Here is a 72,089-nt window from a genome sequence, read left to right as displayed (position 1 = left end):
AAGACCAATAAAATTAGAATCGTTGGGGGAGTGAACCCAGGTAGCAGATTTTAGAATTCCCCAGGTGATGCCAATATGCAGCCCGGGCTGAGAACCAGTGATCTGAGCATCAGCAGTTTTTTTTCCCCCTGGGGCCAAGGAGACGTGGCGAGAATCTGAGAGGCTGAAAAGTACATAAAAAAGACAAGTATATTTCATTGTGATTTTGCATGTTAATACATCTCATGCTTTCAGGTTAATTTTTCTCAAGCAGTATTTTTTAATCCCTCTGCTACTTGAGGAACTCTGAGCAGAATTGAGCTCAATGCAAAAAAAATGCATTAGTTGGCAACAACGTATGCTCTCTGGACCCTGCGGTAACTGCAAAGATGATGATACTATTAATAGTAATGACACTATTTCTTGTGCTCTAAACTGTGAATAAAGTTCTCTAGTCATGTTTTCTCATTTATCTTCGCTGCAGCCCTCTGAGGTAAGAACTATTATTGTTCCCATTTTACAGATTGTCAGACAGGGTGGCATGCAGTGTCTCTGGTCCCGCTCCCCACATAAGAACACAGGATAATGGCAAGGCCAGAAAGGAACACCCATGGAGCCATAAATAGGGGAGTCATACCACTATATTCTTGCTGGCGGCATCCGCCTCTCTGCAATTCGCAATCCACAATCCGCCCTTGCTAGCCCCCATTTTTCTGCTAGCGTAGCCACAGCAGTTATATAAGTGGCCAATGGCTCACTGGTTACAGCTGACGGCCAACTAGCCACAGCTGATGGTCATCCAATCACAGTTGATGGCCATTTACTACCTGAGCCAGCACCATTCCACGTAAGGCTGAGAGCCTGGAAACTGCACTCCTGGCTCTCTCCCCACACAGGTACTCACACTGGAGCACAGAAAGCTTAAGCAATTAGTCCAGAACACACAGCTATAAGCTACAGAGCTGAAATTAGAGCGCTGGTGGTAAGATTCCTGAACTTCACTGTCCAGTGTGGTGGCCATTAACCACATGGGGTCATTGAGCACTTGAAATGTAGCTAGTCCAAATTGAGATGTGCTGTAAATTTTGAAAAGACCTGATTTGAAAGACTTAGTATAAAGGAATAAAAAGTATCTCAGTAATATTTTTATGTCATTACATGTTGAAATGCTAATATTTTTATGAGTTAAAATATATGATTACAATTAATTTTCTTTGTCTTTTTACTTTTTTTAATATGGCTACTTGAGCATTTAAAATCACTATGTGGATCACATTGTATTTTCATTGCACAGATCTGCTTCTGTGGCTGCATGCTAAACCATGACTTTTGCTTGAATCACAGATTAAGCAGATGGTTCGTAATGTCAAGGAGCTTACAATTTGAGTAGAAAGGATATAAGAAACAAGCATTTCTTTCTAAAACTGTAATATAATTAAGTGCTATGAAAGAGAAAGAGAGCCTGTCTAGTGTGTTATGTGGCAGGGGGGACATTTAAACTGGTCCTGAGAAAGATTAATAGTGAAGGTGGGGATACATGGGTTCATTTGGGAAAAGGCTAGTGGTCTAGTTTAGGGCATATGGTACAGCAAGGAGGATAGAAGATGAGGCTGAATAAATGTGGACCAATTCCTGGCAGGCCTTGACTACCAGGCCAAGAAGTTGGGACTTTTTGTTGTCCATTATAGGGAACCGTTGACAGGTTTCAAGCAGAAGTGCCATAAAATGACTTGTTTTTAGGAATGTTTGCTTTCCAGTTGTACGGAGGGTGGCTGTGGAGATGAAGTTGGAAACAGAGAAACTGGTGATTAGGAAGAATTAGGAGGCTGTGTGGATAATCCAGGGAGAGACAATGAGCACCTGAACTTGATTGTTGGCAGTAGGAATTAGGAAGGCATGGATTGATTTGGAGACTACTGCTGAAGCAGAATCACTAGATTTGATAGTAGGTTGGTGCAAGTCCCAAAGAATAAGTATGATTCAGTAAATGCAAACAGCAGTGTTCCCCAGTTTGGAGGAATAACAATGCAGGTCAAAGGGGTCAGGGGTTCCCAGGTTCTAGGCATAACATAACATAATTGGCTAACCTTAGAGTCCAGAGGCAAGTGAAAGCTGGTGGGAGGGATTGAGGGAGGAAGGAAGTTTTGAATCTCTGGGATTTGGGGAAGCCACTTCCCTCTTTGGCCTCAATTTTCCTATCTGAAAAGGGGAGATAAAGTCAGATGATCCTTAAATGTCTCTCCAAGACCAGTATTCATTCTAAGACCTGTGGTGACAGTAGAGGAGGTCAATAGGTCATACTAAATTACCTTAGGCACTAGCCCTATTTTGTTCTCAGCATTTGTTTCTATTAGCGGCTTTCCCTTCCACCTTGAGGTTGCAATCAACTGTCTCCAAAGAAAGTTTTCTATTGTAAAAATTTAGACACTAAATTTGATGAAAGGGAGGGGAAAGAAAGGGGAACTTGTTATATATTTAAAGATCATTTAAACATTTTGCTGCCCAAGAAGATACGATGACTAAGATACAAAGGAAAAAATATAACAACTACACAGTTATTGAACCAACAGTGATTAGTCTTAAAGATTTTAGCCCTTCTTATTGATTCTCAACAGCATAAATCTATAGATGATAATAGTGCTCAATTTTAATTACTGCAAGTGTCTCTTTTCAGGGCCTGTCAGATATTATGCTGCTCTTTCAACTGCACTTTGCATGTACAAAGCAAATTAGTGTCTCTAGAAAACAGTTGTGATTTTAGGCCAGTTTACCAGTGTATCTTTTCACTGCATACAATTGCTTTTGACTTAAATGATCTTCATTACTTATGTAGTGTAATGTAATGATCTATGGTTTTCTACATAGGTAGCTCTACTGGAAAAGAAATATGATCCCAACAGTAGGCACTTCGCTGTTAGACTCCTTCAGAGGCTGAGGAGAGAAGGTACAGGTCAGGAAGGTGGAGAAGCAGAAGCAAATATGATTTCAGCAGGGAGTAATCCACAGAATGTCTCTTCCTCTGGGAATTCCACATGTCTCGATACAGAGCCAGTCCTTATTCAAACCACCAGGTGGGCAGCCAGAGAAAAGGGAGGAAGCCTAGAGTAGAATGGTGTCATGGGAGGCAGGTGCAGAGAAAATTTGAAGGAGAGTATGTCTTTGTGGCCTAGGATGCTATAAACAGATCACCCTGCAGCTAGAGCACTTGGAGACAGGGTTATCATCCAGTGCCCTTACAGCAAAATTAGGTTACCATATTCGTGATGTCTTATAGCCCTTACTACAGTATTTACCTAATGGAGTCTAGGAACTACATGCATCAGTATCAGGGATTGGGGGAAAACTTTTTTTTGGGCGGGGGCAGGGGAACAAGACTTTATTGGGGAACAGTGTGTACTTCCAGGACTTTTTTCCAAGTCAAGTTGTCCCTTCAATCTTAGTTGTGGAGGGCGCAGCTCAGCTCCAGGTCCAGTTGCCGTTGTTAGTTGCAGGGGGCACAGCCCACCATCCCTTGTGGGAGTCGAACCGGCAACTTGTGGTTGAGAGGATGCGCTCCAACCAACTGATCCATCTAGGAGGCAGCTCAGCTCAAGGTGCCATATTCAATCTTAGTTTCAGGGGGCGGAGCCCACCATCCCTTCCAGGACTCAAAGAGTTGAACCGGCAACCTTGTGGTTGAGAGCCCACTGACCCATGTGGGAATCGAACCGGCAGCCTTCAGAGTTAGGAGCATGGAGCTCCAACCGCCTGAGCCGCCGGGCTGGCCCATAGGGGAAAACTTTTTTGAAAAAAGGGATTCCTTGACTCCCGGGCCCCACTCCAGATCTACTGAATTAGAATTTTTGGAGGTGGAGCTTAGGAATATGCATTTTAATAATCTTCCAGGTAATTTGATACATACCAAAGTTTGAGAACTATTGCCTCACTAGAGCAGAAATTCTTGAAGTGTATATCATGTCGTGCTGTAGTGCTTGGCACAGTGATAGTGAATTATTGCAGAGCAAACATTGTAATAATCGGCTTTTACATTACTTGCCCAAAGCTAAGTTTTCTTTTCCTTCTTTGTTAGTTCTTCAATGCTAACAAAGTCAACAAAAGTTTGCTGCCACCAATCCAATGACAATAGTAGTCCCCAATCTGGGGTGTTGTAAAAAGACAAACTATTTAGATGAACAGTTTGCAAACTGGGGAAAATGTAGCCTCTGGAGGAAGAAACTGAACATACACTCTCCCAAGACAAAAGGGAGGCAGTTTATATAAAGTGCCCACCCTGGTCCCTGATTGGTCCGTTTTTATGCTAATGAAGAATCCAGATTTGCACACTTTGCACTGTTCTGATTGTTCAGGAATCACATGTCCTGATTGGTCATTATGGAGCTGCTCTTTGTTCAGTAAAGATGCAAATGAGGATATAGTTGCACAACTATGATTGGATGGGGCAAGTCTCCACCTATTGGTCAAAATATGATTCCAGGAACTCCTTTATAAGGGTTGGCTCAGATGGCAGGAATGCACTGCAGAGATTTGGCAGCTGAGTCTGTGGCTTTTCCCAAATATGCAGTGTGCATGAGAGGTCCCTGTCAGCAACAGCTGCTAGACACTGATTATGAATTTGAGCCCAGTTAACCACAAGGAGTCCTTGGCTGGTGTGTTCCTTCTCAGAGTTAACAATACCTAAGAACAATATCAGAATGATAGACTGAGAATACTGGGCACAGGTGGAGAATGTTACCTCTTTCACAGAGAAAATTGAGATGACAACTTTTACTCTCAACTTTCTCCTTGCCTTGTTCTGATTTGAAAGTGGAAGTCATTCAGTCTATTACCATTATAATGTTACCTGTGGAGTTTTCATAGTTTTCCTTTAACAGGTTAAGGAAAATTCTGTCTATTCCTGGATTGCTAAGAGTTTTTTCTTGTTTTTTAAGTCAGGAATGGAGGTTGGATTTTGTCAAATGCTTTTTCTGCATTTATTGAAATGATGACATGGTTTTCATCTAGTGTGTTGATATGATAATTACAATGATTTTTGAATGGTTAAACTTTATTTCAACAATTGATGGAAGAACCCAAAAGTTTGCACTGAATATTCTCAACCAATGATAATGACCTAGCTCTGGTCCTAACTTGTTTGCTGAGGTTATCTCAAAAGTTGAAGATTTTAAAATTTATTTTGTAGTTGTTGCTGATTTTCTTATTTTTTGTACTGATAGAAACTGAAAATCTAACATGATTTGGGGAAGTTTAAAAACAAATGCTCTGGGGAACTGTTTGCTATATATCTTGAATATGTGTCTATTGTATTTCCATTTTGTTAACTTATGTCCATTTTCTCTTCGACCCAGCTTTATTTGTCTGTGCTACAGTAGGCAGGTGATCTTCAGACCAAAAGAAATGATCTCTCAGTAAATTACTCTTAACTCCATTATTGAATTCTAAGTACCATCCCCATTTACCATCGGAGTATATAGGGAAATAACATTGCAATTTATTTATTTGCTTTATCCTGTGTTTGTAGGTGACATCTAGCTCTTCTTAGCCAAGGAAGTGATAAAGTGTTAGACATACCAGATTGGCTGCTCTTGGAAAGTTTACTTTGATTATGTAGTAAGTGTCATGCTGTACAGTAGTTGATGTCAGTTTGCTCACTCTATTGAATGGCTCTTTGTTTTCATGGTTGATTTGGCCTTAATTTTAAGCTATTGAATAAAGCTAACAGTGGAGAGGATTTTACAGTAGCTCCTCCCACTGAAAAAGACTCCAATGGTGAACTTTTTAAAAAATTACCTGGCTTGCTGACTTATTATTTTCCTCCCTTTCCTCAGGCTTCCTGTTTACTCAATGCATGTGCCAAAGGGAGGATATCTGGCAATGACTTGCTATGAATACCCAGCATTATCTGATAAAGAAAATCACTTTCAAATTCTTTAATTGTTTTGTATTTTTCTGGATTGGTGGAAACACCCCAAACACTTAGTAGTAAAGAGCAAAGGAGGAAAATGTATTCCAGTTTTCTTATCCAGGATTTTTTTTTCTTTTTGGTAGGATAGGAGTCGTAAGTCATAAGGGTAGATGGGCAGAAGGAAGACATAATTAAGTACTAATAGTGATAAGATTATGGAAAGTAGATAGATTACTATTGTATATTCAGATTACTTAAAATTATTATACAATTAATTTTATTCTTCAGGTACTTCTTAGAAGGAAACACTAGTAGTATAGTAATAAGTGTGGAATGAGATATTTCAAAAGGTACCCAGGGAACTGTCAGAGGTGTCCCTAAGGGTAGAGGATATGTTCTTATTTTATTTTGGGAGGCAGAGGGGAGATAGGAGGCAAAGAATTGCTATCATCAGTTCTATGCAGATGTTGCCATCTATAATTAGTAATGTCACCTGTTTTCCTTCCCTCCAGTATCAGTCAAGTATTGCTGAGTAACAACCAAGCACAAAATCTCAGTGGAATACAATAAGTATATATTTCTCATATGTTAATTAGGGATTGTCTGATCTAGGCAGCTGGGTTGGGAGGCTATGCTTCAAGCTCTGGGTCTGACTGGGGTTGGCTCATTGTGGATGGTTGGCTCCAGTTGTTTTCATTTTGGGGCTCAGGATGAAAGTACACTGGCTACCCAGGGCAAGCTGTTCTCCTGGCCATGGGAGAGGCACAAGAGTTAAGTGGAGAAAGGATCTGAATCGGCATTTCTCTAAAAATGATATACAAATCCTCAATAAGGACATGAAAAGTTGCTCTATATCATTATTCATTGGGGAAATGAAAATCAAAACCACAATGAGATAACACCTCACACATGTTAGGAAGGCTACAGTCAGAAAATGCCAGTGAGGAAGTGCAGAATGGTACACTGCTGGTGGGAATGTAAGATGATGCAGCCACTTTACAAAACAGTTCAGCAGTTCCTCAAATCGTTAAACCGAGAATCACCATATGACCCAGAAATTCTACTCCTAGATATATACCCAAGAGACTTGAAAACATATATCCACACAAAATCTTGTACACACATGTTCATAGCAGCATTATTCATTATAGCCATGGAAATATGCAATCAACCCAAATTTCTATCGACTGACGAGTGGATAAATAAAATCTAGTATATCCACATATTATAATATTATTTAGCTGTAAAAAGAAATGAAGTACTAGTTCACACTACAACATGGATGAACCTCTGCTAAGTGTAACAAGCCTGTCACAAAGGACCACATATTGTGTGATTGCACTTATGTGAAATGTCCAGAATAAGCAAATCTGTAGAGACAGAAAGTAGACTAACTGTGGCCAGGGTCTGGGAAAGTCAGATGGAGAGAATGGGGAGTGACTGCTGATGGATATAGGGCTTATTTTTGAGGTGTTGAAAATGGTCTAAAATTCATTATAATGATTACTGCACAAGTGTGTTTTACTAAACACCATAGCATTAATTAAACTATTTATGTGGATGAATTGTATGATATGTGAATTATATCTCAAAAAAAGGGGAGAGAGAGAGAGAAAGAGAGAGAGAGAGAGAGAGAGAAACAAGCATTGCCTTTTAAAGCCTAGGCCGGAACTGGCACGCTGTAACTTCTGTCTGTATTCTGTTGGCCGGAATATAGCAAGTCACATGGCTGAGCCTAAAGTCAAGGGGTGGGAAAGTACACTTCGCCTTTACCAGGAGGAACTGCATAATCATGCAAAGGACATAATAATGGCAAAGGACAAGGATGCAAGGTGGAATAGATAATTTGTGTCAATAATTTAATCTACCATACCTATCTAACCTTTCCTCATTTTCTTCTCATTCACATTTATTCATATTCTAGGGTAATTCAAAGGTCTTAGAACCACTGGCTATTACTGTTACTGTGTTGTGGTATTCAGTGCAGATACCTGAAAACAATACTTAGATCTAACTTTACATCTTTTTTCTTTCCTTCTAAAGACTGCATAAAGATCTGCGCTTTAAAATTTTTTATTTGGACATTATTTTCCCATATGTGGATTTTCTCTGCAACATCTGGTTAAAATGGGCTAAAATTTTTATTTTAAAAAGGATCATATTCTCAAGACACATCCTCCAGTACAATACCAATTTTCAAGAAATGAAAGCAGGTGGAAGTTACCTGCTATACAATATTTAGGACAACTTAGTTGACTCCAGTATTTCTCACTATAATATTTCAGCTGGGACTTTCATCTGATACTACAAAAAAAGAATGTAAATACCCTTGCCGGACAGTAAGAGTGGATTTCAGGGCAGCACAAATTCTTTGGTTGCAGTGACATTTTAGTGAAAATGATTATTTTTTAAAAAGTAAGTGTATGAGACTTAAAATCTGGTGAGAGTTTATTATTACTTTATAAAACATGTATACCTTGTTTTTGTCATAGTAAGCTATTGTCCAAACATTAGATGAGAACAGCTCACACTACTTAATCTGTATTTCTTTCTACAATATTATGAGGAACCCCAGTAAGAAAGAAAAGAAGCTTCAGAAATAACAGGTAATAAAGATCAACTCTGAATCTGGTAATATGTTCCAGGCTTTTTTTTTTTTTTTTTTTTTTTCCGAAGGTCAAGTATGTTTTTCTCTTTTTTTTTTTATTAGTTTCAGGTGTACAAGACAAGGTAATACTTAGACATTTATCATTTATATCCCTCACACTGTGAACCCCCCTCGCCCCCTCCATTATCCCTCCGACCTCACACCGAGCCATCACATTATATATATAAAATTATAGTTGGCATTCATTAATGTTTAGCTTCTGGTGTACAATTCCATGGTCAGGCATCCACAGTATCCCTGAGGTGGTCTCCCAAATAGGACGCATGTCCATCGGATACCCAACAAAATCTTTACAACATTATTGAATAAGTTCCCCAAATTAATTTTCAGAAAACCCTGAGGCCATCTTGTGGTATGTTCCAGGCTTTTGAAATGTGCATATCTTCTGATCCAGTAATTCTAGAAATTTATCCTAATGAAAGGCATAAATACATACCATTTCCTCCCGAAAATAAGACCTAGCCAGATAATCAGCTCTAATACGTCTTTTGGAGCAAAAATTAATATAAGACCCGGTATTATGTTACATTGTATTGTATTGTATTGTATTGTATTGTATTGTGTTTGTATTGTATTGTATTATATTATAGACCGGGTCTTATAGTAAAATCAGACTGGGTCTTATATTAATTTTTGCTCCAAAAGACGCATTAGAGCTGATTGTCTGGCTAGGTCCTATTTTAGGGGAAATACGATATGTATTAAGTTAAATAATATGAAAATGCCAATATTTTACCATTTTTGATCTACAACAATGGTAATTATATATGGTTCAATGTAATATAAAGATATTCATCATGGTGTTAATTGCAGATAACTGAAATGTCCAACAATAGGATATTGGTTAAATTATGGCAACCCATATACTAGGATTCTATGAAGCTACTAAAATTATAATGATTTAAATGTATTTTTATATACATATGTATGTATTATTATATATACATGTGTATATATATAATTTTAAATAAACATTAGATCATATAAGTTCTGTTTTGTAATATGATTTTCCTTTAATAATATATCATGAACATATTCAGTGACAATAAAAATACATTTAAATCATTATAATTTTAGTGGCTTCATACACACACACACACACACACACACACACACACACACACACGGTTGGACAATTAAGTTCATGAACTCAGAAAAAGTGCTACATACCTCATTGCTGAATATCACTACAGTCACCTTCAAAGTACTCCCCTTAGGAAGCTATGCACTGATGCCAATGCCTAGTCCACCCTTCAAAGCAATTTTGGAACTCTTTTTCTGGAATGGACATCAGAGCTGTTATCGTATTACCCTTGATGTCCTGAATGTCATCAAAATGTCTTCTTTTCAATATTTCCTTTATCTTCAGAAGTAAGTCTTTGGGGGCCAGATCAGGGAGTAAGGAGGGTGTTCCAATACAGTTATTTGTTTATTGACTAAAAACTCCCTCACAGACAGTGCCGTGTGAGCTGGTGCATTGTTGTGATGCAAGAGCCATGAATTGTTGGTGTAACTTTTTTATGCAGCCTTTTCAGCACTTCCAAATAGTAAACTTGGTTAACTGTCCAGTTGGTACAAATTCATAATGAATAATCCCTCTGATATAAAAAAAAGTTAGCAACATTGTTGCAACAAATTCACAAACTTAATTGTCAGATCTCATATATAAAAAGGCTGCAATACTCATAGTCATTATCTCTTGATTGTATCTGATTTTTACAGTCTACATTGGGGTTATTTGTATTTTTAAACTTTTGGCAGTGGAATATAATTTTAAGTTATGTCAAAATCAATTCTGTAAGGAAATAATAAGTCATGATTAGCTGTTGTAGGAAAAGACATAAACAATTTTGGAATCTATTTGGCTGAACTCAGCATTAGTTTAAAGCATCACGCACAATAAAAAACTTGCATTTAGGAAACCCTGTTTCCAGCTTGTAGTACTTAAAACAAGTTAGATGGTGCACATAGAGATTTTACAAAGTATCCTGAGTTACTTTATTTAAGCAGGTGAAAATATATTGGCCATTATTTTTACAACAACTGTTGTATTATAGTGTAAAGATTAGAGAGCAATTCATTCATAGTGTATTCCATTTTGGGGGAAATATTGCATAATATAATTGATCCAGTAAATAACCTAACACCTTCTGAACACAGCCTCTCCATTCTCCACTTATAACCTGTATACTAACTCACACTCATGCACTTCCCCCTTATTTAAAGAGAACAACCAACTGTTGTTATCAAGAACTATTATATTTTTGTATTCAAATCGGTTCATACATTTGGGACTGAATGGGCAAGGCTTTTTTTTTTTAACTGGATTTAATATTATGTTGGATAATCTCATAATAGAAATAATATTTTGAAACATATTAATTAGCCTTTGCCTTATGTATCAATTCCAAAAGAGAAATACTTATTAACTTACTTGAATATTGATCTTAAAATATTTTTTATCTAAATTTGACTTGTGAAATTCAAGAAGACCCGAAAAATCCAAAATGGATTCATTATTATCATTAATGGCATGTAACAAATTTTTAATCATAGAGAAAAGGTTTATTTGTCAACATAAATAGGAAATAAATGAGTTTGCTAATCCTTCCAATATAATCAGCATTCCTCATAGTATTGGTTTTAAGTGCATGTATCTGTGTGTATATGCATCTGTATGTTTATATGTGTGTATATATATATATATATACATTTAGATCTACATCAATTTATCTGCCTGTATGTCTGTATACATGTGTATACATGTGTATGATTGCATGTAGATGTGTGTTCACGCATGTGTATTTATATACATATGATTATCTTATGTTTATGTGTATATGTTATGTACATATCATATCAGTCCAAGGTGGAGAATACCTCCTTAGGGCCATTGAAAACCAATTGAAATGTCCATATACTTGGAGAGAGCCATTTAGTAATGGAAACATAAAGTTACTTCTGATTTTTGATAAGCAGAATAAATAAAATAATGAGCCCATTATAGTTATAGTGTGAGGCATTTAAGCTTTATGAAGTTGCTTTGATCACCTTGCTAGACAGAGAAAGGTAGAATTAGTTCCTGTTTAGGCTGAAGTGTGTTTATTCTTCCTCACATTAGAAATACTAGCTCTAATAGATTTAGAGGCCCTAAGTGTTTTCCATCTTCATTTGGGCAAAACCAAGCTAGCTATTTGCAGATGGTCATGTCCTTTACAAATGGACAGGTTGATTTCATGTATTAAGGCTGCAACATAAGCATGAATAAAAACAATAACCTGATGCTCAGTAGGTACATGTTAGCTGGATATCTGCCAGTACCAACAAGAGATTGCCAAAAAGGAAGGCCACAAGTGACTCTCCAGAAGCCTAGTGCTAACAGGAATCTGGGGATGTTGTACTGCATGTTTGTATGGCTCTGAGTGAGACCACATGCCTTCTAAGTTAATTTCCTCTGCCAGCTTCTTTCATTGAAAGTGGTTGGGCAGGGCCTTGGAGGAAGGCCCTTACTTTTATCATAGGCATTGACTTACTACAGGAGTCAACAATTACTCCATTTAAGGAACATTACTATCTCGAAAGAAACTAGAAAATAGGAGAGAGTTTTTCAAACCTAGACTCCTGACCCTTAGGTGAACTTAATACGATTAGGCTAATACTTGGAGACAGTCAAGTTCTGTGCTAAAGGGTGCCATCTTTGAAAGGAAGGAGAGTTAGTGGTTCTCTTGTGCTTGACTGGTCTGGAGACCTGTGAGGACAGAGAGTGTCTCTTGTGGGAGGAGCCCTCTAGGCCTCCCTTGATAAGATTTGCTGGCCACATGTGTTCTGATCTGAGCCTTTCCTCTCTGAGCTACTCTGCTCTGAGGTATTCAGCTCTGAGCTATTCCTCTGAGCTACTCTGAGGTGCTCTGCGTCAAGGTGCTCTGCTCTGAGGTGTTCCGCTCTGCTCGGAGGTGCTCTGCTCTGCCCCAGGGAGACATCTTCAATGTTTCAGCTCCAGCCGGGGAATCACTCTTCAATTTTTGGTGGAAAAGTGCTCATGTCTAGCCAGAGGGGAGCTGACTTATACAGATAGATGTCCTGGCTGCTGTTCCCAGATTGGTCCATCCTCATGCAAATGAGGACTCAAATCCTTGCAGTTTCATTGCTCCAAAAAGAACTGTCCTGATTGGTCAGAATGGGGCCACTCTGATTGGTCAGTGGAGATGCTAATGAGGATATAGCTGCACAGCTCCAATTAGATGGGGGAAAGTCACAGTCCTATTGGTTGAAATATGATTCCAGGAACTCCTTTATAAGGGTTGGCTCAGCTGGCAGGAACACAGTGCAGGCAGGCAGTTCAGGGCAGGCGGCAAGGGGTATAGTGCAGCCTTCTCCCTGAAGAATGGCTTGTGTGAGAGGTCCCTGTTTAGCAACACCTGCTAGGTTCTATTTAGAAGTTTGAGCCCAGTTAGCCACCAGAAACCCTTCTCCGCATGTACATTCATTATCAGGGTCAACACTTCCAATAACATTCTTTAGCAATTCTGATGGCACTTGCCTAATATCCTGCTGGCAGCCTACTACTGGTGGGCAGGGATTATGTCTGCATTGTGCCTCTAGCCTCCGTAGTGTCCAGGACTCACTGGACCATTTTGGGTTTGACAAGACTCTGCATGACCTTGTTCTTAACTGCTACCTTAGCCATATCTTTATCCACTCTCCTGTCTATGGCTACACTGGATTTCTGTCAAGTTTTTCAAAAATGCCAAGTGTTTGTAGTCATGGGAGAAGGAGTGAATGAGGGGGAGTGGAGGTCTCAGAACAGACCCACCTGCTCCTTCTATCACCATGACTAGAAAACACACACTAACTACCTGCCCTGTGAGCCATCAATCAAGAGTGACTACTTTGGTTTTCAAGGATAACACAATACCTACTCTTCCCCTAGGGTGCTGTGCCCTCCCCAGCCTATTCCCTTGCCCTCTGGGGCATAATGTTTCCTAAGCGTCTCCCAAGCGTCTCCCATTGTTATCATTGAGAAGAGCAACAAAGTGTGCCAGAAAGAAGGGTCAAGTCAGGTGGGACCTAAAACTTGATTTGTTATTGTGAGGGCTCTTGTCTTGGAACCTCTTGATGTCTTGGTCCTCAGTGGTCAGGAATTTGAGATCAGAACTAGGTAATAAGAGTAAAGAATAAAGTCAGAGAAACACAGGTAGGGATGGAAGGTGGAGAACAAAGCACATATGTGAACAGGACTTGTAATGAAGATGATAAGGGCAGAATGATGGCATTCTAATTTTGTTGATTTTGGAAGGACTTTCCATTGTTTTACACTGATTCCAAATTGTGAAATTTGCCTCAAAGTAGCCTTTTAGGCAGAGATTGCAAATTGGCAGTTGTAGGCTGAATCTGGTCCTCAAACTTGTTTCAGTTGGCTAGCACAGTGTTGATAAAACATATTTGAATTGGTTGCCAACATTTAAGGACTGGAAGATTTCATATAATTTTTTTTTGGTTTCTCTTAAAAAACTGGAAAATCTGGCACCCCAGACCCACATTCCCATCCAGCATCCGTCAGCTGGAGCTAAGTACAGCCGTCCCCTTGGGATGAGACATACAGTAGTCCTCCCTTATCTGTGGGGGATATGTTCCAAGACTCCCAGTGGATGCCTAAAATGGCAGATAGTATTGAACCCTCTATATATCATTACTTTTTCTATACATACATACCTTTTCACTTAAAGGAACCACTTTATGGCTTCTCTTTGTCATACCTGAATTGCCAGCATCACTGCTCTTGTGCTTTGGGACCATTAGTAAGTAAAATAAGGGTGACTTTAACACAAGCACTGTGATACCACACTAGTTGATCTGACAAATGAGATAACTACTTAGTGACTAGTGGGTGAGGAGCATATACAGTGTGGAGATGCTGGACAAAGGGATGATTCATAGCCCAGGTGGGTCAGAGTGAAAATAACTTGAGATTTCATCATGCTGCTCAGAATGGCGTACAATTTAAAACTTATGAATTGTTTATTTCTGGAATTTTTCATTTAATATTTTCAGACTACAGGTGACTGTGGATAACTGAAACCATGGAAAGCGAAACTGAGGATAAGGGGCGGGGCTATTGTATTCTTTCCCGGTTCTCTACAGTCCCCATCCAGTTTGCTTCATTTATTCAACATTTATATACCTATAGAAGTGATCACCATAAATCTAGCAACCATCTGACACCATACCATGCTATCACAATATTATTGACTATATTCCCCATGCTGTACGTTACATCCCCATGACTTGTTTTATACCTGGAAATTTGTACCTCTTATTTCCCTTCACCTTACTCCCCTTTTAATTTTTCAATTACAGTTAACATTCAATATTATTTTATATTAATTTCAGGTGTACAGCATAGTGGTTAGACATTTGTATAATTTAAGAAACGATCCCCCTGATGAGTCTAATACTCCCCTGGCACTATGCATAGCTATTATCATACTATGACTATATTCCCTATGCTTTACTTGACATCCAAAAGACTATTTTGTAAAAACCAATTTGTATTTCATAATCCCTTCACCATTTTTACCCTGTCCCCCAAACCTCCTCCCATTCATCACCCTGTAAATCTAGTACCCATCTGCCTCCATACATAGTTATTACATTGTTATTAAATATATTCCTTATGTTATACCCTACACCCCCCTGATTACGTTGTGACAACCAATTTGTACTTTTTAATCCCTTCTCATTTTTCACCCACTCCCTCCATTCCCTTCCTGTCTGGCAACCATCAAAATGTTCTCTGTATCTATGAGTGTTTCTGTTTTGCTTGTTTGTTTATTTTGTTACTTATATTCCACATATAAGTGAAATCACATTGCATCTGCCTTTCACTGTCTGACGTACTCCACTCAGCACAATACTGTCCAGGTCCATTCATGCTGCCACAAATGGAAAGAACCCGTTCCCTGGCCAAGCAATATTCCATTGTGTGTGTGTGTGTGTGTGTGTGTGTGTGTGTGTGTGTGTGTGTGTGTGTATATATATATATATATATATATATATATATATATCACTTACTCTTTATCCATTTATCCATTGATGGACACTCAGGCTGCCTCCACATCTCAGCTATTGTAAATAATGCTGCAATGAATATATAGATGCACATGGCCCCTTGAAGTAGCATTTTGGGTTTTCTTCAGATAAATATCCAGAAGTGGGATTACTAGGTCCTTCTTTGTCTCTTGATCTTTTTTTTCCCCCATCTTAAAGAAGTCCCTCTAACATTCCTTGTAATACTGGTTTGGTGGTGATGAACTCCTTTAGTTTTTTCTTGTCTGGGAAGCTTTTTATCTGGCCTTTGATTTTAAATGACAGCCTTGCTGGCTACAGTAGTCTTGGTTGTAGATCCCTGCTTTTCATCACTTTAAATCTTACCTGCCAATCCCTTCTGCTCTGCAAAGTTTCTGTTGAGAAATCTATTGCCAGTCTTATGGGAGCTCCCTTATGAGTTAATAGTTGCCTTTCTCTTGCTGCTTTTAGGTTTCTCTCTTTGTCTCTAACCTTTGCCATTTTAATTAGTGTGTCTTGGTGTGGGCCTGTTTGGGTTCATCTTGTTTGGGACTCTCTTTGCTTCCTGGGTTTATATGTCTATTTCCTTCACCAAGTTAGGAAAGTTTTCAGTCATTATTTCTTCGAATAGGTTCTCAATCTCTTGCTTTCTCTCTTCTCCTTCTGGTAGGCCTATTATGCAAATGTTGTTATGCTTGATGTTGTCCCAGATGTCTCTTAAACTATCCTCAATTGTTCTGATTGGGAGTTTTCTGCTACCTTGACTTCCAAATCACTTATTCGGTGCTTTGTTTCATGTAGTCTGCTAGTGATTCCTTCTAGTGCATTCTTCATTTCAGTTATTGTATGCTTCACTTTAGACTGGTTCTTGTTTATGGTTTCTATGTCTTTTTTTATGCTTGCTATCTCTGTGTTGAAGTTCTCACTACATTCCTTGAGCATCCTTATAACCAGTGTTTTGAATTCTGTCCCTGGTAGGTTGCTTGCCTCCATTTCGTTTAGTTCTTTTTCTAGAGTTTTCTCCTGTTTTCTCATTTGGGATGTATTTCTTTGTTTCCTCATTTTGGCTGTCTCTCTTTTTGTTTCTATGTATTAGGTAGATATGTTATGTCTCCCAGTCTTGCCAGGTGGCCTTATGTAGTAGGTGCCCTGTGGGGTCCAGTGGCACAGTCTCCTTGGTCACCTGCACTGGGTGCTCCAGAAGTGTCCCTTGTGTGGGTTGTGTGTGCCCTTCTATTATATTTGAGACTTGATTGCTATTGGCACATCAGTGGGTGGGAATGACCGTCAGACTGACTGGCTGTGGGGTTTGGCCATCTCCACAGCTTACAAGCTGCTGTGTGGTAATCACATGGAGCAATGGCATTCCCACAGCAGGCAATGGTGCCTGTTGAGATGGCCCTTTGGGTGTGCCACTTGTGGGGCTAATTGGGTGGTTCTCTGAAGCCAACCTCCACATATGTTGCTTCTGGGGTCTCTTGGGAGGGGTTCTGGTGGAGGCCCAGTTCAGCCAATGCCTGTGATCAGTCAGGAACTACCTGGTAGGAGCTACAAAATGATCCTCAGTTGATTGCTACCTGTGCTGGACCTGGAGGTGTGTGGGAGAGGTCATGCTGTGAACTAAAGATGGCTACCACCACTACCAGGTCTGGGGTATCTCTGTAAAAAGCCAGGACACCCCAAGGCCTACTGCTGGTTTCTGGCTTCCGCAAGATTCAGCCACTGATAAAGCCTTGTGCGGTATGGAGTTGGGTTTGGTGGGGGTCTCAGTGAGTCACCAGCATGGAACAAACAGAGCTCACCAGACCAATCAGATTCAGATTTGGCCAAGGGTGTGGGGGAGGGCTTAACACAGGAAGGATAGCGTCCACCTGCTGGTTGCGTAGGAGAACCCCACAAAGGGATAATGGCGACTATCTTCCAGCCCACATCCTGAAGCCACACATCTCAGTCTGACCCTCATTTATCTCCAAGGCTCCCTGTATGTCTATGAGGCCCCCCCCGAGTCACTGTTCCTCTGCTGGAGCCCAGGGTGAGTGCCTGTGAGTGAGTCTGTGTGGACCTTTTTAAGCGGATTGTCTGGGTTTCGCACAGCTTTCCATCCTACCCAGATGGTCAGAATCCCCACTGTTTTTCACAGCCAGATGTTCTGGGGGGCTTCTTTTCCCAGCACCATTTTACTCCAGGCTTGGGAGGCTGGTGCAGAGCTGGTGTCTGTTGCTCCTCTGCAGCTGAGCTATCCCTCCCAATTTTTATCCACCACATGGCAGTTTTGGGCCAGTCTATTTCAGGTCTCTGCCCCTCCTATCAGTCTCGATGTGGCTTCTTCTTTATATCCTTAGTTATAAAACTTCTGTTCATCTAGACTTCAGATGGTTCTCCAGGTTGATTGTTCTATAATTTAGTTGTAATTTTGATGCATTCACAGAAGGAAGCAGGCACGATGTTTATCTACTCTGCCATCTTGTATCTCTATACTTTTGATTTTTTTGAAATATGCCTGATTACACTTGGTCCCTAGAACAACTTTGTATACATGGGGCAGGGTTTTGCTCTCATGATTTTATATAAAATAACAGATACAGAGGGTTAAGTTACATGTTCCAATTTCAGTAATAGAGCCACGACAAGACTCCAGACCACCTGAGTCCTAATCAATCAGGTCTATTTCCATTGTGCCACATCTGAAGGGTGGCATGACAGGTTATAATGTGATGATAGGAGACAGTATGGAGTAATAGTAGTGAACATTTCCTAAGTGCTTACTCTGTGGCTAGCGGTTGTGCTAGGTGCAATAAATTATGTTATTTATTCCTTTCATTATTATTATTCCAATCTTATAGAGAAGGGTGCTAAAGACATAGAGTTTAGATAACTTTCCCAGAACAAACAGCTGGGAGGTGGCAGAGCTGGGATTGGAATCCAGATCACACTAACACTGGCATTCCAGTGCTTTACCACTGTATTAAACTTGACAGAGCAAGCGCTTTGGAGTCAGAGACACTTGACATTGAATCCTGGCTTGTACGCACTTTGTGACTTTGGGAACAACTTCTTCATCTTTAAATGGGATACTAGTACTAGACTTTTAGGGCTAATGTGGATCTAATAAGATCATCTATTTAAATTATTTAGCACATTACTTGGCCCAGAGTAAAGACCAAAAAATAAAGCTACCCAAAGCGAGGCAGTTTATAATAGTACTATCTCCACCAGTGTCCCCCAGCAAAAGGAAATTTTATCCCCTCTCTGACCAGCCCTTTAGACTAGTCTAATCTTTTGTTATCCCAACAATATGTGGTTAATGGTCAGTGTTTCTATACATTTTATATGTGAAATAAAATGAAACTATCTTTTCATTCATATACTTTGAAATTAAAGAACATTCTAATTCTAAAGATTTTAATTGTCAAAGGCACAATGAGTTTGTTGTGGAAATTCCAAATCCAGCCTGCCACAAACTGCTGGCCTCTTGGCTTTTCATCCTAAGAGTGAACTTATCAGACACTTGAAAACGAGTGCCAAGTGATTCCAGGAAATTTTGTCTGGAATTTAAGGGAAAGATGTGTGTTTGAGAAAGTCTTTGGATGGTGTGAAATAATTTTAAGTCTGATAGATCTTGGGAGGGGTTCATGATGGGAGTGCAATGTCAAGCTCCCCTACCCCATTTCCCCCATTTCCGAGCATCTACAGATTCCAAAGTGTTTCAGGGATGAAGGCAGAAGGACAAAAGTGGGAAGGCAGGACTAAACAAAGTGATACACAATGTACCAAGCTAAAGCAACTATTATTTCGAAAGATATCTCCTATGTTCTGGGAGCCTGAAAAGGCAGGGAGGGGCCAAGAGCAGGCCTACTAACTTTTACTCGCCTTGGGGAAGAAGGTTAAGGGCAGAGAGCAAGAGAGTCAGTGTAAGGAGAATCCTTACACAATTTTCACTTAGCTAATGTATTAGTTTCTTATAGCTGCTATAGTGTATTATTACAAACTTAGTGGCTTAGAACCCAAATATATTAACTTACCCCTCTGTAGGTTACAAGTCCAACATGGGTCTCACTAGGCTAAAATCAAGGTGTCATTAGGGTTTCATTCCCTTCTGGAGGCTTTGGGGACTAACCTGTTTCCTTGTGTTTTTCAGCCTATATTCTTTGACTTATGGCACCCTTCCTCCATCTTCAAAGCAAGCAATTGCTGTTCAGAGTCCTTTTACAAATCTCATCACTCTGACCTATTCTTCTGCTTCCCTCTTTTACTTTTCAGGACCCTTGTGCTTACATTGGGCTCACCAGGATAATCAAGATCATCTTCCTATTTTAAAGTCAGCTGATTAACAACCTTAATTCTATCTCCTACCTTAATTCTCCTTTCCCATGTATCATAACATATTCACAAATTCTGGGGAATAGGGCACGGACATCCCTGGGAGGAGGTGTTATTCTGTTTAACACAGCTACTGAATGTTATAAAGAGAATTGGCCCCAGTACAAAAGAGAGAATAGATTAGGGACGTCAACAATTCTGACAAAATATTTAAAATTCAGGTTTTATTGGTAAAATGGCTCGCTATAGACCTGCTCTTGAATGGGAACACAGCATATTTGTAAATATGACAGCCTGCTCCCAATGATTTTCTAATTTTAACACAATTTCACTTAAAAGGGAAAATTAGCAAGAAGACAAAAGAAGTCTAAAGAATAACAAGATTAATCTCACCACACATTAGAACAATCTATAAAGCAGTAATTTTTAAGATGGTGATGCTGGCTCAAATGTGAAATATTTATCAGTGGAACAGAAGAAAGAGGTTGAAAATAACTTTCACCATATATAACATTAACAGATGTCAAATATGCACCATACAATGATGAGCAAAATATTTTGTATTATAAGCACTTTGGAACAATTGGATAGAAATGTGGAAAAAATTAACTTAAAACTACATATCTCCTACTATAGGGAACAACTGACCTCAGCTGGTATTTTAACTGAGTTAAAATCAGGTAAAATCAAATATAAAGAATAGAATAGACAACTCTTTATTTAAGACAACTATTTGATAAAGTATAATCCCAACGTGGGGAAGTGGACAGACAATTTGCAGAACAAAAAGCACATAGGATAAATCAATAGTTGAAAAATATGTAAACCTCATTATGGGATAAGGAAGTACAAATACAACAGAGTACCAATTTATGCTCATTTAATCAACCAAAAAGTTGTTTTAAGAGATAAAACCCAATGTTTGTGAGGTTGTGCAGAAATACGTGTTAAAGGTGATGATCATAATAACAACAATAGCCAACATTTATTGTGCCCACCTTCCTCATAACATTCCTAGGCATGGGGACTATTTTTCTCCCATTCCATAATAGCTAATATAGGCAAGACCAGCCTAATAAAGCTTTGTTGAAGTGCAAACCCTGTGTTCTTAACCAAAACTCTATGCTGCCTTCAACAGCAATATGTAAGTAGAGCAATGGAAAAATTCTTATCTTCTGAGTAATGTATTTCAGGCCCAGAAATTTAGCCTGAGAAAATAATTTCAGAAAAACAAAGAAAGCTAAGTAAGCATTTTTGGAAGTTACAGTTCTAGTGCTCCTTGGGCCTTGTGGGCCGGACAAGGGCTTTCTGCAGAACTCGAGCTGGCTGTGTGTTTTGAGGGCTTTTCTGGGCCTTTGGAAAGGATTGGCCTAGGCTAAAGCATCTAGAGATCCTAGATTTGCTTCAGGTCAGCAGTCCCCACTGGAGAAAAAATACTGAATCTAGGTGGTGTGCATACAAAAGCAGCAAGACAACCGATAACTAAAAAATATCAAGAAGAGTATGAAGCATTCTGTAGGGAGCAAGATCTTTCTCTTGACTACTGGCTTGCCAAAATGGAGTCTTACTATAATAAAAGATCAGTGGGAATGATGAGAGAGCAGGAGACAGGCAATGAAATCAGGAAGAAATTGGAGGGGAAAACAACCCAAAGCATAGAGAGACAAAAATGGTTCTATTTGGTACCTGAGAGAGAGATGAAACACATATAGAAGCAATACATCAAGCAGGACATGTGAAAGAATTTAAGAAGAAAATGTTTGGACAATTACTACAATCCCATAGTGAACCAACATTCCCAAAAATTGTGCCAGAAGAACATGGTGTCCAGAATGCACAGAGAATAAAACAGGTAAATGAGAGGGAACAGATACAAATTAAAGATCACCAGGAATGCATGACTCAAGGGAGAGAACTCATAAAGGCTCAAGGAAAGAATCTTGAGAAAAAGCCAGAGTCAGCCACCTGCCCAGGAGAAGCATGAAAGAGTAAAGAAAGAGATAAAAGAGTTTGAAAGTGTTATTGCATATCCACTTTTCCAGCCACACAGTAGAATTTGCATTAAAGTGAATATTCTTATGGAAAAGTCTTAGAATGGAGAAGAGAATACAATTATAAAATCATATCAAAGAAAATTCTTAACCATAACTCCCTTTTTGAGAAGTCAAATAGGAAAAATTAAAGATTAGTAAAGTTTCAATTATTTTATGATAAAAAAGAAAATAATTTCAAAGAAAAAAACTATATACCCATCCATGCACACAAAGATATTTAACAAATAGCTATTGATTGCTCATTATCTACCAGGAAAAAAAAACTATAAACAAATTACAGTATATGAATGCAAACACTAAAATGATCAATGTAACAAATATGATCAATTGTGGAAAAATATTGATGAAATAATGTTAAATGAAAAAAATTGACCACACTAGTGGATATTCTCTATATAGAGACAGTTGGTCACAGGGTGAGATTCAAGATTCAAGAAGTAAATTTTGTCAGAAAGGCTATGTGAGTTGGGACGGGGATTGGGCAAAATTTCCAAGAAGAACGTTTTCAGTGGGGAAGCCTACCACTTACTTTCATGAAACCAGGCTGTCCATTTTCGATTGACTGCGTATAAAAGCCAATTTTGCAAAAATAGTTGTTCCACCCGCCCAAAGGTTGATGGATATGTGCTTCTAGTTCCATAGAAAACAACACCTCCCCCCCACGCCCGCTTGCCGCTCCCCATCCCCCGCCAACCCGCTCTCGCTTCCCTGCCCAGCCCTTCAAGTGGCCCCGTGCTTCTCTTACCTGATTTCCTGGGAGCAGCCTGTGCTTCTTGACTGGGAAGTGAGCTGAGGCCAGTGGGCACAGGCAGATAGGTGTAAGCGACCAGTGGAATTACCTTTGCCGAGGGCAGCTCCTGTGCATGCTCAGCACAGCGCAGAGGAAGGATTTCTGTAGTGTCTACACTGATCCCTTTTTTGCCAGAGGTAAATCGTTGTATGTCATGGTCTACTGGGGCATTCGGCTTCCATTCACTACCCCGCCTCGCAATCTGAGACCTTCTAGCGGCCATGTCTGGCACCCAGTGCAAAGAGGCAGGGTTCTCAGAGTGTGACTAGGGGAGGGAATATTGGAGGTGGGGTGAGGGTGGGGACCGTTTTATAGTACATATATTTGAATTTGTAGGCCCTATTTAAATTATGGCACTAAAGTTTTTGTTTTATTAGTTTCAGGTATACAAAACAATGCAATAATTAGACGTCTCACACCTCATGAAGTGATATCCCCTCTTCCTCAATCTATTGCCCCTCTGACATCGTATATATCCATTACAATTCCATTGACTCTATTCCCTATGCTACACTCCATATCCCATGATTATATATATTAAATTAATATGTTAAATTATAGTTAGCATACAATATCATTCAGCTTCAGCTTCAGGTGTACAGTGTAGTGGTCAGGCATCTACACCGTCCATAAAGTGGTCTCCCTACATGTTCCCATCTTACACCCTACAAAATCTTTACAACATTATTGATTATATTCCCCAAACTGTCTTTCATATCCTCGTGGCAATATTGTAGTTACCAATTTATGCTATCTAATCCCTTCCCCTTCTTATCCCTTCTAGCAACCATCAGTTTTTCCTCTATACCTCTGAGACTATTTCTGTTTACTTTGCTCATTTGGTGCAGCCACTATGGAAATCAGTATGGAGGTATCTCAAAAAACTAGAAATGGAATTACTTTATGACCCAGCAATTCCACTCTTAGGTATCTATCCAGAGAAATCCAATACGCTAATTTGAAAAAATATATGCACCCTTATGTTTATTGCAGCTTTATTTACAACAGCCAAACTTTGTAACAACCTAAATGTCCATCAGTAATCGACTGGATTAAGAAACTGTGGTACATTTATACAATGGAGTATTACTCGGCTATAAAGAAGAATGAAATCTTACCATTTGCAATGATATGGATGGACCTAGAGAACATTATGCTAAGTGAGATAAGTCAGTTGGAGAAAGACAAATGCCATATGATCTCACTTATATGTGACACTAAAGTTTTTAATCATTAATTTATTTTTGAAAGGATTTTTTTAAACAATAATTTTCTTTCTGAATACTTCTTGGTCAATGCAAACTTATGAGTCCTGATACCCTAGTAGGGTGCTGGCTTTGTTGGTCTCTCTAATGCCTGGCTTACCAGTCTTTCTTCTCTGGTGATGAATTGTTCTTGCTTTTTATAGGAAGGAGTTTGACGATATTAGGCCACTAGACTTAAGAAATATTTCCCAAATACCTGGGTTAGCCAATTGGAATTTCACATTGGAAAAATTCTGCCATAAATGGATAATTGTTTCTCATTTGACCTCACTGGGAGCAACTGGACAACTTCTGTCCAAAAGAAGCACAGAATGAAATGAGCCGATGTGACCATTCCAGGATATTTTCAAGCTAAAGATCTCATGTGTATGTGTGTGTGCATGTGTGCACGTGTGTACAAAAGATAGATAGATAGACAGATAGATAGATAGATAGATAGATAGATAGATAGATAGATAGAGCCAATAATGCAGGGCACAGTGCATGATTTAAATAGAGCATTTGAGTGGTCTGCTGCATGCCAGGCACCTAGGGGAAGAGGCAAAAAAAAATGTATACAGATTTTAAGATAGAAAAAACTGTATTAAAATTGTAGTACAATGAATGACGCTAGCATTTATTTGATTAATGCCATCTTCTGAATGAACATCATACTACACATTGCTACCGTAATTCAATTCAACTTTGAAAAGTAATACATAGATAACATCTCTTAAAATATGTACGGTTTTTTGGCACCCATGGTATTTATGTTTTTGATCCATTTCAGGTAATTTTGTATGTGGCGTGTCAACAAATGGTCTCTGCCTCTAATCTAATGCTAACAGGAGTCCCCAATCTAAGGTGCGGAAAAAGGAGAGACTTTATTTAGGTGAATAGTTTGCAAAATAAGGAAACACAACCTCTGGAAAAAATGGAAAGCGCATTATCCTCCCCTTCTGGCCCCCAGAGGGGAGGCCCATTTATATAAAGTGCCTGCCCTGGTCCCTGATCGGTCAATTTTTTATATAAATCAGGAACCCAAACTTGCATAGTTTGATTGGACCAAATAACATTGTCCTGATTGGTTCAAATAGTACTGTCCTGATTGGACAGAATCATGTGTCATGATTGGTCATTCTGGAGCTGCTCCGATTGGTCAGTAAAGATGCAAATGAGGGTATAGCTGCTCAGCTCTGATTCCACAGGTAAGGTCTCAGTCCATTGTTTGAAATATGATTTCAGGAACTCGTTTAGAATGGTTGACTCAGTGTTCAGGAGGCTGGTAGCTCCTTCTATGGCTTTTCCCTGAAACACACAGTGCATGAGAGGCCTCTGCCAGCAATAACTACTACACTCTGATTATGAATTTGAGCCCAGTTAACCACAAGCCATCCGTTTTGGCAAGTGTGTTCCTTCTTGGAGTCAACAGGTGTAAGGTAAGAGTGTACCTTCATTCTTTTGACTGTGGATATACAATTTTCCCAGAACCATTTGTTGAAGAGACTGTCCTTTCCCCATTGAATGGTCTTGGCACTCTTATTGAAATTCATTTGACTATATATACAATCCTTGAACTACTTTTACAACTATTGTCAGATAAATTATACCAGTAAACTGAAAAACAAACAGATACTAAAATAGGCACACTTTGAAAACATCAGATGCAAAGGAGGAGAGAGTTGGCCACATTCATGCCATCATCTTGCCTTGCGTTTTACAGTATGACACTTCCAGATTTCAATAATATTGTGTGTTCATATACCCAGAAGTGAAATTACTGAGTCATAAAGTGGTCTATTTTTACTTTTTTGAGGAACCCCCATACTTTTTTCTATAGTGGCTACACCAATTTGCAATCCCACCAACAGTGCACAAGGGTTTAAACTGGGGTTCTTTGTTTTTCCCCCCATTTTTTTAAATTAAAGTTTATTGGGGGTAACAATTGTTAGTAAAGTTACATAGCTTTCAAGTGTATAATTTGGTTCTTCTGGATGGAACTTTCTGATGAATTGTAATTTAAAGAGAAATTAATGTGTATTTCTATCTTTTCTGCTGAAAAAATTGTGAAAACATTCATTAGTTCATTTTCCTCTCAAATTTAGAGTTCTTAGTTCTGGCTGGGTTATCTTATCTGGTATGTGTCCTTTATTTTATTTTTATTTTTTTCTTTTAATTTTTTATTGGGACATAATTTTATAGAGAGTTAAAAGAATAGAACAAAGAATTCCCTTATACCCTTCACCTAGATTCCCCAAATGTTAACAGTTTACCACTCTAGCTTTACTGACCTCCTCCTCCTCTCTCTCTCTTCCCCTCTCTCCCCTGCAACCACACACAGATAAAACACACATTTTTTTCTGTACATTTGAGAATAGGTTTCAGAAATGATGCCATTTTACTCTCCTGTATATATTTCCTAAAATAAGGATATTCTCTTACATAACCTCAGTATACTTTCAAAATCAGGAAATTAACATTGTGACTATACTGTTATCTAATCTGTAGACTTTATTTAGAATTTTCCAATTATCCCAATAATGCCCTTTGTAGCAAAAGGCTATCCTAGATCATATGTGTTGCATTTAGGGCTCTCATCTTTTTAATCTCTCTCTTTTATTTATTTTTTATTTTTTTTAAATTTATTAGTTTCAGGTGTACAAGACAAGGTAATACTTAGACGTTCATCATTTATATCCCTCACACTGTGAACCCACCTCCCCCCATCCACTATCCATCCGACCTCACACCGAGCCATCACATTATATATATAAAATTATAGTTGGCATTCATTAATGTTTAGCTTCTGGTGTACAATGCCATGATCAGGCATCCACAGTATCCCTGAGGTGGTCTCCCAAATAGGACACATGTCCATCGGATACCCAACAAAATCTTTACAACATTATTGAATACGTTCCCCAAATTAATTTTCAAAAAACCCTGAAGCCATCTTGTGGTTACCAGCTGCTTCCTAATCCCTTCACCTTTCCTCTTATCCCCAACTGCCCCCCCCCGCCCATCTAACAACTCTCGGGTTTTTCTTTGTGTCCCCAAAACTGTTTCTGATTAGTTCATTCACATATTCTTTTCTTTAGATTCCGCATATAAGTGAGATCATATGGTACTTGTCTTTCTCTTTCTGACTTATTTCACTTAACATAATGTTCTCTAGATCCATCCTTGTTGTTGCAAATGATAAGATTTCTTTCTTCTTTATGGCTGCGTAATACTCCATTGTATAAATGTACCACAGCTTCTTAATCCAGTCATCTACCGATGGGCATTTCGGTTGTTTCCATATCTTGGCTATTGTGTAAAGTGCTGCAATAAACATAGGAGTGCATACTGATTTTTGAATTGGAGTTTTGGATTTCTCCGGGTAGATGCCTAGGAGTGGAATTACTGGATCATAGGGTAGTTCCATTTTCAGATTCCTGAGATACCTCCATACTGTTTTCCATAGTGGCTGCACTAATCTGCAATCCCACCAACAGTGCACTAGCGTTCCCTTTACTCCACATCCGCGCCAGCATTTGTTGTTTGTTGATTTATTGATGATAGCCATTTTGACTGGGGTGAGGTGGTATCTCATTGTGGTTTTTATTTGCATTTCTCTGATGGTTAGTGAGGTTGAGCATTTCTTCATATGTCTTCTTGCCTTCTGTATGTCCTTTTTAGAAAAATGTCTCCTTAAGTCCTCTGCCCATTTTTTAATTGGGTTTTTTGTTTTTTTGGAGTTGAGTAGAGTAAGTTTTTTATAGGTTTGTGATATTAATCCCTTATCAGATATATCATTGGCAAATATCTTTTCCCATTCAGTAGGATCCCTTTTTGTTTTATTGATGGTTTCCTTTGCTGTGAAAAAGACACTTCTTGTTCTGAGAGGAACTATTTACTCTTAAAGCATTTCCTTCTCTCCTCCTTCACATGGGTAAAGCAGCCTATATGGCCATTTAATCTACGACAATGGAAGCAAGAATGTAGTGTGGGGTAAAGACAGTTTATTCAATTAATGGTGCTGGGAAACCTGGACAGACACATGCAAAAAAATGAAGCTGGACCACCTCCTTACACCATATACAAAAATAAGTTCAAAATGGCTTAAAGACTTAAATGTAAGATCTGAAACCATAAAATTCCTAGAAGAAAATATAGGAAGAAACTTCACAGACATTACCTGGAGTAAGATTTTTACTGATATATCCCCTCGCGCAAGGGAAGTAAGAGAAAAAATAAACATGTGGGATTACATCAAACTAAAAAGATTTTTCACAGCAAAGGAAACCATCAATAAAACAAAAAGGGATCCTACTGAATGGTAAAAGGTATTGGCCAATGATATATCTGATAAAGGGTTAATATCACAAATTTATAAAAAAAAAAAACTAACTCAACTCAAGTCCAAGAAAACTAACAACCCAATTAAGAAATGGGCAGAGGACATGAAGAGACATTTTTCTAAAAAGGGCATACAGATGGCAAACAGACACATGAAGAAATGCTCAACCTCACTAACCATGAGAGAAATGCAAATAAAAACCACAATGAGATACCGCCTCACCCCAGTCAAAATGGCTATCATCAATAAATCAACAAACAACAAAACATCCGCTGGCGCGGATGTGGAGAAAAGTGAACACTAGTGCACTGTTGGTGGGATTGCAGATTGGTGCAGCCACTATGGGAAACAGTATGGGGGTATCTCAAGAATCTGAAAATGGAACTACCTTATAATCCACCAATTCCACTCCTAGGTATCTATCCGGAGAAATCCAAAACTCTAATTGAAAATACTTTATGCACTCCTGTGTTTATTGCAGCACTATACACAATAGCCAAGACATGGAAACAACCGAAATGCCCATCGGTAGATGACTTGATTAAGAAGCTGTGGTACATTTATACAATGGAGTATTACGCAGCCATAAAGAAGAAAGAAATCTTACCATTTGCAACAACGTGGATGGCCCTAGAGAACATTATGTTAAGTGAAATAAGCCAGACAGAAAAAGACAAGTATCATATGATCTCACTTATATGTGGAATCTAAAGAAAAGAATAAGTGAATGAACTAATCAGGAATAGTTTTGTAGACATAGAGAAAAAACTGAGCCTTGGTAGATGGGGTGGGTGGTGATAAGGGGGAACGTGAGGGGATTATAAAACAGTCAGTAACCACAAGATGGCGACGAGGTTTTGAAAATTAATTTGGGGAATGTAATCAATAATGTTGTAAAGATTTTGTAGGATATCCGATGGACACTTGTCTTATTAGGGAGACCACCTCAGGGATGATGTAGATGCCTGATCACTGCACTGTACACCTGACGCTGAACAATAATGAATGCCAGCTATAATTATATATATATATATATATATATATGTATATATATATATATATATACATACACATATATGTATATATGTGTGTGTGTATATACATATGAATATATATATGTATATATTTACAAAAAGCGGAGTACAGGATTAGGAATAGAGACAGTGGAAATGTAATGGCTGTGTGCGATGTCAGAGGGATAGTGGATTAGTGGATTAGTGGATGTGGGGAGCATGGTTCACACAGTGTAAGGGATATAAATGATAAACGTCTAAGTATTACTTTGTCTTGTGCACCTGAAACTAATAAAAAAAAAGAGGGAAAAAAAGTAAAAGGAAAAAAAGATGAATCCAAGTCACGTTTGACTTCTGCAGTTACAAAAGGCACTCAAAGTGGTTACCATCAGCGTCCAGACACTTATGATTACGGCCAACTGCAGCTTGAGCAACGTTGACCAGTGTCTACTTGTATACATTTTTGGCACCCCATATGTAATCCTGATAAACTGAAGTTCCCTGCAAACGTGACTTTATCTAATCGGTATGTTGGTTCATAATATTATAAGGCTTATCAGTTATGTGGGAGAACAAGCTACACTTGTGGAGAGGTTCCTGAAATCTTGTGTGTGTGTGGGACTATTAATAGAGTTATTAAAATACCATTTAACTTCTCCCCCACCTACTAAGGTGCCCAACTGGTGGCGCTCTGCTCTCTGCATGCGGGTCCCAGCCAGTAGAGCGATCTTGCCTCAGGCCAAGACCTCTCCCAAATGCTGCCTGAAATGGAACACACAATGGAAAGCATGATGTTCATGTTTCACAAATTTGCTGAGGATAAATGCTACTTAAGAAAGGTACTCTCAGGAGAAAAGGAGTTCCCTGGATTTTTGGAAAATCAAAAAGATCCTCTGGCCATGGAAAAAATAATGAAGGACGTGGACTAGTGCTGTGCTGGCAGAGTGGGCTTCCAGAGCTTCTTTTTGCTAATTGCTGGGCTCACCATCGTGTGCAATGACTATTTTGTAGTACACAAGAAGCAGAAGGGAAAGTAGTAGGCAGCACCGAGCAATTGCTCCCCCCTAAGAGTTCTCCCATTGAGCTGCTTAAGGAAATCTCTGCCCCACAGCTTCCCCCTGTGTAAGGATTTCATGAGCAGATTGGGACCCTTTGAAAATGTGCAAATAAAATCCCGTTCTCATTTGACAAGAGAAAAGAAAAGCCAATTAAAGCCAGAAGAACCAATTTAGTACCCTGCACTATTTCTGTCTGACTCTTGGAGTTGAGGGTGGGCCCAGGGAATTCACTGGGCATCCTTAGGAATTCCTTCTGGTTAATATGAAGAAATAGAACCATCCTGGGTGGTTTTTGAAGTGCTGGGGTTAGGGACCTGGGCTGGGGGCAGTCACATAGCAGGACCCCTTCTCTGTCCTGACCTTCTGTCATTCCTTGTGAATATTTCAATCCTGGTGAGACCCCTTAAGGTGATCAGTTGAGTCAAAGTAGAGATGAGAGGAAAAGAAAAAGAGCAGCCTCATTGCTTTACCTTGTGGTGGGGACTATGGAAGATGTTAGGGACTGATTGGCATATTAACCTGACTTCTGTTTTTTTTTTTCTTCTTTTTGGTAAATCCCAGCTGGCCAGGGTCACCTCCTTGTGCTCCCAGAGGCACTACCCAGTTGCCAGTGCCCACTCACTACCCAGCTCCCTACCCCCAGCAACAGCTCGGGTCCCAGCCATGGACATGGATTTCTTTCTCCCCTGGGTTGCCACGGCCTCCTTTTCCACTCCTGACTTTAAAACATCTTTTGCTTTATCTCTTTGTCTCCCTTATTCAAGGGGAACTGGTCAGAGACCTTGGTCTCTACCCTGCTTCTTGTTTTTTCTCTAAACCAAGATTTTTGGGCCAAGGATAGAAAATTGTGTTCCAACTTTGTAGTTCTTATAGAGGCCCTAGTTTCGTCTGGGGGTTGTGCTTCAGAAGGCTCCAGGTGTATCAATTATGCTACCCATGCCTGTGTGCCACCTCTTCAATCACTTGTGTCCCCTTATTTGTGAAGCACAACAGACTGTGCTTTCAGAAGGAGTCTTTTGTATTCCTGGTCTAAAAATATTTGCATGTAAATGTTGGGAATCCAGACAGTCTCCTAAAGATCTACATTTTGCGTGGGGAGGCATACAGACCATTGGAGTGCATTTGAAAATGAAATTTACACCATTGCACCTTGGGTCCCTGCCGCATAGCATTGCAGTGACATCTGAGGAGGAGAGAGTGTGACATTGATCAAGGCAAAGCATAAATAACCACATTTCAAAATGAATACTAATTGCATAATGACAATTTCTAAACTATTAGCCTACTTTACAAAAAAAGTTAATTCAACACAAGCCCAGAGCTGGCTGTTGCTTATGTGTTGTGCTGCCAGTTGGCAGGCCCAGCTTTGCAAGGGGATTGGGGGATACAAGGGTTATTGTAGTAGAAACACACTCGGCCTTTTGTGAGGAGGGTACAAACTGCATCACTCTCTCAAGCCCCTGCTGTTCAGCGTTCAAGAGTGGACACCAGGACACTGCATGCCTTCAGGGGAAGTTGCTTACTTTTCCTAGAGGTAAAATGGCTGAGTGCCGAGGCTTGGGGAGGAGCCTTGGGTGTGTGTTCCTGTGAAGGAAAGAGTTCTGGGCAGATGAAGGTGATAAGCACTGAGAAGCTGAACCTGAGCTGGCATGTGCTGCCCTTAACTGGAAAATCCTGGGTCCAGGGGAGGGAATGGCGAACACAGAGGCTGGCCTTCTCCAGGATGAAATGTGCACACTACCTCGGGCAGGCCACTCCACTGCTTGTGAGCCTGTGCTCCGTCACCTGTAAAATGAAGGGAGTGGACTGGGTGACTGTGAAAGTCCCCTCCAGCTCAGAGACAGTGCCAGGGTCTCTTCCTCTAAGCTGAGTGTCCCCTAGAAGAAGAACTGCATTTTGCTTGGAAGAGTGGCATGAAGCGATGGGATTGGTTCCCTGTCGTCACCATCCTTTTACTGCAGGAATCATAAGTTTGTCTCATTTGCCAAATTAACGTGACCTTGTGTGAAAGTACCTCGAAGGAAAATGAGAAAGTATCTGCTAAGAAGAGGAGCTAAGGCAAGGATTCATTCTCTTTGGGACATCCTACTGCTTTGAATAATTAGGAGGGAGCATGAGGAAGGCCTCAAATGAATCCCCAAATAAAAATAATTTCATGTAGCATTCCTAGAAGAAGGGTATGTTATGAAGGTTATATCATTTGCCTCCAGAAAGCATCCACTCAAGATTTGAGACCCCCAGTTTATGTGCCACTTTATACAATAGCAGGCTCTGGCCTGTGCGACTCAAGTTAGACAAAGCTGGACTTACCAATCAGGAAATTCAGGAAGGGACTCATTATTTTACACCATTATTTTACTTTCAGGTTTTCATCAATTCCTAGACTCACACCAGCACCAAATGACTGGGTAGGAAAATGGTATATGCATATGTGCTCAGAGTATGCCCAGTGTCAGGCATAACACTCCATGATCAGAATTCAGGCAAATGTCTGATCTTTTGAAAACAGCTGATTAAACTCCATTCCCCTATTTTTGTACATTTACAGTAATTCTTTTCTTTGTTTAAAAAGTCACTTTTCACACCTATTTCAAGGGAGACCCTTGTATTCTCAGCTAAGGAATAATTTCTAGTCCCTTCCTTCCTTGCCCCCTTTCCCCTAAGTACTTGAGGTCCAAATAATGGCTGCAATTTTGATTGTCAGGTACTTCTAGGTTAGATCACCAAAGTGCTGATTAGATTTGTTTGAAATGAGATACAGGTTACATAATCTAGTTTTAATCAAAAAAAGCTTTATTTCCCCCAGATACTTCATATCTTCTCTGCTTAATTTGACCGTGAAAGTTACTACTGTGAAAGCTCCCTGTTACGTGTTCTTCAATGTGAAAACAACTTCAGAAAGAGCACATCCAGAATTATTGTGAAATGCTGCAGCTTCTGTACTCCTGAGATTGTGTTTTTGCTGATAGCCAGTTTCTAATGGTTTTTAATAAATCAAAATAATTTCCTTGTATTAGAATAATTAATTTGTGATCCATGCCTTAGGGATATTTGGGATGTACTTTAAGAGAAATGTTCTTTGTGGGATTATTTTAGAAGACTCTCCCTTTTAAAAGATAGCCTGAGGGGAACATATTATATGCAGAAGTGTTTTACATATTTCCTCTGCACCCATCCCACAATCCTTCCTTAAATCATCTGGCATCTGGAAGAAGTAGGTATGATTTTAAAAATAGTATACGTATATGTCTCATGAAGACCCTGTCCACTTATGGGAAAGGGTATTCACATCTTTGCTTCTTTCAAGTAACCTGAGATGAAACAAATGTTGTTTGTGTGTGTCAAACTGGTTATGAGAGTTAATAGCAGGATTTTACTGTGCAAATAAAAGCTCAAGGCTGGCTGGGGTTCTGGAGCTTTTATTTGTACAGACCCTATAGTTCCAAGGGGACTTAAGCACTGAGGAACCTGATGTTTTACAAGAAGGAAAGGGGTCAACAATGGGAAATAAGAATGGTTGGGTTTTAAAATCACCTGGCGAAGATGGCAGTGGGCATGCACACAGGTACCTTCCTGTATGTTCCTCACTCCCAACAGGGGCTAGCAATAACCTCTGGGGTAGCGATAACCTCCTTGCTGCAGAAGTCACACGGCAGATACAACTGTTTTGCTGATGTTTGGCATCCGTATGGGTGAAGGGAGGAAAGGAAGGAATGGAAAAGTATCAGACAATGATGCAAAAAACATATGCTTTCTCAAGAAAATTGAGCCTCCCTTCAAACTGGGAACATAACTGCTGAGAAACTTGTCTCTGCTACCCCCCCTTTCCCCAATCCACCTCCCAGGAAATTCTGGTGTCACCATGACACTTATTTGCAGTCTACTGAAAAGAAGTTCTACCTAAAAGAAAGCAATGTTTTAAAAATAGTGCGCCTGGCTTCCTTCTCCCACCTCCCATTTTTGTTTTTCTTGTTTTCTCCCCTAGAAATTTTCTATGAAGACAGCATGAACAAAGCGAAGGTCTGCTTCTGTTCAATGACTGCTTATTCTGGAACATTGTTCATGGGGCCATCTCTTCAATACATTTGAAGGTGTGACTGTTCACCTCTGAGCTGAGGAAGCTACTATAATAGGCTCTCTTGGGGTAGAGGTGGGAAAATGAAGAGCCCTTTTCTGATCTTAATGGAGCCCCCTCTTGTGTCTCTGAACCAGGATGGTTCCAATTCCCCTATCCCCTACACAACATTTAGGGCAGTGAACCAAATCTGGAGTACTGAATGGAGTTTTGCTTTCCTCTTTCCCTTAAAGTCCCATGAGCAGCCTTTCAGAAAGTTTCCCATGGCTATTGAATCCTTGGAATGAATGGAGCCTGGCCCTGCCTGGAAACAGTTTTTTCACTAGACTCACCCCTTCCCATCTTGCATATATATATATATATATATATATATATATATATATATATACATACATACATATACACGCTCCCAATGAGGCAAGGTGGGGATGAGGGTGGGTGGGGGAAGTCATGCAAGAAGAATGTGTGGTCGGTGTAAAACCACTACGGGCACTTGGAGAACTCTGAGATGGTGACTCAGGGCTGTGACATTATGAAAGGAAGCCTCTGACATCCTGTTTGAATGGCATTCCCTCAGCCATTCCCATGCATACCGTACTTATACCATCGACACTCAAAACCAATATATTGTTAACTTGCATCTTTATTGAAAACACAACGTGCCATACAACAACAGGCATTGAACTTTTCACTCACTAAATTCATATAACAGCTATTTGATGAATTAACTTTCATGTTGTACTATGAACCATTTACATCTGGCAGAAAAATACTTTGGAAAAATTGTCATTAAGACCATACTTCAGAAAAAGGGGCCTACAAAATGACCATTGATGACAGGGGCCCATGTCATACCTATTGGAGCAAAAGCGAATGCAGGCACAGGTTGCGGGAGTGGCACAGGCATTACGGGCTGCCTAGGTGGCTGAGGTGGCCCAGGTAGTGGGGGTTGCCCAGGTGGTGGGGGTGGCCCTGGTGCCATGATTGGACCTGGCACCAGAGGAACAAATCTCCATGCAGGCTCCAGAACAGGGAAGGCAGCATAGGCCCCATCAATGATTACCCCCATAGCGTGGCCAAAGGCGATGGGGATCATATTTCTGCACATCTGTGCCCTCTGGTGTCTTCTCCACTTGGCCCTTCGGTTCTGAAACCAAACCTTGAATCAGAGGGGCAAAACACGCTTGGTTTAGTATACTGAACAGTTAATGTCATAATAGAAAACACACAACATGCAACTCTGCCACTGATATTTTACACTGCAGCAAGAGAAGCTATTTCCTTATTGCTAAAATAGCTTAGGAAAGTGAACAGCACACCTTCTCCTTCAGCTAATCCTTAATGAGCCAAACCTGGTCCAGACCTTGGCACATTGCTTTGTCTCTCTCCTCCTATTTCAGTATTTTTTTAATGGTTTTATCGAGGTCTTGGATGCAGGTCTAGCTGATGAATTGCACCTGGGTGTTGTTAATGCTCATGTCTGATAACAGGGTAAAGAAATGTTGTACCATCAGCTGCCTCCACCACCTTCTCACCAGGGATAGTCACCCTGGTTGGGAGTGGGGGGAGCTGAGCATGGTATAAAGGTGGGCCCTATTAAAGTCATGCTGAGGGGAACCACCCGCTCTTTGAAAAAGCCCATCTCCAGTTTGAAATAACTAAACCATAAGAGCATGTTGCACTTTTATTTATTTATTTCTAATCCGCCATCTTGAACGTGTCCCCCCACATTGCACTTTTAGACAAAAGGTTTCCTTCAATGATGTTTAAGGGACCATTCTTTCTCTGAAACCTTGTTAAGAATTAAACAGGTGATATGTAAGGGAGGCTTGATCAGGGGGTCCAGGTACTGTATGGCTTGTCTTGCTGGGAAATGACAGTTGCTGAAACCCTGGACACTGCCTTGATATTTTAGCCATTAGTGTTAAGGGAAGTTTAGCCTAACTGAATCCACATTCACTAAACTAATTCCTTTTCCCCAGATGAGAGATTGGGCATTTGCCACCGCTGTCAATTTTGCATACTCCAATCTGCCCCACCCTCCAAACCCTCCTGGATTCAGGACAAGTTCAGCTCATTCAGCTCTAGCTAGTTTCAGGATCCCGGGTGGACAGAAGCTGCTGTTACCCAGAGTGGTGGGGTGCCCTAGGCCCTGCCAACTCCATTCCTTAACCAGGACACCCCAATCCTATCCTATGGCTGGAAGATCCAGTTATACATTTTAGGAAGATGTTCAACAACGGGTCACAAGAGGCTCTTCCCTAAGTGAGAGCCAACTATTAACAAATAAACAGACTAAAAGCTGTCAATTAGACTTTACTGTCCTCTTAGCATACTAGTTGATGGGGTTTCCATTGTATTTAATTCCATTGTATTTAAGATCCCAAACTGCAAAATTTAAGTGAGACAGAGGGTTTCTTCTCTCTGTCTAAAACCACCTTTTCTCTCTCCCATCTTAAGATTTAGGGTCCTTCTGCTGCATGAATATATAGTCTGAAGAAGGCCATTGTTAATAGTGCTCAGTTTTGAAACAATTCAAATGTACCTGTGGTAAAACCTCCCTAAACACAACCAAAGCCCACATCTGGCAAATTTGGGTATGGGCTGATATTCCCAATATTGGTTTAAAAAAACAGGTCTACTATATTTGCAAAAGAGGGTCTGGGCAGTGTCTATCAAGTTCTTGGGGGAAATTCATGCTGCAGAGTTTGGAAATATATGAGAGCATTGTTTCCCCACCCCCCTTTTTGTGTTTTCTGGCTCATTTTCCCTTCAGAAATCCACTGAGAGAACTATGTAAACCCAGGGAGGGGGAAAAGCTACTCAGTAAACCTTGTTATTCTTTTCCTCTGAGTTCACCTTGCCAGCCTGAGAAAATGGAGGCCTCCTCCTCCCTGAGACCAGCCTGACTGTTATCCCAGGCTGTGGCACTAGGATGCCAGCTTTCAGTAGCCTGATGTGTTGGGCTGCTTTTCTGCACACCCCCGACAGATGCAAGGCATGTTTCTATCTCTGCACTCATGCACGCATGCACTCTGGGACAAAACTACTAAGCCATCTGAGATGTATCTATATGTTTTGGTTGGGGGAAAATCCTTTTTTGATGCAACTGTGGTTTCCTATGACCTCAAATAGTCACTTTTTGATCCTGTGACCTACAGATTAGTAATCACTGCCTGAATAAATGAAAAAAATATTTTAAATTAACACAGGTAAGAAGAATCTGGCCTGAAGTGAGAGCACTCTTACAACCAAATTCTAGAAAAATCCACCTTTTCAAAATAATAGCACCAAAAAGGAAAAAAAAAATCTTAGATGTTGGAAATTACTCAATAGTATTCTTACTTCTGCATTTAGTAGTTTCATAACATTGAATTTCTGTGGCATCTGCAATGCATCTATTTGATTGTATACAATTCTTCACTAACTTTTCACCCCTTCTTAGGTCAGCGTAATTGTATTCAAAATTGTTTTCGTTTTAAAGATAATTTTCTAAAGCTTGCAAACCTTTCCCCATTACCACCATAATTACAACATTTTAGTAATGTTTTCAGGTTAACATTAATGTCTTCCAAAAAAAAATGAAATTTAAGGCTGCCACTCTCTACACTGCATTACAAAACACTAAAACACTTAAGAACAATGCAGGAGGACCAGGCACTGGGACTTTGAAGCTACACCCATCTCAGTTTAAACATATATTAGTTGCTCACATAGTGTGTTCTGTGTTGTGAATTACTCCTTTATGCCAATGTCCAACTATTTGTAAATCCACTCATTTAGCCAAGAGCTTATGCCTGATTTTAAATATTTTAAATAATTTAGTACAGTTGAACCTTCTTATAACCTACCTCTTCAGTGCATTAATTTGAATACTTCCCAGGTGGGACTGAGCCCAACATGATGCCACATAGAAATATTCCTTTAGGGAAGGCTAACATCCTTCTTAAAGGATACCAGTGTTAGAAGTAGGTGAACTTTATTGGCAAAAAGCGTGTGTTGTGTGTGTGTGTGTGTGTGTGTGTGTGTGTATAAAGATGTGTGCCATTATTTTCCCTTTAGGAAATCATATTTCCTCTGGTAATGGGCATTTTTCATAAGCTCAAGCTTACTTAACCCATTTTCTAGCCCCTAAAGCACCCAATGTTCAGAACTTATTTTCTAAAATGGAAAAGAGAAGAAAACACACCAAATTGAGAATGTCCAGGACAAAACCTAAACCATATTCTAGAATGGCTTCCATGCCAATTGTTCTTTTAAGATTTACTGACCTGCACTCTGGCTTCAGTCACATTCAGGCGTCTTGCAATCTGCTCTCTGAAGGGGAAAAATTGCAAATATTCAGTATTTGAAGTTACAGAGAAAAATGAAATATATCATGTACATTATTTCTAAATCCCCTCCTTCCCCAGTGCAGTTTTCTGTAATACAGCTTGAGGCTTGCTTTAGGGAGAGTTTTTCCATGGACAACATATCTTTTAAATAAGATAGAAAAAGGGAATATATGTGAAAGTTCCTGGTAGTCTGTCTGTTAGTTGAAAATAACTAAATCAATTTTTCTGTTTGTCGAACAGCAGAGAACCCTGGAAATCTTTTCTTAGGAGATCCCTCCGTGAAAATAAATAAAACGCCAAAACACCTTTAAAGCGGTGTTTCAAACCAGAGTATTTCTGCTCATTGAAAACGGAGAGGTGAACTCTCAAGGAGGAACTCCAAACCACATCGGCTAGCACTCACGAGGATATTCTGTTGCTCTTCGGCGGGTGAAGGCTGAACATAGCGGAACCAGAAAGGTTTCCTCTAAACCTCACACCATCTCGTCCTGGTCCCCCTTTCCTGCCTAGCCAGAACAAGATTTGCCTGTTCGTTTACTATAGCAGTCTGTCTGGACAAGGGTTCCGAAGAACACGAGCGGAGCGAAGGGGCTGCAGGCTTTTAACAGCTCAAAACTCTGCCGCCTGGAAACAGCGCTCCTAGTGGCGGGGCCTAGACTGGCTGGGGTGAGGCAAGTGGGACGCTCCCCTCGCAAAATTTAAGAGGCGCGAAAAACTGAGTCATCACGATAAATACCAAAATATAAAAACTAATGCAAGAAATCCATGATAAACTACCAAAATTTTAAATAAAAGTAGGATCCAATCGACCCTCCCTTACTCCTTCACCCTAGTCCCGCTCCCGTTTCGCAGCCCCGCAAGCGCTGTAGGCGTCGCAGCAACCCCAGAGAGCAAGGCGGGCCCCGGCGTCCTTGAACCGCCTAAGTGAGAAAGGTCCTGGGAAAAAGCCTAAGGTGCCCCGCGACGAGCCCGAGCCCCCTGGAGAACTGGGCGCCTCCGGAGCAAGCCACCTACCGCTGGAGCAAGTCGGGGTAGTGGCTGCGGTGGAAAAAAGTCTCCAGCTCCTGCACCTGCAACGGCGTGAAAGCGGCGCGGACGCGGCGCCGCTTCCTCCCAGCGACCTGTGGCCCCTCCGCGGCCAAGGGGGCCACCTCCGCCTGCGGCAGCGGGCGCTCTTGGGCGCCATCGCCACCGCCCGAACGGTTTTCGACTACCGAGGGGGTGGCCCCTCCCTCGCAAAGGTTGTTCGCTGCTGCTGCTGCTCCAACCTCAGGTTCGGACCGTGTAGCCCCGTCTCCCCCCGTCACAACCACCGAGGTCACGGTTGGCGGCACATCTGGAGAAGAAGGAAAGCAAAAGGGAGAGACCGCGGCGTTGGCGCCCACGGTGGTGGGCTGGACGGGGCAAAGGGCCATAAAGGAATCGGAGCGGCGACTGCCGCCCAGCGTCCCATCCACCCGCCCCCCCACCCGGGAAATGTTTCTGGACTTTGCCAAACCCCTGTCTCGGCCTAGGCATTCACCACGCAGTTTTCCGTCGCCGTCGACTCCCAGGTTGCGATAGTCGGCGTCAGTGTGGCTGCACCGGGAATGAGATTCCATGGCTTGAGTGCTGTCGACGAAGTATCGCGCTTCTGTAAAGTTTGAGGTGGCGTTCGTAACAATCCCCGGATCAGGAATCGAACTGGAACCAACGGCAAGGTGAGCTGCTGTCTTGGCTACAGACCGCTTCTGGCGCCGCGTGTCGCGATGGCGCCCCTTATATAGGGGTACGTTGCCTTCCGCAAATTCAAAGAGTTCACGCTCCTGTCCGTTAGACGCCTGTCTTATAGCGTGCGCACTACCTCTCCTGGTGTCTGTGGATCCTGATGGGGGCGCGCTCGCACCCAGGGTGCTTAAGTAAAATAGTGTGGCGAGTCTGTACGAGAGTGGTACTGGTAGTGGGCATGCTTGTGTGGGGAACGGTGTCTCCAATTTGCAGCTTAACTGGCTACTCCCGACTTGGACCAAGTGTCTGACAGTGGAAGGGGCTTGCTGGACTGTGAAAGCCGTCTTGGGGGCAAGACTTCACATTAGCTCAGGGAGCTGGTGAAGAAGTGTTTGATTAATATTCCTCCGCCCAACCCCCGAGATTCCGTATTCCGCGAATGGCGCGGTGTCCCTTGCTTTCCGATAGGAAAAGACTGAGAGATGGTTCTGGGGAAAGCGCGGAGCGCTCAGCCACCTAAGCACGCTAAACCGAAGTTGTTAGTGGGCTCTGAGTGAGATTTCCCCCTCCTAGAAGTTGGTGACTACTAGATAGGACTGTCTGGTTGTTTCATTCGCGCCCATCTGCATTTGGGCTAGTGGTTAAGACGAAATGATTAGCTTGGAGGCTAAACACACGGGGTTTTTGAAATCAGTTCCTGTGCGTTCGGGAGCGGGAGTTTGTGGGTGGGTTTGTAGAGCAGTCCGGGTGCTCAGGTGCACGCTGCAAGAAACCCCACGTGCCTCTTGAGAAAACTCCAAGGACTTCAGATTTTTAGTAATGAACCCACTTCAGAGTACGAGTGTAGAAACCCTCCAAATGCTAAGTGAATCCAAGAATGCATATGCTGCACGGGGCCCCTTTTCCTCAGTTCCTGGATCATGCAACATTTACTGTGCTGAATTGCTGCGCTTCTTACTGTACTGCACCTAAAACGCGCCTTATTCCCGGGCCACAACCCGTATGTAGCAAGCGCCGAAAGAGCGCCGTATTTCCGCACGAGTGAGCCTTATTCTCTGGCCGAACTGTAGCAAGCGCCTAAAGCGCGCCTAATTCCTGGGCCAGTGCAGTAGACTTAGAAGAGTTTTGGCCTTCTCCACTACCACTTCTTCCCCTCCCCCTCCCTCTTCATGGAATTATCTTACAGAGCTGTTTTTCTCCACTAATGTATCAAATTTAAAAAGCCAGGCTACGATCGATGACTCTATAGTTCTTACTCCAAGAAGTGTTTACGGGTGCCCTTCGTATATAAAAATAACTTATAATAATGGGCGCTCCGCTTGGCACTGTACATAATTTATCTTACTTTTATCTTTTAAAGCACATTATTATCATTCCCATTTTACTCTTACCTTTTAAACCACCGTTGCTATCATTCCTTTTTTTTTTTTTTTTTTTTTTTACACACACAGAAGTCCCGATCCCCAGGGGAGCCTGGCAACTTGACCGTGGTCATACAAGCGCGTTTGACTACCAAGTTCTTGCTCTTCTCACCACATTATATTACTGCCGTCTTATTTCAAAGGAGTAAGTGGTGAGGTTCCAGGCAGGAGCCAGGAGACGGAAGGTTTTCAGGGGAAGAAGGCCCCTGGGCAGAGTCTTTGCCGGTTCATTCCTCTTCTCCCTTGCACCACAACTTCAGCTGTCTCTCCCTAAGCCAGAGGTTTGGGATCCAGGAGTGCTGGGCTTCCCAGCCTTTTTTTTTTTTAAAAACTTTCCATCTTTATTTTTTATTTTGGAATTAGAGCCAATAAGTAAACTGTCAATTGGATTTTAGTTCACAAAGATCTCAAACCCTAATATTATCCCTATGCAGGATCTAAACATTTTAGCTCTGTTCTGGCCTTTTTGGAGGGAGGGTTAGGACTGTGAATCATGTTACCAGCCTGTCTTTTCATTTTCGCTCAATGCTGAACGGACACTAACAGGAGCAGGGTGCTACAATGCATTGGCTGCTGGGCTGGTTCTTTGAAGATACAGTTAGGAGGAGAGGTCGTGAGACCTACTCTTGAATCAGGACCACATTAGGACTTTTGTGGGCTTTAGGCATTTTTGCCTTTGTGGACCCCTTCCTTCATAATTTTTTTAAAAAATTATATTTACAACTGTGTTGTATGAAGATGAATATAATCTGAGCTGGATTTTATTAATTATTTTCTTTTGATTTCAAAGGAAATTAAAATATTTTCGTGGACTCCTAAAAATTGTGACTACTGTGTTTCACGTCTTATGGTGAACAACTTTGGCCTGGGCTGAGTTATTACACAAGAGAATCATACAGGTTTTAAGCATGGTGTGCAGTAGCCACCTAGCACATTGGTAACAGCTCAGGTGTGTTTTGTCAGATCTTAGATTTCCATGGTTTTTTTTTTTTTTTTCTGTTTTCTAAACCTTGGTCAGTCATGTGCTCCTTGCAAATTTTGCAAAACCTGGGTACCAGTCATGGTAGTGTTTATTTCACATGTTTACTTAAATTGATTCTCTTTTTCAAAACCTTAAATACATAATTGAACCTCATCCTATGCAAAAATAGCTGTGAATTCAAGGGTTCAATATATGATATACTACATTTATGTGAGGTAGAGCATGGCACTAGTTGACAGCAGGGACCCTGAAGCCAGAGGCTGGTGTCAAAATCCTAGTTTTCCTTGTTACTCGCCAGCTGGCTAATCTGCTGTGTTGCTTATTCTCCCCGTGCCTTAGTTTTCTCATCTGTAAACTGGGAATAACTGATAGTACCTACTTCATAGAGTTGTTGTGAGGATTAATTGAAATGATCACAAATAGCTAGCTAATATTTAGCTAATTCTTACTATGTGCCAAGCAGTGTTCAGAGTGCTTTCTTGTTTTAATTTTTAAAAATTTGTTTTTCAATTACCATTGACATACAATATTATACTTGTTTCAGGTGTACAAATAACACAATGATTAGACATTTATATACTTCACAAAGAGATAACCCCAATAAGTCTGTTACCCATCTGACACTGTACATAGTTATTACAATATTATTAACTGTATTCCCTATGCTGCACTTTACATCCCCATGACTGTTTTTTTTTTCAATTAAGGTTGACATTTAATATTATTTTATATTAGTTTCAGGTGTACAGTATAGTAGTTAGACGTTTGTATGGTTTATGAAGTGATCCCCCGATAAGTTTAGTACCCACCTTTGCTATACATAGTTTTTACAATATTATTGACTATATTTCCCATATTGTATTCGCATCCCCATGACTATTTTGTAACTGCCAAACTGTACTTCTTAATCTCTTCACCTTTATCACCCAGCTCTCGAATCCCCTCCCATCTAGTGACCATTAGCTTGTTTTTTGTATCTATGAGTCTGTTTCTGTTTTGTTTATTTTGTTCTTTAGATTTCACATATAAGTGAGATCATATGGTATTTCTTTCTCAGTCTGACTTATTTCACTAGTGTAATACCTTCTAGGTTCATGCATGTTGTCGCAAATGCATAGTGCTTTCTATATATTGAGACATTTAATCCTGATAACAACCCTATGGAGTTAGATAACACTATTATTCACATTTTACAGATGATGTTATTGAGTCACAGAGAGGTTAAGTAACTTGCCTAAAGGCACCCAGCTGCTTGGTAAGTGTTGGACCTATGATTTGAACTTTTGAGAATGATGCTTTGTAGAGAGAATATGCTCAATAATGGTAGCTATTATGATTTTTTAAAAATTAAGTATATCCTGTCATTTCTAGTATATTCACAATGTTGTGCAACCATCACTATTATCTGATTCCAGAGCATTTTTATCACCCTATAAAGAAAGTCTGTACCCATTAGCAATATGTCCCAGTCCCTACTCCCTGCAGCCCCTGGTAAATACTAATGTACTTTTTTTTTAAGTTCAGTAATTTTAAGAAAATTACTGAGTTTATTAAATTTCAGTTAGTTATAAATTATTAACAAGAGAATGATGTACATTGTAATTAATAAAACAGTGGTTCAGCAAAAAGCTCTAGACTGACAAAGACCTAAGCTCTGTAAGAAATCCATTTTATTATTATTATTATTATTATTATTATTATTACTTTCATTTTTATTATTTATAGTGGTTGGTAATGTTGTTCATTCTAGCATTTCATGCTTATTCATATTTTTATTATTCCAGCTAGATATCACTTTTTTTTCAGTAAAGTTTGCCCTAAGAAACCTATTTATGATCTCAAATTTCTGCCCTGACCTTAACATTCCATATCATTTTCTTTTGCTTGATCTTCTTTAAAATCAGATTTAATTTTATTATTAATTTCTGGTGTATAAAACAACATAATGATTAGACATTTACACCCCTCACAAAATGATAACCCCACCAAGTCTACTACCCATCTGACATTGTACATAACTCTAATGTACTTTATGCAACTAGGCCTTCTGGATATCTCATACAAATGGAATCATGCAATATGTGGCCGTTTGTGTTTGATTTCTTTCACTTAGCGTTGTGTTTTTGAGGTTCACCCAGGTTGTAGCATGTATCAGTACCTGCTTCCTTTTTTTTTTTTTTGGCTGAATAATATTTCATTGTACAGGCATACCATGTTTCATTTATCCATTTATCAGCTGATGGACATTTCAGTTGTATTTCCCTTTTGGTGAATAGTGCTGCTTTGATCGCTATGAACATTCATGTACAAATTTTGTTTGAATATCTGTTTCAATTCTCTTGGGTATATACTTAAGAGTGGAGTTACTGGATCATATGGTAATTCTATGTTTAACTTTTTGAGGAACTGCCAAACTGTTTTTCACAGCAGCTATACCATTTCACATTCCCACTTTCAATGTATGAGGGCTCCCATTTATCCACATACTCTCCAACACTTGTTATTTTGCTTTTTAAAAAATTATACCCATCCTAGTAAGAGCAAAGTGGCGTCGTTGTGGTTTTGATTTGTATTTTTCTAATGACTAATGATGTTGAGCATCTTGTAATTTACTCATTGGTGACTCTTATATTTTCTTTTGAGAATTGTTTATTCAAGTCTTTTGCCGATTTATTAACTGGGTGCTTGTCTTTTTGTTCTAGAGTTGTAAGAGTTCTTTATATATTCTGGATACTAGACTCTATGATTTGCCAATATTTTCTTCCATTCTGTAAGTTTTCTTTTCACTTTTTTTGAAGCTACTATCACATTATTTTTAGTTGTTTCCAGTTTTTTATTTTTTAAGATTTTTATTAAAATATAGCTAACATACAATACATACTAGTTTCAGGTGGACACAATAGTAATTCAACATTTATGTACCTGAAGAAGTGATCACCATGATAACTCCAGCAACCATCTGACACCATACCACGCTATCACAATATTATTGACTATATTCCCCACAGTGTTATATGTTACATCCCCATGCCTTATTTGTTTTATACCTGGAAATTTGAACCTCTTATTTACCTTCACCTTCCCCCGCCTTTTAATTTTTCAATTAGAATTGACATTTAATATTATTTCATATTAATTTCAGGTGTACAACATAGGGGTTAGACATTTATATAAGAAGTGATCCCCTTGACTAGTCTGGTACCCACCTGGCACTATACATAGTTATTACCATATTATCGACTATATTCCCTATGCTTTACTTTACATCCATAAGACTATTTTGTAACTACCAATTTGTACTTCTTAATGCCTTCACCTTTTTTACCCTGTCTCCCAACACCCCTCCCATCTGGCAACCATCAAAGTGTTTTCTGTATTTTTTAGTTTGTTTCTGTTTTGTTTGTGTGTTTCTTTTGTTCTTTAGATTTCATATATAAGTGAAATCACATTGCATCTGTCTTTCTCTGACATACTTCACTCAGCACAATACCCTGCAGGTCCATCCATGCCTCTGTTGATGGCGAGAACCCATTCCCTTCTATGGCTGAGCAATATTCCATTATATGTATGTACCACCTCCTCTTTATTTATTCATCCATCAACAGACACCCAGGCTGCCTCCACATCTTGGCCATTGAAAACAGTGCTGCAATGAACATGTGGATGCACACGTCCCGCTGAAGTAGTGTTCTGGGTTTCTTCGGATAAATACCCAGAAGTGGGATTACTGGGCCCTTCTTTGTCACTTGTTACAGCCTTTGTTTTAAAGCCTGGTTTGTCTGGTATAAGTATTGTTACCACAGCTTTTTTCATTTGTTTGTTTCCATTTTCATGAAATATCTTTTTCCCATCCCTTTATTTTCAGTGTATGTATGTCTTTTGACCTGAAGTGAGCCTCTTGTAGGCAGCATATATAAGGGTCTTATTTTCTTATACATTCAGCCACTCTATCTTTTGATTGGAGCATTTAATCCACTTACATTTAAAGTAGTTGTTGACAGATATGTAGTCATTGCCATTTTATTATTCATATATATATATATATATATATATATATATATATATATATATATATATAGTCTTAAAGAAGTCCCTCTAACATTCCTTTTAATACTGGTTTGGTAGCGATGAACTCCTTTAGCTTTTTCTTGTCAGGGAAGCTCTTTATCTGTCCTTTGATTCTAAATGGTAGCTTTGCTGGTAGAGTAATCTTGGTTGAATGTAGGTCCTTGCTTTTCATCTCTTTGAAATATTTCCTGCCAATCTCTGCTGGCCTGCAAAGTTTCTGTTGAGAAATCAGCTGGCAGTCTCATGGGAGCGCCCTTGTAGGTAACTAACTGCTTTTCTCTTGCTGCTTTTAATATTCTCTCTTTGTCTTTAACCTTTGGCATTTTAATTACAGTGTGTCTGGGTGTGGGCCTCTTTGGGTTCATGTTGTTTGGAACCCTCTGCCCTTCCTGGGCTTTTATATCTATTTCCTTTGCCAGGTTAGGGAAGTTTTCAGTCATTATTTCTTCAAATAGTTTTTTCAATTCCTTGCTCTCACTCTTTTCTTTCTGGTACCCCTATGATGTGAATGTTGGTACACTTGATTTTGTCCCAGAGGCTTCTTAAACTCTCCTCATTTTTTTGGATTCTTTTTTTCTTTTTGCTGTCTGATTGGGTATTTTCTGCTACCTTATCCTCTAAATCACTGATTCGATCCTTTACTTCATCTAATCTACTGTTGATTCCCTGTAATGTATTCTTCATTTCTATTATTATAGTCTTTATTTCTGACAGGTTCTTTTTTATGTTTTCTCTCTCTTTGTTGAAGTTCTCCCTGAGATCAGTGAACATCCTTATAACCAGGGTTTGGAACTCTGCGTCTGGTAGATTGCTTGTCTCCATTTTGTTTAGTTCTTTTTCTGGATCTTTGTTCTGTTCTTTAATTTGGGAAATATTTCTTTGTCTCCCCATTTTAGCTGCCTCCCTGTGTTTGTTTCTATGTAGGGCTGCCATATCTCCTGGTCTTAATAGAGTGGACTTATGTAGAAGGTTTCCTGTGGGATCCAGTTGTGCAGTGTCTCTGGTCACCTGAGCTGGGTGCTCCAGGTTTGTCCCTTGTGTTTGCCCTCTTGCTGTAGTTAAGACTTGATTGCTGTTTGTACATCAGTGTGCGGCAATGACCCTCAAGCTGTTTGGTTGTGAGGACTGGCCGTGACTACGGGTGGAGGAGCTGTTGTACGGGATTTACCCTACAGGCCGGGATCGGTTGGCGAGGCCATGGTGCCTGCCCAGTCTACCCTTTGTGTGTGTGTCATCCTTAGAAGGGGCTGGCTGATACACCAGCCCAGTTGAAAGTTGGTCACTGGGCCTGCCAGCCCCAAGGCCTGTTGGGAGGGTCCCCACCACAGGCCAAGTTCTGCCATAGTCTGTGCCTTGCCTGGGGCCACGTGGCATGAGCCACAAAGCAATCCAGAGATGGCTGCCACCTGCACTGTGCTTGGAGGTGCCTTGAGAGGACAAGCCACAAACCAAGGTCCGCTATTGCTAGTGCCAGGCTTAGGGCTGCTCAATCAGAGGTACCGGACATGCTGAAGCCAGATGCTGCTTGTTTGGGTTTTGTGAACCTTTGAGAGATTTTATGAAAGTCTGTAGCATGAGCCAACACGGGCTGTTTATACGAAAAAGCCACTGGAAGAGGCTTTGGTGTGGCCGAAAGTTGGGTGGGGAGTGGTCTCGGGGAATCCAAGGGCAGGGCACCTGGAAGGTGACAGCCAGTCAGGAGACTCAGATACGTCGTCTGCCTGCACCTGCACGCTGGGAGGGGCAGGACTCAACAAAGAAACAATGGCTTCGGCCAGCTTCTCCGTCTGGGAGAAAGCTGCCTCTCTATCCCTAACTCTGAAGCCAGATAATTCAGTTCCTCCTTGTATGTACCTGGTGCTTTTCAAGCTGCTGCCCCAGTGCTGGAGCTCAGAGCCAGTGATTCCATCAGTAAGTCCATGTGAGGTCCCTTTAAGAAGAGTGCCTGGGTCTCAGCCACCCTCTGTCTCACTCAGCCACAATGTCTGCTGGTTTTCACAGCCAGAAGTTCTGGGGACTTCTCTCCCTGGCACTGGAACCCTGGGTTGGGGGGCTGGGGGCTGGGACCCTTTGATCACGGGGGTGGGGAGGGACCTCCACAGCCAAGAAATTCCTTCTGATTTTTAATGGTCACATATGGGTATGGGAGCAGCCCATTTTGCGTCTCTGCCCTCCTACCAGGCTCAAGGTGGTTTCTTCTGTATGTTCGTAGTTGTAAGGCTTTGGTTCAGCTAGACTTCAGCAATTCTCTATTATGGTTGTTCTGTGATTTAGAACAATTGATGGTTTAGTTGTAATTGATGTGGTCCTGAGAGGAGGTGAGCACAGCGTTTATCAGCTCTGCTGTCTTGACCTGAGAGACGTCACTTTCATAACAGTGTCCCTTGATGTTTGCCCTCACAAGCCTGCCCTCGTGTCACTTTGGAGTTCAGATGAACCCTATCAGCATAATCTAATTCATTCCTGGTTGCTGATCCAGACGTGTGGTAAAAGCAAATCTAATCCTTTCTGGAAGATACACCAGTGAGGATTTAACAAGATTCTCACAGATAAAGCCCTGTCAAACACAAAAAAATATGTTTTTAAAACCCACCATTAGTACCAACAATAAACCAATAATGTAGATCTCCAAAGACTTATCATATGCAAAATATTTAAAAACATGTTTAAATAAATGAGGGTATAAAAAACACAAGGAAGAAATAATTAAATATCAAAAAGAAGCAAATAGAATTTCTAGAAATGGAAATAAAATATTAATGCAATTTTTTCTTTATTATTGTGGTAAAATACACATAATGTAAAATATACCATCATAACCATTTTAAAGTGTATAATTCAGTGGTGTTTAGTACATTCACAATGCTGTGCAATGATCACCACTACCAAGTTCCAGAACACTTTCATCACTCCAAAAAGTAACTTTTACCCATTCAATACTCACTTCTCATTCACACCTTCCCCAACTCTTGACAACCATGAATCTATTATACTTTCTGTCTCTATAGTTTTGCCTTCTCTGGACATGCCATAAAACGGATGTGGCCTTTTGTGTCTGACTTCTTTCACTTAGCATAATGTTGTCTATATTCATCCATGCTGTAGCATAAATCAGTACTTCATTCCTCTTACTTGGAGGCAGGCATTAGGTACTGACTTCCAGAAGCTAAGTGCCAGGATAACCTGGAACTGGTGTCCCATACAGAGGCTCAGGTGACCTGGTTGTGGCTTTGGCACTTCGACACCAAGATGGCACACTTACCTGCCTTCCCCTTGCTGAAGGCCAGCTGGGTGATGCAGACGTAGATTTCCAGGAAGAGTCCTGCTAGGCAATGGTTCCTTTGTGAAGGAACTAACGATCTTTGAATAAAGAACAGCGGTCTTTATTCTGATTTGTAAACTGAGGCAATCTCTAGATGATTTTTAAGGATCTTTGCAGTCAAGAGAGCTATGATATTATCTATGATATTATGGAAGATTCATGCTCATAGATTATGTTTCTGCTGTAAGGGTCATCTGTCCTAGTTGTGGGCAGCGGTGAGGGTGGGCTTGAGGCTTTCTGCACATTCACAGCACTGTGTGGTTTCTAATTCTTTCTTCTCCCTATAAGGGGACTCTATAGTTAGGGATTTAAAACTTTTTCAGTCCTCGACCAAAAGGCCACGCAGAGCATCCCTGATAATCCACACAGAAAGACTGATAGGAAGAGTGGAGTGGCTTTTGATGAAACACCAGTGAGGAGATGTCTGTTTTTATTAAATATTGTTAATAACTTATTCATGTCAGGAGCCGAAACTATGGCTTTTTTTTTTTCAATAGGTATTACTTCTTAAAGATGTAAGGGGAATATGGGGGCATCTCATACCTACCTTTGGGAGAGCCGCAGTTCTCTGTAATTTCTTCAGATTCTTAAGACTGTGTCTACACTGACAAAATGAGAGAAAAGTTCTCTGAGGCTATTTGCATAACTAGTCCTAGCCATCAGAGAGAACAGAAGGGAGGCAAGACAGCCTGGCATTATCTGTAACTGCTGGTGATTTTATCTGGCAGTAAAAGTGATTGTGTTTTTTTTTTTTTCATTTCATTTCTTATACTGTCTTGGAACACCACAGTCCCTTCAGGTTTATTCTATGAAACTGGATCATTTGCACACGAAATCCCATCCAGAGGCTGGACCTCTTTGCTTTAACCAGCAGCCAAGGATAAAATTCCATGATTTTTCTTTCAGTTTTCCCTAATGTCTTTGGCCTTTGAAACCAGAAAACTTGTCGAATGACTGCTGTTAATGGCTACAAGCGTGGATGTGGGAATTAGATACCATCTCTAAGGATTTCTTTACTCTGCCTGGGGCATCTTGGGCTCAAGCCTGGAAAGGTTGCTCCCTACTGCTGCATTCTCTGTGGGATCCTTCAGAGGAAACCTTTCATGAATTTGTTGATCCTTGCTACGATCTGGGAAAGTAATTTGCTGTCAGTCTACCTCAAGGTGAAAGAAAACTGCAGTGTGCTCATTACCATTGGCTTCCAACTATTTCAAGTTCTTGCTTAATTCCAACCTTTCGTAGGAAGTCTTCCCATCCCACCCTGTCCACACTACTCTCATTGCCTTCCGAGCTCTTACAGCACTTACAGCCTGAAGTATTCATTTGATTCTCTAATATTACACACCACTTGAGTGTGAGTTACCTTTAAATGTATGCAGACATGAATGCATGAATGTGTTGGTATGTATGTATATGGATGTGTGTTTTGATTTCTCAATTAGATTGTAAACTCCTTATACTTCGTACACTTCTTAGTGTTCCCCAAAGCAGTGCTGAGTACGTAGTGAGCATTCAGTAAGGATTTGTTGATTGGTTGGCAAAGATGGAGAATATGAGTAAGTGTGGCTTGTCTTGCCCAAGGCCAAGACTCTGCAGACTTTTACTAGCTAAGCTGGTCCAGTGTTGCCTCCATCCTCTTGTTTCCTTCCCACTGTTATCATCCTTTTCCTCCCTACCATATCTGTGTGAATGTGTGTGTGAGTGTGCATATGTGAGTGTGTGTGTGTATTCCAATTCAGTGTCAGGTACTGTGTACAAGGGCCACAGAGATGAGCAAGATATGGAGAGAACAAAAATGTACACAAGATTTTGATATAAAGTGGAACAAGGCAAGTACCACAAGAGAGGAGCAAAACAATCTTATGGAAGTTCAAAGGAGGGAGAGGATACATTCAGGACAGATCTGGAAACATATGGAAGAGATGACATTTAAGACGAACCTTGAAATATTGTAATGAGTTGCTTTTTACTTAAAAAAAAATACCGCTTCCCTTCTAATTATAAAAGTAATAAATGATTGTTGTGATGAATTTGGAAAGCATGAAGAAGCCCAATAAAATGTAAAATAAAATAAAGCACACCCATAACTTTGTCTATCATCCAGAGGTAATAAAGACAATTTTCATTTTTTCTATACTTTTTACCAGTACTGCGTTCCACTTAAGTATCTGATATTCTATCTTACTTGTCTAACATTATATCACAAGTACTTCCTACACTTCAAAATCTTTTAAAGCTTTGAATAATTGATTACATGATAGTCTGTTATTCATTCATCCATTTTCTGATTCAATTATTCCACCAATATTTATTGCCAACCATATATACTATTTTATTTCAGCGTCAGGCAAATTGAATACTCAATAAATATTTGTTGAATCAGTAAATGAATGAATAAGTTTAAGGTGCTATGTAACAATTGTCTTAACCATTTTCTCCAATGTTAAACATTTAAGGTTTTTTTCTCTCTATTTTATAACCAGTGCATTTTTGTGCATAAATTATTTGTGGAAAGAATTTCAATGGGTAGAGTTCAGAGATGGGGGAGAGAGTCTAGGCAGATAGCTTAAAATGAAGATGACACAGAAAGGGCACATTTGTGGGCTGGCAAATAGTTCATTTTGGCTGGAGACACAGGAGCCAGGGCTGAAAAGTGATAACAATTCTTCACATTTGCATAGCAGTTCCTAATTTAGAGTGCTTTCATGAACATTATTAATTTACATAATCCTTACAGCATTATTATTTTCAATTTATAAATAAGAAAACCGAGACTTAGAGGGTTTGAGTTGCCCAAGTTTGCACAGCTAGTAAGTGGTGGAATTGGGTTTTGAAATATATGTTTAAGACTTTGGGTTTTATTTTGAGAGCAAAAGGGAGTCATTGGGGGTATTATTATTCTTCTTATTAGTTGTCATTGTAATAGTAATAATTAATATAACTTTTTACTCTGAAATAGTTTGACTCATAGGAAGTTGCAAATAGTACAGAGAGTCCCTGTGTACCTTTATCCAGCTTTTCCTGATGACAGTAACTTATATAATCATAGTACTTGTCAAAACCAGAAAATTGATAGTGGTACAATACTATTAACTCAGGGTTTCTCAACCTTGGCGCTGTTGTCATTTGGAACTGAATAATTCTTTGTTGTGGGGGGCTGTCTTATCTGCAATTGTAGGATGGTTAGCAGCACCCCTGACATCAGTAACACTAGATGTCAGTAACATCCCCTCAATTTTCACAGCGAAAAATATCTCCAAACATTGCCAATGTCCCCTTGGTAGGGGGGCAACATTACCTGTGGTGAATCACTGCATTAACTCAAGTACACATGTTAACTGGATTCAGTGTGTGATTGTGTGTGTGTGTGTGTGTGTGTGTGTGTAGTTCTGTGAGATTTTATGGCTTGTATAGATCCATGTAATCAACATGACAATGAGGATACAGAACTGTTCTGTCACCTCAGAAAAACTCCCTAGTATTACACTTTCATAGTGCCCTAACTCCTGCTACCCACTGATCTATTTTCCATCTCTGTAATTGTCACTTTGAAAATGTTATGTGAATGTCTCATTTGAGACAGGAGTTTTTTCTTCACTTAGCATAATTCCCTTGGGATCTATTTGTGGTTGTTGCTTATATCAATAGTTTGTTCCTTTTTATTCCTTCGTAGTTTAGCCATTTACCTGTTTTGGACATTTGGGTTGTTTCTAGTTTTTGGTTGTTATGAATAAAGCTGCTGTGAACATTCATGTACAGATTTTTTTCTTTTTTGTGAATATCAGTTTCATTTCTTTGCTATAAATCCCCAAGTATCTGATTTCTGGGTCTTATGGTAAGTTTGTATGTTTAATTTTTAAATAAACTGCCAAATAATTTTCTGGGGTGGCTGTACAATTCTACATTCCTACCAGTATCATTGAGTTTCTTTACATCTTCACAAACATTTGATGTTGTCACTTTTTTTCTTAGCCATTCTGATAGGTGTACAGTGATATCTCATTGTGTTATTTCATTAAGGAAATTTGCATTTCTCTAATGGCTGGTGATGTTGAACTTCCTTTCATGTGCTTATTTGCTAGCTGTATACATATCCTCTTTGGCGCATGTTTGTGAATGTCTTCTGCCCATATTCTAAATGGATTTTTTGTTTTTCTTGTTGAGTTTTATTTTTATTAGTTTCAGGTGTACAAAACAATGTACTAGTTAAACATTTACACCCCTCACAAAGTGATATCCTCCCTCCCCCAATCTACTACCCCTCTGATATCATATATAGCTGTTACAATTTCATTGAGTCTATTCCCTAAGCTGTACTCCACATCCCATGAAAAAAATTTATATATATGACATTCCATAGTATTCAGCTTCAGATGTACAGCCCAGTGGTCAGACATCTACACAGTCCATTTTGAGAGTTTTTTATATATATATTCCTGATTCCTTAACATTTTTAAATTGAAGTATACACTGGAATATCACACAGCAATAAAAAGGAATGAAATCTTGCCATTTGTGTCACCATGGATGGACCTGAAGGGTATTATGCTAAGTGAAATAAGTGAGACAAAGAAAGACAAATAACCACATGATCTCAGATGTGGGATCTGAAAAATGTATTCTAGATTCTTTGTCAGTTTTGTGGTTTGGAAATATTTTCTCCTTGTCTTTTCATCCTCTTAGCAGGGTCTTTGGACGAGCAAAAGTTAAAAAAATATTTTATTTTTACAGTTTTATTGAGATATAATTGATATACAGCCCTGTATAAGTTTAAGGTGTGCAGCATAATGATATACATATATTGTGAAATGATTGCCACAATATATTTAGTTAATATCCTTCTCCTCATATAGTTAGAAGTTTTTTTTCCTTATGATGAGAACTTTTAAGATCTATTCTCTTAGCAATTTTCAAATATACCACATAGCACTGTTAGCTATCATCACCATGCTGTACATTACGTCCCCAGGACTTACGTGCCTTACACCTGGAAGTTTGTACCTTTTGACCACCTTCATCCAATTAAAAGTTTTTAATTTCAATGAGGCCTAATTCATTAATTTTTCCCCCTTATGGATCTTGTCATTGTCTAAGAACTCTGCTTAGTCCCAGATCCTGAAGATGTTCTCTTATTTTTTTCTAAAAGCTTTTTAGTTTTATGATATGCATTTAAGTCCGTGATCCATTTTGAGTTAATTTTTATATAAGGTCTGAGGTTTAAGTCGAGGTTCATCATTTTACCCATGAATGTCCAATTGCTGCAGCACCATTTTAATTCTTTTGCACTTTTGTCCAAAATCAGTTGGGCATATTTGTGTGGGTCTATTTCTGGATTTTTTGTTATGTTTCTCTTCTCTACATGTTTGTCCCTCTGCTAATAACACACAGTCTTGATTACTGTAGTTACGTCTTGACATCAAGTAGATTGATTCCTCCCACTTTATTCTTTGCTTGCAAAATTGTTTGACCTATTCTAGCTCCTATGCCTTTCCATATAAATTTTAGAATAATATTGTCTATATTTACAAAAAATCTTGCAGGGATCTCGACAGGAGTTGCACTAAAACTCTATATCAATTTGGAGAGAATCGGCATCTTTACTATGTTGAATCTTTGAATCTATGAACACTATGTATCTCATTGGAGGGTTTCAAGTAGGATAGTAATATGATTTGGTGTGTGTTTTCTTAAAATCCCACACTGGCTGATGTAGGGAGAAAGAATTCTTGAAGGTGGAACTATAGAAGCAGGGCGATCAATTAGGAGGCTATTGCAGTCACTTAGGTAAGAGATGATGATGATGATGGAGGTGGAGAGAAGAAACTTATTTTGGGGTTTATTTTTGAGGTGGAAGAAATAGAATTTACTAGTGGGCTGAATGTAGAGATTAAAGAAGAGGGAGGTATCAAGGATAATTCCTAGGTTTCTGGCTAGAGCCAGGAAATGACACCACTTGCTAAGAGGAATATGGGAAGGGCCAAGTTTTGGGGAAAAAGGATGAATTCAATTGTGAGTTGGGGTGCCGGTGGGCCTTCCAGATGCCTATTATATCTCCTAGGCAGTTGACTATAGAGTCAGAAGCTGTGGGGAAAATTAGCACTCTAGATATTGATATCTGTACTCAAATTTGCCGTTTTTATCATTTGAATTAAAACTGGATGACCTTGACACTCAAGGGTGGAAACTTAACTTCCAGGGCCCCAATAATTTGCAAAGGGTCACTGTCCCCATCACTTAGCTCATAGGTGGGGGTGTAAGGGGAAAGGAGTTTGTAACCTGATTTCTCCAGGGTTGGGCAGTAATTATATGATTTCTGACGCAAATGAAGAAGGCATACAGATAATGAACTCAAAATGTATGTGCACCCCTTTTAAAATCTACTGCTGAAGTATTTACTTTGTATGTGCTTGGTGGACAGATGGAGCCAGATTTTACTGCTGGCAAGAAGAATTTGCAATACCTGAACGAGAGTTCGATTTATACTTTTGGCAATGCTGGTGTTTTGGGGGAGGCAGGGTAGAAATGGGAACTGTAACTCATCTTAGCTGTGCACTTATTTATCCCAAAGGAAAAGATTTGGGAACTATACTCTTACTCCAATGAGTTGGGTACAGGGTTCTGCTAAGGAGTAGCCAGAGCCATGACCCGAGGTCTATGGATGGCTTGTCGCAGGCAGCGTGAATTACAGGTTTGGGACTTTTAAAATATGTTCTCTGGTATATTTCGAATGCACATTAGTAGAGCTGGCACCATTTTAGGATGCTGCCAACTCTAGTGGACTTCTCTAGTGGTGAGAGGGGACCTATCAGGCATACTAGGATAAGATGGAAGCTTCTCGTGTTCTTGGCAGTGTTCCCTAGAGCACATTTACCACCTCTGTTGACACCAATGGGCGTGGTTAACCTCCATCTCCGGCTAAAATTCCTCTTACCACTGCCTCTTTTTACCACTCCAAGTCTGTGGAATACAGTAGTCTTATTGGGAGATTAGCGAGAAGCATCTCTTCTTCCCACACACCGGTGTTTTACCCATCCCATTATAAAAAACGTTTTTTTTTTTCTTTCCCCCGTTTCTTCTACCTCCCACTCTCCAGTTCATTCCGCGGCTCGCAGCAGCCCTTGTCTGCTGCCAGCTGTCCCGGCAGCCAGGCTCCAGGGAGAGCTGTTGTTCACAATCTTACCTGTAGAGGGCGCAGCTCACTTGCCCATGTAGGGATCGAACTGGTGGCATTTAGTGTTAAGAGGACAGCGCTCCAACTGCCTGAGCCACCGGGCAGCCACCAGGTCTGTTCCCAGAAAATGTTTCTTAAGCTAAACAGGCAATTCATTTATTTTAAACATTTGTGTTCTGCGATTCAGGAATCCCCTTGTGCTAATTCAAATAAATGAGCTGGTTAGCTTTAACAAGGTTGGAGATTTTTTTATAGGATGGGTAAAATGAGGGAAAATGGAAAAGAAAAAAAATTAAACGCTTGCTTCAATGCTTAGTGAAACCCGTCACGGTATCTCTGGGCTGGTGGGAGACTCAGCCCCAAAGCTCTGTTCAGGTTTCTATGGGGCAGGGAGAGTTTGGCTCTAGTCCCCCAGAAAGTGTGGGCCACGTTTTCTTCTTTTTGGCTTTGGAGTATGTGTGCACCTTATCCTTCATTACAGGTAAGCTAGGCCGACTCCTAGGAAGTCAAGGATGCGGAAACAGTGGTCTGTCCCCAGAGAGTCCCCCCTGTCCGACAGGCCTGCACCCATGGCTGGGATTTCCACTGTTGTGGTACTCCTTTGGGAGTGTGGAGTCCCCAAATATTGGTCACATGAGGACCTCCTTCACAGACTTTTGCCGTTTCAAATACCACCAATACCATTATTTACTAAATGTTTTCCTTTAAATTGATTTCAAATGGAATCACCTTTTAACTGCAGCCTTGTAGTAACTCGTAATATCCATGTGATCAGGGTTTGATGTGCTAGTTATGGTCTCACCAAGGCTGGCAGTGGGCTTGGCCTGAGAAGCAAAGGTCAAGCTCCCTCCTTTTTCACAGTGCCAGGCACAGGGTCTCCTGGAATGTACGATTCTAGGCACGGTTTGCTGTGGAGCCTTTATCTCAGGCTCAGCTCAGGAACAGTGCATTTGGCAGGAGGGTGTGCCCCTGTGACACATCTCCAGTCACTCTGAGACAGAAGGGTATACCATCTGCATAAACATGTGTGACCCCAGTTGGGGTGGCAAAGGTTTCAACTGGCAACTTTCCACTTTGCTGTGCTGCCACATGTCTGCAGAAGTGAGTGTGCGAAGCTCACAAATCACCTCCATGGGGGCTCTGTTTGGGCACTAACGGGGTCCTTCTCGTTGGCTTTTTCCCCCATAAGGAGTTAATTGTGAACGGGAATCAGACCTCCTCGGGGTGAGACATACAGCAATACGGATACAGTTAGAGATGAAACAGATGACCGGTATCATATGGCAATAGTGAAATACCAGCATTCATGCCCTAAGAGTTATACTCAGGCAGTTAGTTATAAGTGCGACACTTGTCCCTCTGGGCCAGGGGAGCTTGGGGGCCAGTGGGCATAATTAGGTGTCAGGAGATGGGAGGCTGGGTTTAGCCTCTGAGCAGCACAATGATTTTGTTACAAATCTTTCCAGTTTGCTCAGGGCACTTTTCTCTCCATGGCATCTTAAGGTCTCCCTTTGGTCTCCGACACCTACCCTGCATCCGGTCCTCTCAAAGCTGTAGTCATGAAAGCTCATTTGTCCAATAAACACTCAGCACTAGCATAGTTAAGGGTGCTTATTTTATATATTTGCAGTCGAACCAGGACCTTCTGGAGACAATGCTTTTTTTTTTTTTAACTCAGTGTTTCCCAGAGAGTGGTATGAGAGATGATTTTGAGTGGTGCTTTGTATAACTTTCTAAAAATCAACTGTCCAGTAACCAACACATGTTCTTGTTTCCTATTTAACCACATTTCCTGGTCTTGATTTCTGCCTTGAATTATGGCACACTAGATATATGTGGGGGCTTTGCATTAAACAAATTGGGTTTCGAATCCTGGCTCCATCACTTACTATTGAGATGAACAGGCAAGTTCCATTAACCTCTTTGAGACTCAGGTTCCTTATCTGTGAAGTGAAGATGATAATGGCCTCTACCTCATAGGGTTGTTATGACAATTAGATCATAGTTAAAGCACTTAGCATAGTGCCTGGCACCTAGTTAGTGCTCGGTCATGTTATGTATAACAACAAGAAAAACAAGAATTTTTATTCTTCTTGGGATTTTGGTGCCTCATTTAATGCTCATTGCCGATGCCGCTTCCCACCTTTTTCTGGAAGGACTCCTGTGGCTGGCCCAGTACTTGCAGCTTTCATCTATGTCCAGACACTGATTTGTGCTGGCTTGACAATATAGATCAGCCTTCCTGAGCAGGGGAAAGAGGGCGTTGGGAAAGGTGAAGCTGAGGCAGTCTGTAGTTTGGCAAGGTGACCTGCCAGGCCATCCTAGCACGGGCCAGGGCTTAGGGGCTCCCTCTGCTGGACAATCTGGCTTCTGTCCTAAGACTGGCTTGCTTTAGCTCCAACGGTGGAATCAATTAATTACAAGACTAGAATGAAGGGAGCAGACAAGTGGGAGAATATAATGCATAATTATGAAAACATACAAATATATGGACCTGTGCCGAGGGTTTATAGGATTCCAGGTGTTGAGCTAGGGAAACTAGCTACAAAGACAAAGACAGCCTAATCTTTGGGCAGAGGAGACAGATGTGTGAGCAGACTATTGTGATAGGTGTGTCTGGGCACGGGGGGGGGGGGGGGATCCTGGGGACTTGCCTGAAGTTTGTAGTGGCCCGGCAGGGAGATGAGCAAAGGGAAGTACTAGACAAATCTACTGGCATCAGGGGAAGCTCTGTAAAAAGGAAAAGCTTCACAGAACTCACCCTTGAGCTGAGTCCTGAAAGACAAGCAGTGTCCTCATGGCAGAGACGATGGAGAAGGCTAGAAAAATTACAGGGACCTCCCCACCTGGCTTAGCCATAAACGCTGCAGTGATTTACATCCAGGTCTCTTGAGACAAGTTGTGGGGGTTTTGTTTGTTAACATCACACTGCTTTTTTAGGCATAAAAGAATATTCACGTTATGGATTTTAAGGGCATACTTGTTGTTATGAGTTACTTGTAAGTTAATTGGAAGGTACCAGGTGTATAATGTGGAACATTATAGTAGGGAAGCATATACATTCCCAAAGTTGACTTTGGCAGTATTTTAGCTCTTTGCCTTCCTGTATTTTCAGAAAAGTGATTTTAACTGGAACTTAAAAAATTATGATGTTACAGAGTTGAGTATGTGATAGGAATTTGCCAGCTTCAGGTGGTATATTACTTCATAAATTCTTTTAAAAGCACCATGAACTCACAAAAGTGTACATTTACTTATTCAAAATACACAGTATCAGAGATGTGTGAAGCACGGGGAACCCAATGACAACAAGGTACAGGCTCCTTGTGAAAGAGGCACACCTCCGGCTTTCCAGGAGTTGGTGGTCTACAACATTCCACCATATAACCTTTTTGGGTGAACAAAGACATTGGTTTGCCCCCCTGGGGGCCAATCTCAACAGATGGAAGTAGGGTGGCAACTCAGGCTGGGTTGGGGAGTTGGGGCAGAGACAGATGAGCCTGGGGCTCAGAATTTGATGGTTAATTTCAGAAGTTCATTTCCAAAGACAATGGGAGTAAAACAGACTGGCCCCAAATCAAACTTCTTTTTTATTTCACTTCTTAAAAGGTATCTAAAGTCCAGGTATACAATTATTGAATTAATAAATGGATAACTCTACAAGTTTTTCAGTAAGTGATTTCAGATCTTCATCGATAATCAATTTCTCTTAAAATGGATGGTGGACACTGGAAGTTATAAAAGAGCATTGTTCTAGGAAGTGAATGTTCCCTTTGATAGACTTTAATCTCATGACACCACCAAATCCCCCAGAAGTCACACCCAGTTTTCCTCTCTGCTTTAAAAGAGATTTCTGCTTTTTTTTTGGGGGGGGGAGGCAGAAGAAAAACGGACAAGTGAAAAACGGTCAGCAATCTTTGCTTTAAAGTCGTATTACCTGACCTTTCTTAAGGTTGTGATAACTGAGGATTTGCCATGTTCCATGGTGGTGAATGTTCTTCTTGACTCCACCTGCCTTTCTACCTTCCAGCCAGCACCCCTCTATAGTCCAGTTTTCAGCCCTGAAACTCAAACGTTCCCCACCCCCTCCCCCACAAATCCCAGGCACTGTTTCCTTGACTAGCTGGGTGACAACCAAGCTCCCTTCAGGCATCAAGATGTGATTTCAGGAGAGTGAGAAAAGCTCCGGTGGGCCCCCACATTCTCCTGCATCAACTTTGGGGCCTGAATTTCTAATTCGAGCCTAGGCCTATAGTTTAAGGCATGGATTCCTGTCACATTTCACATCTCTCTTGACGTTCTGCTATGATGATTGCCATCATCAGTTTCTTACACTATGACATTCTGCAATTGATTACCATCATTATCCCCACATGAGTAGGGATGAATGTTTTGGGGCAAAACTGTTGGAGGAAGGTGAAAGAGACCAAGAGAGCTGTGGGGACAGAGCCCCAGAAAGCAGTTTCCAGGCTCTGGGCCTCACATAGAAAGGTGCTGGCTCAGGTAGTAAATGGCCATCAAATGTGATTGGATGGCCATCAGCTGTGGCTAGTTGGCCGTCAGCTGTAACCAGTGAGCCATTGGCCACTAATACAACTGCCGTGGCTACGCTAGTAGAAAAATGGGGGTCTAGCAAGAAGATGGTGGCTGGCAAGTGCGGACTGCTGTTAGGGCAGCAGGTTGCAGATTATGTAGATCCTGCTTCCTGTGTCTCCAGCCCAGCCGCCAGCGAGAATATAGTAGTATGACTCCCCTACTTATGGCTCCGTGGGTGTTCCTTTTTGGCCTCACCATGTCCTGCATTCTTATGCGGGGGAGCAGGACTAGAGACCCTGCATGACACCTTGCATGACAGAGTCTTATATTAATTTTTGCTCCAAAAGACTCATTAAGGCTTATGTTCAGGGGATGTCATCCTGAAAAATCATGCTAGGGCTTATTTTCCAGTTAAGTCTTATTTTGGGGGAAACACGGTACCACACACGTGCCTTCTCAGTACCTGGAAATCCCTGAGTTAGCAAACGTAGTTTTAGCACGCCCTCAGGTGGCCAAACGGAATACTGCGGCAATGGGTTTTGAGGGTTGTTGGTGCCGTCGTCAAACATCTCGGAATGCTCACTGGTGCTTGGCAAATTGGTAGGCACCGGGAAGGGCATCTTGTGCGGAGATAGCACTCTTCCCTTCAGGGGGCCAATTCTCAAGCTGATTGGAGGAGCATACCCGGAATAAACTGGCCAGGTTTATTTTGGATTCCCTGCATTGCCTCCTCCTCACGGGTCTGTTTTTGAAGTTAAAGTGAACTGAAATTATTTCTTAGATTTAAATATTATTATATGCTTCTTAAGTTAATTGGAGTTACCGCTATAGGAAAAGAGGGTGATTTGTGTATGGATTTGCCATCGAAACAGACTAGAGTGACAAGGATGGATGACCACAGATATTTTAAACCTTTTTTTATTTTGGAATAATTTCAGGTCTACAGAAAAGTTGCAAAGATAGTACAAACAATTCCCATACACCCTTCACCAAGATTCTCTCAAAGTTAACATTTTATCACATTTGCTTTATCATTCTCTCCTATTATAAATATGTATATAGTCTGTCTGATCCATTTGAGAATAAGTTACAGACCTGATGCTTCTTTATCTTTAAGTACTTCGGTGTGTATTTTCTAAAAACAAGAACATTAGCTTAAATAACCACAATAAAATGATCAAAACCAGGAAATTAACATTAATACAATACTATTCTCTAATATTCAGACTTGATTCAAATTTGCAAATTGTCCCACTAATGTCCTTTATAGAAACTCTAAATGCAGGATCCAATCCAGTATCATCCATTGTATTGCGTTAGTTGTTGTGCCCCTTTAGGCTTCTTTTTTCTTTTTTTAAATTTTACTTATTTATTTATTTATGAAAGTTTACTGTTTACTGAAAGTGACAATTGTTAGTAAAGTTACATAGGTTTCAGCTGTACAATTCTGTAACACATCATTTATATATCACATTGTGTGTTCACCACTCAGAGTCAGTTCTCTTTCCATCACCATATATTTGATTCTTTTTACATTCATCTACCAACCCTCTCCTCCCTTACCCTCTGGTAACCACTAAACTATTATCTGTGTCTATGAGGTTTTATTAAATTCTTATTTATTTATTTATTTAATTTATTTTTAAATTAGTTTCAGGTGTACAAAACAATGCAATAGTTAGACATTTATCATTTATATACCTCACACAGTGACAACCTCCTCCCCCCATCTACTACGCCTCTGACATCGCACACTGCCATTACATTTCCACTGTCTCTATTCCTAATGCTGTACTCCACTTTGTGTAACCATACACACACACACACACACACACACACACACATATATAATTGTAGTTGACATTCATTATTGTTCAGCTTCAGCTTCAGGTGTACAGTGCAGTGATCAGGCATCTACATCCTGTGATGAGAGAAGTGTCCATCGGATATCCTACAAAATCTTTACAACGTTATTGATTACATTCCCCAAATCGACTTTTGTATCCCCGTGGCAGTCTTTTTTTGTTTTTGTTTTTTGAGAGACAACAAGTGTTTATTTGAGACGAAAGAATACCTACAGGGAAAGCACTGATTCAGGCAGAAACTCAAATTCTATCCCAGTTATGGGACAAAGGCAAGGAATTCCTATTGGTGCTAATAAGCCAAGGAAGAAATTTCTATAGGTGCAAATAAGGTACTCTTTAGCTATACCTGGTGGTGCTAATTCTAAAGAATGTTCATAATCATTAATCCCTGTGGTCAGAAGGTCTGTTTTCCGGATAGGTTTGCAGACATATGTTTGGAATACAATACTAGTTTGGCGCAGTGCAAAGATTATTTTGCCCAGTCAAACATTCCAAAGGTTTTCGGAGTAAGATATGCAAGGCTGCCCGAACTCTATTTTAAAATGTTTGCACTTATGTCAACTTTTCACAGCTTTAACCCTTCACTCCTTTACTGCTCTTTAAAACCATCCAGCATATCCATGGCAACAAACATGGAAAGACATGAACGGCACAGCACATTGCTCTTGATTCCATTCCATGAGGGTTATCTATCATTTTTAAAGTAGGCTTATGTGACCCAGGTTTGGGCTGTATCCTTTCTCTGACCTTACACACCATCTGAACACTGCATCTGCTAGTTACCTACTGACTCCCTATGGAGAACTCTGGTCCCTTGGGTAAGAAACATTTTACCTCGGAGCCCAGCCCGGGCTCCTGTGACTTGCCTAGACTGAGGCCATAGGACACACCTGTGAAGAGAGGGGATCTGATATCTGTGCCAACACTTTCTACTGTTCTGTTTCTGCCTTTTTGATGACTAAAACTTCATTTCATTTCAATTCTTTCCTTTTTTTAAAGAGACTTTTTTTTATTAGTTTCAGGTGCATAAAACAATGTAATAGACATTTATCATTTATATCCCTCACACAGTGACAACTCCCCTTCCCCCATCCACTATCCCTCTGACATCGCACACAGCCATTACATTTCCACTGTCTCTATTCCTAATGCTGTACTCCGCTTCTTGTGTGTATATATATATATATATATATATATATATATATATATATATTTTATTATATTATATATATATTTTATTATATTATATATATTTTTTATTATATATATATATATTTTATATATATATGTATATATATATATATATATATATATAAAAAATTGTACTTGACATTATTGTAGTTGACATTATTGTTCAGCTCCAGCTTCAGGTGTACAGTGCAGTGATCAGGCATCTACATCATCCCTGAGGTGGTCTCCCTAATGAGACAAGTGTCCATCGGATACCCTACAAAATCTTTACAACATTACTAATTACATTCCCCAAATTGACTTTCGTATCCCCGTGGCAATCTTGTGATTACTGACTGTGCTTTCTAATCCCCTCACCTTCCCTCTTATCCCCACACCCCTCCTATCTAGCAACCCTCAGTTTTTCCTCTATGTCTCTGGGACTATTTCTGATTAGTTCATTCATTTATTTTTTTATTTAGCTTCCACATATAAGTGAGATCATATGGTATTTGTTTTTCTCTGTCTGATTTATTTCACTTAACATAATGTTCTCTAGGTCCGTCCATATTGTTGCAAATGGTAAGATTTCTTTCTTCTTTATGGCTGCGTAATACTCCATTGTATAAATGTACCACAGCTTCTTAATCCAGTCGTCTACTGATTGGCATTTCAGTTGTTTCCATGTCTTGGCTATTGTGTATGGTGCTACAATAAACATAGGGGTGCATACATTTTTTTGAATTAGAGTTTTGGATTTCTTCGGATAGACACCTAGGAGTGGAATTACTGTGTCATAAGCTAGTTCCATTTTCAGTTTTTTGATATAGCTCCATACTGTTTTCCATAGTGGCTGCACCAATCTGCAATCCCACCAACAGTGCACAGCGGTTCCCTTTTCTCCACATCCTCGCCAGCATTTGTTGTTTGTTGATTTATTGATGATAGCCATTTTGACTGGGGTGAGGTGGTATCTCATTGTGGTTTTTATTTGCATTTCTCTAATGGTTAGTGAGGTTGCACATTTTTTCATATGTCTGTTTGCCATCTGTATGTCTTCTTTAGAAAACTGTCTCTTCATATCCTTTGCCCATTTTTTAATTGGGTTGTTTGTTTTTTTGGAGTTGAGTTGAGTGAGTTTTTTAAATAAATTTTAGATATTAACCCATTATCGGATATATCATTGGCAAATATCTTCTCCGATTCAGTAGGATGCCTTTTTGTTGTATTGATGGTTTTCTTTGCTGTGAAAAAACTTTTTAGTTTGTTGTAATCCCACGTGTTTATTTTTTCTCTTGCTTCCCTTGCCTGAAGGAATATATCATTAAAAATCTTACTCCGGGTAATGTCTGTAAATTCCATCCTATATTTTCTTCTAGGAATTTTATGGTTTCAGATCTCACATTTAAGTCTTTAAGCCATTTTGAATTAATTCTTGTATATGGTGTAAGGAGGTGGTCCAGCTTCATTTTTTTGCATGTGTCTGTCCAGGTTTTCCAGCACCATTTATTGAATAGACTGTCTTTACCCCACCGTAAATTCTTGCTTCCATTGTCATAGATTAAATGATCATACAGGCATGGATTTATTTCTGGGCTCTCTATTCTGTTCCATTGATCTCTGTGTCTGTTTTTATGCTAGTACCGTGCTGTTTTGATTACTGTAGTCTTGTAGTATAATTTGATGTCAGGTATCGTTATACCTCCCACTTTGTTCTTATTTCTCAAGATTCCCAAGGCTATCCGGGGACTTTTATGGTTTCATATAAATTTTAGGATTATATGTTCTGTTTCTGAGAAAAATGTCCCTGGTAGTTTGATGGGAATTACATTGAATATGTATATTGACTTAGGCAGTATGGACATTTTCACTATATTAATTCTTCCTATCCATGAACACGATACGTGTTTCCATCTATTTGTATCTTCTTTAATTTCTCTCTTCAGTGTCTTATAATTTTCTGAGTTCACATCTTTTACTTATTTGGTTAAATTTATTCCTAGGTATTTTATAGTCTTTCATGCAATTGTAAATGGGATTGTTTTCTTAATTTCTCCTTCTGATATTTTATTATTGATATATACAAATGCAACTGATTTCTGAATATTAATTCTGTATCCTGCTACTTTACTAAATTCATTTATCAGTTCTAATAGTTTTTTGGTGGAGTCTTTAGGGTTCTCTCTCTATAGTAACATGTCACTTGCATATGACAATTTCCTCCATGCTGTACCAATTTGGATGCCTTTTATTTCTTTTTCTTGTCTGATTGCTGTGGCTAGAACTTCCAGTACTATGTTGAATAGAAGGGAGAAAGTGGGCAACCTTGCCTTGTTCCTGATCTTAAGGGGAATGGTTTAACTTTTCCACATTGAGTATGATGTTAGCTGTGGATTTATCATATATGGTGTTCATTATGTTGAGATATGGTCCCTCTATTCCCACTTTCTTAAGAGTTTTTATCATAAATGGCTGCTGGATTTTGTCAAAAGCTTTTTCTACATCTATTGATATGATCATATGATTTGTATTTTTCATTTTGTTAACGTGGTGTATCACATTAATTGATTTGCCAATGTTGAACCACCCTTGCATACCAGGAATGAATCCCACTTGATCATGATATATGATATTTTTAATGTATTGCTGAATTCTGTTTGCTAATATTTTGTTGAGGATTTTTGCATGTACATTCATTAGGGATATCGGCCTGTAGTTTTCTTTTTTTCTAATGTCTTTGTCTGATTTTGGGATCAAGGTGATAGTGACCTTGTAAAAAGTGTTTGGGAGCCTTCCTTCCTTCTAGATTTTTTGGAATAGTTTGAGGAGGATAGGTGATTATTCTTTTTTGAATGTTTTGTAAAATTCACCTGTAAAGCCATCTGGTCCAGGGCTTTTGTTTGTTTAGAACTTGTTGATTACTGATTCAATTTCCTTGGTGGTCATCAGTCTATTCAGGTTTTCCATTTCTTCTTGAGTTAGCCTTGGATGGTTGTATGCTTCTAGAAAATTGTCCATTTTTTCCAGATTGTCTAATTTGTTGGCATCTAGTTGCTCATAGTAATTTCTTAAAATGTGTTTATTTCTGTGGTGTCTATTGTCACTTTCCTCTTTCATTTCTGATTTTATTAATTTGGGTCCTCTCTCTCTTTTTTTTGATGAGTCTGGCTAAAGGTTTGTCGATTTTGTTTATCTTCTCTACAAACCAGCTCTTAGATTCATTGACCTTTTGTATTTTTTTTTTTTGGTCTCTATTTCATTTATTTCTGCTCTGATCTTTATTATCTCTTTCCTTGTATTCATTTCGGGCTTATTTTTCTGTTATTTCCCAGATCCCTTAACTTGAAGATAAATTGTTGATTAGTGATTTTTCTTGTTTTTTTTTTTTTTTTTTTAGGTAGGCCTACATTACTATGAATTTCCTTCTTAGGACTGCTTTCGCTGCATCCAAGATTTTGGGTTGTCATGTTTTCATTTTCATTTGTCTCGAGATATCTTTTGATTTATTCCTTGATCTCATGGTTGACCCATTCATTATTTAGTAACATGTTATTCAGCCTCCATGTATTTGCGTGTCTTCCAGTTTTTTTTCCTGTAGTTGATTTCTAATTTCATAGCACTGTGGTCAGAAAAGATAATTGGCATGATTTCAATTTTCTTAAATTTATCAAGATTTGTTTTGTGGCCTTACATGTGGTCTGTCTTGGAAAATATTCAGTGTGTAGTTGAGAAGAACGTGTTGCAATACTTGTTTCTGACAAAATAGACTTTAAAATGAAGAATATATTAAAAGACAAATGCTTCTGCAGCTTTGGGTTGAAATGCTCTGAAAATATCAATTAAATCCAACTGATCCAATGTGTCATTTAAGGCCGTTGTTTCCATATTGATTTTCTGTCTGGAAGACCTGTCCCTTGTTGTCAGAGGTGTGTTGAAGTCCCCTAGTATGATAATGTTACTGTTGATCTCTGTCTTTATGTCAATCAATATCTGTTGTATATATTTAGGTGCTCCTATGTTGGGTGCATAGATGTTTACTGGAGTTATGTCCTCTTGTCAGATCTATCCCTTTATTATTATGTAATGCCCATCTTTTTCTTTTAATATATGCTTCATTTTAAAGTCTATTTTGTCAGATATAAGTATTGCAACTCCAGTTTTTTTCTTATTTCCATTTGCATGAAAGATCTTACCCCAACCTTCATTTTCAGCCTGTGTGTGTCTTTTGATCTGAGGTGAGTCTTGTATACAGCATATGTAAGGGTCTTGCTTTCTTATCCACTCAGCCACTCTACGTCTTTTGATTGGAGCATTTAATCCATTTACATTTAAAGTGATTATTGATAGGTACATAGTTATTGCCATTTTTAAATTTGTAGTTAGATTGTTTTCGTTTTTTTTCTGTTTACAGAAGCCCTTTTAATATTTCCTGCAATGCTGGCTTGATGGTAATAAATTCCTTTAGCTTATTCTTTCCTGGGAAGCTCTTTATCTCTCATTCAATTTTAAATGATAGCCTTGCTGGATTAAGCAATCTACGTTGTAGGCCTTTGTTTTTCATCACTTTGATTACCTTTTGCCACTCCCTCCTGGCCTGCAAAGTTTCTGTAGAAAAGTCATTTGATAGTATAGGAGTTCCCTTGTATGTAACCTGCTGTCTTTCTCTTGCTGCTTTTAGGATTCTCTCTTTGTCTTTAACCTTTGACATTTTAACTATAATGTGTCTTGGTGTGGGCCTGTTTGGGTTTATCCTGGTTGGAACTCTCTGCACTCTCTGCGCTTGTATGTTGGTTTCCTTCACCAGGTTAGAGAAGTTTTTGGTCATTATTACTTCAAATATGTTTTTGATCCCTTTCTCCCTCTCTTCACCATCTGGTATTCCTATGATGCGCATGTTGTTGCACTTGATGTTATCCCAGAGGTCTCTTAAACCATTTTCATTGTTTTTATTCTTTTTTCTTTTTGTTGTTCCATTTGAGTGATCTCTGCTAACTTGTCTTCAAAGTCACTGATTCATTCTTCTACCTCATCTAACCTGCTGTTAATTCCTTCAAGTGAGTTGTTTATTTCAGTAATTTTGTTCTTTAGCTCTAAGTGGCTGTTCATTATGATCTCTCTATTTTTTTATGTCATCAGTAAGCTCCTTAAACATTCTTATCATCAGTCTTCTGAACTCTGTCTCTGATAGATTGGTTACCTCTATTTCATTTGGTTCCAATTCTGGAGGTTTCTTCTTTTCTTTTATTTGCGACATGTTTCTTTGTTTCTCCATTTTGGCTGACTCTCTGTGTTTGCTTTGATGTATTAGGTAGATGCCCTAAGGTTCTTGGTTTTTGGTGGTTTATCTGATGTAGTATGTTTCCTTATATTTGACTTGCACCACTTCCCTGGTCTCCTGTGCATGTGCTCCAAAGTTGACTCTTGTGTTGTGTATATTGTCCTATTAAATTTGAACTTTAATTGTTTTTTGGCTTGTCAGCAGGTGGGATTGACTGCTAGGCTGACTAGTCGTGAGACTGGCTCTGCCCATAGTGGATGTTCTGCTGCGTGAGGGTCGACCGCTCAGATGAGGTTTGGCCCTTATGGGCTCTTGTGCCTGTAGAGAATTCCCTCTGGGTGTGTTGCTTGTAGGTCAAACCTGGTAATACTCTGGTTTGGTCTGGAGTTGGCCTCTGGGTGTTTTGAATCTTGTGCCTCTTGGGCTGGGCCCTGGTATAGGGCAATTTCAGAACAAAGCAAATCACGAAGCACAACAACAACAATAACAACAAAGGAAAAAAAAAACAAATACAGTCACATGTAAAAACAACTGATAACCCACATTTAACACAGGCAAAAATATCAAAAATACAAAAACAATACAAAACAAAAAGAGCAGTGCCAGTCTTGGCTTAAGCCCACCAAGTAATCTTCAGGTTGTCCTCTGCTGTATTAAAGAGTCCTCTGCGTCTTGTGCAGGCAGAGCCGGCCACCTGGTGCCCAGAGTGACCTTGGGACTGCAGTTTTAGATGAGTGGGGCTGTGGGGTCTGGATCATAGCTTTTACAAAGTCAGTACAGTTTCTGCTCATGCCTGCAAGTATGCACACTGAGAGTAACACAGCCAGCCCTGTGCCCAGGTCTCCTGAGTCTTAGGGCACTTCTTCCATGGGTGTGTGTGTGTGGAGGTCAGGAGATTTCTGAGCTGCTGAAAGCCCAGGGCTGCCTCTGCCAACTGCAGCTGACCCATGGGTGTGTCTCGGTAGTTGTAATTGCCCTGCCCTAGGCAGGCCAGAAAAGGTGGGGGCTGGGGATGGAGGGGTCTTCTCTGTCCCAACCCAGCAGTGTCACACTATTCCCAGCCTCTTCCCTGGGTCAGAGCTGCACGCCGGGTCTTCCCAGATCCTGAGCAGTACTGCTCCTCTTTAATCTGACACTACTCCTCGGTTCAGGGGCCAGCTTGAGTCTCTGGAAGGGTAGGGGTAGGATTGGGAGAGTGGGGGGAGGGGCCCAGGTGTGGCGTTTATGTCCTTTGTCAACCTAGGGCCCAGGTGGAGGTCTCAGCTGAGGTTTACTGTGTCAAAGCCTGGATGTGCTGCCCCCTCGGAAGGAGAGATCAGCTGTGGGACACAGGGAAAGAGCCCACCTCCTGACTCTTGTGGTCTCTGTTCTGTCCTGGGACCCCCTGTGTCTCCACTGCAGCAGATGCAGGCCGTGTCTTTTCTCTGCTCCCTTCCGTCTTCCCCTGCTCGCCCAGTTTGCCCACCTTCAAGTAATCCTTGCACAAGTCTCTTAGCTGTTCTGTGTGATGAGCAGAGAGTCCTTTGATGGATTATAGATTTTTAATTTGTAATAAATTCTGGAGTAGAACTCAAGAAGTCTACTACCATTTGTATCCCTTTAGTCACTGCTACCTTTTGTATCCCTTTAGGCTTCTTTAATTTGAAATAGTTAACAGTCTTTCTTTGTCTTTCATGACCTTGACATCTTAAAATGGTACAGGCCAATTATGTTATAGAATGTCTG

The 72,089-nt window shown here is 40.1% G+C and overlaps 2 pseudogenes across 2 annotated transcripts; both read left to right on the top strand.

The window, feature by feature from the left end:
- Positions 1 to 17,356: 17,356 nt before the first annotated feature.
- On the top strand, positions 17,357 to 21,918 carry LOC308495008 (annotated as a pseudogene). Its single transcript has 3 exons — positions 17,357 to 17,383; positions 21,309 to 21,545; positions 21,749 to 21,918. The product of its transcript is annotated as an uncharacterized misc_RNA (transcript).
- Positions 21,919 to 30,132: 8,214 nt separating this feature from the next.
- Positions 30,133 to 30,414, top strand: LOC308494854 (protein S100-A10-like; annotated as a pseudogene). Its single transcript has one exon. The product of its transcript is annotated as a protein S100-A10-like (transcript).
- The last annotated feature ends 41,675 nt before the right edge of the window (positions 30,415 to 72,089 follow it).

The sequence above is a fragment of the Rhinolophus hipposideros genome, assembly GCF_964194185.1.
Source record: "Rhinolophus hipposideros genome assembly, chromosome: X".
In the NCBI taxonomy this organism is placed as follows: Eukaryota; Metazoa; Chordata; class Mammalia; order Chiroptera; family Rhinolophidae; genus Rhinolophus; species Rhinolophus hipposideros.
The sequence above is the reverse complement of the archived record's forward strand: the minus strand, read 5'-3'. Positions and strand labels throughout refer to the sequence as shown.